Genomic DNA, 72,089 nt, shown 5'->3' on the forward strand with positions numbered 1-72,089 from the left:
CACTTAGCAACAAAAAATTTTGGGGTCAATTGTGGTCGTAAGTTGAGGACTGCCTGTATTGGAAATAACAGAAGAACTTGCAATTTTTTAAAAGGGATTTTATTCCAGGCCCAAAATTGATTTAAAAAATTGAAACTAAATATTGAAACACTAGAGCCTAAAGAATTTACTGAAGAACTTAAATAAATATTTATCAAATAAATATTTATCTATGTTATCAAGAGATTAAAAAGCTATAAAGAAAATTAAAATTGGTTGTAGCACCAGCTCAGATGTGCTACTGTCCCAGTATCACAAAAAGTTAGGAAAGACTTAACAGGTATTAATCAGAAAATAAGCCCAAATATTTTCCCTAACTTTTGGCAAGAACTCAGAAGAGATCTTGAAAGGTGGAAAAATCTAAAGCCATCTTGGTTAGGATCAATTGCAATTATTAAAAAGAATGCTTTACCTAATATAAATTATTTATTTCAAATGGTGCCAAATGCATTTTCAGAGAAAACTTTGCAAGAATTACAACAAATTGTCAGTAAATTTGTTGTCAGAATTAAGTTAAAAAATTTACAAGATGCAGAAAACTGCTCCATCAGTGGAGTCTTTTAAGAAGAGACTGGACAGCCACTTATCTGGACCAGAAAACCTCCAAGGTCCCTTCCAATACTGTTACTCTGTTAATTCTGCTCTTCTGTTAAAACAGAAGTGATCTTGGCCTTTCAAATTTTATAACTGCATCATAAAAAAAGTTACCTGGCATGGTTAATAGGACACATAAAATTCCCAAATAGTAAAACATTAATACTTGCTTAACCAATAGATTTATTTATGTTTCAGGGATACAAAAAAGGACAAAAATCTGAAAGGACATATTATTACACAAAGTTTCATAAAAGCATGGAATGCCATAAGGGAAATAATAAGCTCTACAATTCCACTGTTAGTCTTGCCTTCAAAGGCTTTCCATGTTGGGGATAAGTATTGTAAGAAAACTGTAATTCCATATTGTATGGAGATATTATTAATTCAGACTCCATGAACAGATTAAAGACACAGCAAGAATTACTCAGTGAGGGCTGGAATACATCATGGCTGATGTATTTAAAAACTGCTAGAAGGATGAAATCTGGTTTTAAGAATGAGGGAGGCAAAGAAAAACGTCAGAAATTGAAAGTGTCTTCGTTAGAGTAGACAATCCCAGTTCATGCAACCATTCTTCATATATTTTAGCATCCAGTCCGTTTACACCGGTTCAGGCAAACTGGTAGTAATAAACGCTACTGATTTGGGGGAACCAGTAGTAAAAAGAAGCTACTGGTTTGTCCGAACTGGTATTTCCGACGATCAGCTGTGCCGCATAATTTAGATTCGCTAGAAAGCAGGAAATCCTACTTTCTAGTGAATCTAACTCGCACGGCACAACTGTTCCCCCCCTCGCTGTTCTACTTACCGTATTTTCTGGCGTATAAGACGACTGGGCGTATAAGACGACCCCCGACTTTTCCTGTTAAAATATAGGGTTTGGGCTATACTCACCGTATAAGACTACCCCTCTTCCAACGCACACCAAATAAAAATTAAAAAACATCAACTGGCTCACCCACAATGTAAAATCAGCTGTGCTAGACCCAAAATGGCCCCTGTAACAAGCAGGAACCTCACACAGCCACAAAAAGCCCAAAAAAACAACTTTCACACTTTACACACACACAACACAACACAACAGGCTCACCCACAATGTAAAAGCAGCTGTGCTAGACCCAAAATGGCCCCTGCAACAAGCAGGAACCTCACACAGCCACAAAAAGCCCAAAAAACCAACTTTCATACTTTGCACACACAAAATTCCACATACAGCTTTGTGAGATTTTGTGTGTTTGTGTAGTTAGAGTGAAACACTACAGAAACACACTAAATCTCAGAAAGCTGCACAAATATTATTTTATTTTTATTTTTATATGAAAACTAAATTTAAAACTTCCTAAATTTTAAATGGCTAGGTCTAAAAAAGAACAACTAACAAAAACCCCAATTAACTATTTTTTTTAAAGTTCCCAAAGGGGAAAAAAACTTACCCAATAGAACAGGGGTCTCCAACCTTGGCAACTTTAAGACTTGTAGACTTCAACTCCCAGAATTCCTCAGCTAGCTTTGTTTTGCTGGCTGAGGAATTCTGGGAGTTGAAGTCCACAACTTCATTGCAGGCAGGGAGTGGCTTGCTGATGGAATGGATTCAGGCAAGCGAAGCAAGGCAAGTGTTGCGATTAGCAGCTAAGGTAAGCATGCTGGAGGGGGAAAACTTTTTTCATTTTACAGGGCTCTGGCGATCCCAGCTGCGTTGCCTGATTGGCAGGCAACTCAGCTGGGATCATCAGAGCTTGCAGAGCCACGTAAAAGGAAAAAAGTTTTTTCCTTTTACATGGCTCCGGCATCCCAGCTGAGTTGCCTGATTAGCAGGCAAAGCTGGGATCGTCAGAGCTTGGATCGCCAGAGCCATTTAAGGCTCGTCAGAGTCTTTCGGGCTGGTCTGCCTGGTTGCAGGAGAACGACACCCGGCGTATAAGATGACCCCCGACTTTTGAGAAGATTTTCATGTGTTAAAAAGTCGTCTTATACGCCGGAAAATACGGTACCTTCAAAAGGCTCCTTTTTCCATGCGAAGCATGTGTTTGGTGTGCACTGCACATGCAAGCGCACACAGCGTGCATTTGGCACACACTGCATGCATGTGCACAGCATGCGTTTGGCACACACTGCGCATGCACAAGCAGCGAAGGAGTAGCAACCCGCGGAGGATTTCACCACTGCTCCAGTCCTCTAATCAGCTTTGTTACTCTTTGCACTCTTTCTAGATATTTCTATAATATTTTCCTCTATAATATGGTTAATATACACAGAAGGGAAACCTCAGACAGTTATAGAGGTGCAGATGACAGACTCAGTAATTCCTCTGTAGAACTGGATCAGCAGCTCCTTGGGCAGCTTGAGCTTTCTGAGTTGGTGCAGAAAGAACATTCTTTGTTGTGCGTTTTTGATGACATTTGAAGTTCTCTACTGTTAATACTGTGTTGTCTAGTATTGTGAGAGGTGGTAGTATGGGAGGGTTTCTCCTAAAGTCTACCACCATTTCTACGGTTTTGAGTGTGTTTAGTTCCATATTGTTCCGGTCGCACCACGAGGCTAGTTATTCAACCTCCCATCTGTATGCGGATTCATCATTGTCTCGAATGAGACCAATCACTGTTGTGTCATCTGCGAACTTCAATGGTTTAACAGATGGATCGTTAGAGATGCAGTCATTGGTATACAGAGAGAAGAAGGGGGAGAGCACACAGCCTTGTGGGGCCCCTGTGCTAATTGTACAGGTATCTGATGTGATTCTGCTTAGCTTCACCTGCTGCTTCCTGTTTGTTAGGAATCTTATGATCCACTTACAAGTGTGTTCAGGTACCTGTAGCTGGTTTAGCTTACTTAGAAGAGTGTCTAGAATGATGGTATTGAATGCTGAACTAAAGTCTACAAAGAGGACTCTTACGTAGGTCTTTCGAGATTCAAGATGTTGTAGGATGTAGTACAGAGCCATATTAACAGCATCATCTGTTGATCTATTTGCTCGGTATGCAAATTGCAAGGGGTCTAACAGTGGATGCGTGATGGTTTTCAAATGTTTGTTTTTATGTTTTATTTGATTTGTATACCGCCCTACTCCCGAAGGACTCAGGGCGGTGAACAGCCAGACAATAAAATAACATAGATACAAAAAATTTAAAAACCAGATAAAATCAGATTAAATCATTTTGGCCCAGACAAATTAAAACACCCCAATAATTTAAAAACAAATTAAAATTTACATATTTAAAAAGGGAAGAGATTAGGCCAAGCCCGCCTGATGGAATAAAAAGGTCTTCACAGCGCGGCGGAAGGTGCGCAGATCCGGGATCCTCCGTATCTCTGGGGGGAGCCCATTCCAGATGGTAGGTGCCCCCACAGAGAAGGCTCTCCCCCTAGGGGTCGCCAGCCGACATTGTTTGGCTGACGGCACCCGGAGGAGTCCCTCTCTATGAGAGCGTACTGGTCGGTGGGAGGCTATTGGTGGTAGTAGGCGGTCCCGTAAATAACCAGGCCCTAAGCCATGGAGCGCTTTAAAGGTGGTAACCAAAACCTTGAAGCGCACCCGGAAGACCACCGGGAGCCAGTGCAGCTCGCGCAGGAGAGGTGTTACATGGGAGCGCCATGTCGCTCCCATTACCACCCGCGCGGCCGCACTCTGCGCCAGTTGGAGCCTCCGGGTGCTCCTCAAGGGGAGCCCCATGTAGAGAGCATTACAATAGTCCAGGCGGGAGGTGACGAGGGCATGAGTGACCGTGCGTAACGAGTCCCGATCCAGAAAGGGACGCAACTGGCGAATCAGGCGAACCTGATGAAAAATCCTCCCGGTCACAGCCGTCAAGTGCTCTTCTAAAGACTGCCGTGAATCCAGGAGGACGCCCAAGTTGCGAGCCCTCTCCGTGGGGGCCAATGATTCACCCCCAATAGTCAGTGATGGCATCAACTGACTATATCGGGACGTCGGAAACCACAGCCACTCAGTCTTGGATGGGTTGAGCCTGAGCCTGTTCCTCCCATCCAGATCCGTACGGCCTCCAGGCACCGGGACATCACTTCAAGGGCATCGTTGGGGTGATCCGGGGTGGAGATGTACAGCTGGGTGTCGTCAGCGTACTGATGGTACTCCACCCTGAAACCACGGGGGGACACCCCGAAATGGGACAGCACTAGCCTTTCAAACGTTTTCGTGGCTACAGATGTTAGAGCAACTGGTCTGTAGTTGTTCATTCCTTGATGGTGGGCTTCTTCAGCACTGGGATGATAGTGGAGTGTTTGAAGCAAAAAGGAAAATAGCACATCTCTAGCGAAGATTTGGGTGAAGATGGGGGCCAATTGGTCAGCACAGACTTTTAAGCAAGAAGGAGTTATCTTGTCTGGGCCTGGAGCTTTTCCTGGCTTTTGTGTGAAATAGGTCTTGCACTTCCTTTTCTGTGATCACTAGGGGTTGTGAACCCAATGGGATGGTGTCAGTTGTAGGAGGCTTGGCTGTTATTGGTGTGTCTGAGTTGGGGGTTGTGGAGATAGGTGGCTGTAATTTCCTTTCAGACCTGCAGTAAAATATGTTCATCTCATCTGCCAGTTGTTGATTTCCTTCAGCCTGTGAAGGAGGTTTGCCATAATCGGTGATATTTTTAAGAGTTTTCCACATGTTTGCTGGTTCATTTGTTGAGAACTGATTCTTTAGTTTTTCAGAGTAGCTTCTTTTTGCTGCTCTGATCTCCCTTGTTAATACATTTCTGTCCTGATTGTACAGAATTTTATCACCTTTTCTTTTATCACCTCTTTGGAACAATGTAGCTGCTTAAGTTTAGCTGTGAATCAAGGTTTGTTGTTACTGTATATTCGCAAGTTCCTTGTCAGTACACATACGTCTTCACAGAAGCTGACATATGATGTTACAGTATCTGTGAGTTCATCCAGGTCTGCAGAGGTGTCTTCAAAAATATTCCAATCAGTGCAGTCAAAGCAAGCCTGTAGATTTAATTTTGCCTCCTCAGTCCAGGGCTTCATTGATTTAATTGTTGGTTTTGTGGCTTTAAGTCTTTACCTGTAAGCAAAGTACAACATGAATCATGCAACGATCAGAGTGTCCTACAGCTGCTCGTGGTAAAGACCGATAAGCATCTTTTAGTGTTGTGTAGCAATGGTCTAAAGTATTCTTGCCTCTAGTGGGACAGCTGACATGCTGAAAGTATTTTGGTAGCTCTTTCCTTAAGTTTGCTTAATGTCCATCTGGGTTCAGTTCCAAGTGGAGAATAAGACACTGGAAACATGGAGACTGCTTGGAAAGATGGTTTAATGGTTTGCCTTGTTTAGATCTCCCAAAATAATGGCCAGTGAATCGGGGTATTTGGCTTCAGCCTCCATAATTTGGTCAGCTAGAGTTCGTAATGCCTTGTTTACACAGGCTTGTAGTGGGACCTTAACAGCAATTAGAAGAAATGAGGAAAATTCACAAGACAAATAGTATGGTTTGCAGTTTATAATTAATGTCTCTAGGTTTTCATCACAGAATTTATATATTATAGTTATATCCTGAGACCAGCTGTTGTTGATATATAAGCCTCCTCCCTTCTTTTTACCAGATGTTTCTGCAATTCTGTCTGATTGTCGAATCTGAAACCCTGGGATATGTAGGCTGCTATCTTCAATTGATTCATTTAACCAGGTTTCAGAGAAGCATAGGACTGCTGAATTGTAAAAATCAGAATTGTATCTGTTTAAAAGGAGTAGTTCATCCATCTTATTAGCAAATGAATGTACGTTGATTAGGAAAATTGAAGGCAGAGGAGTTTTATTTCTCCTATTTCTTAGCTTGATTAAAATTCCCGTTCTTTTACCTCTCTTTCGCCGCTTCCTCTGTTTGGTTTTTTTAGTAATCCATGGCACCGGGGAAATTGCTTTTTCCTGTGTTAGAATCTCCTCCGCATTTGTAAGGACGGGGGTGGGGTGGGAGTGGGATCACAGAAAGCTGCTCCTTAAAGAAACATTGCTTAGTTTTTAGCAGATGGTCTTGTGAGTAAGAAATCCGTAGTGAGTTGCAGAGAATAATTAAAAATAAAGAAACCATTAGAGAGCATCTCACCGAGGCAGCCTTCGGCGGTGCCATCTTGGATCAAGAACTCAGCATGGGTTTGTTAAAAACCAATCATGCCAAACCAATCTTATTTCATTCTTCAACATAGTGACTAAATTAGTAGACCAGCGAAATACTGTGGACACAATATACTTAGACTTCAGCAAGGCATTCGACAAAGTAGACTACAACCTACAACCTTCATAAGCTAGAAAAAAGTGGGATAGATAGCTTCACCACCAGATGGATTCGCAACTGGCTGACAAACTGTACTCAATGAATAGTCCTTAATGGGTCTAAGTCTACATGGAGAGAAGTAAGCAGTGGGGTGCCATAAGGTTCCATCTTAGGCCCAGTACTTTTCAATATCTTCATAAACAACTTAGATGAGGGAATAGAAGGGGAACTCACCAAATTTGCAGATGATACTAAGCTGGCAGGAATAGCTACCACCAGTGGTGAAATGTAAAATTTGTTACTACCGGTTCTGTGGCTTGGTGGGGGGTGTGGCTTGGTGGGGGCGTGGCTTGGTGGGGGATAATGTGACTGGGTGGGCATGGCCAACTATTTTTTTTACTTTTAAAACCATTTTTTTTACCACCCTAGAAGATAGCTCAAGATCCAGATGGATCTTGACAGATTTGAACACTGGGCCCTATCTAACAAAATGAAATTCAATGTAGAGAAAAGTAAAGTTTTACACTTAGGTAAGAAAAACCAAAAGCACACATATAAACTGGGGAAAACCAGGCTTAATAGCAGTGACTGTAAGAGGGATCTTGGAGTCTTAGTGGACAACCAGCTAAATATGAGTCAGCAGTGTGCAGCGGCAGCTAAGAAAGCCAGTGCAATCCTAAATTTCATTAATAGAGGGATACAATCAAGATCAAGTGAGGTATTCTTTCCAATTTTTAGCAAATACAATTCTAGCTGCTGTTAGAAGATTCACAATTAAATACTGCAGTTCTTTGTTATATATTTCTGGTAAAATCCCTAATAAAAACATCTCTGGTTTACTTCCAGTTGGCACCGCAGGCTTCGTGGACGGTCTCCTTAGACCGCCAGCCCCGTGACTTTGTAAAAGCTGCTTTGACAGCGCAAATCGGCTGTCTGGTGGCTGAAAAACCTCCCCTTCGGGAGAAGAAGGAGAGGGTGGGTGAGAGTAGAGTAGAGTAGAGAGTAGAGCTTCCCGAAAGTCCTCTGGAATAATTCCAGAGGCTTGGAGGGTGAGAGCTCCCCAGTCAGCCCGCCAAGAAGTTCCGAATCCGGGACAACTCTGTGTAAACAGAGCTAGAAGCCGTGCCAATCCTGCTGTCAAAAGTGAGTTTGATTGATTACAAGCGCAGGCAGAGCGGAAACAGGAGAACAAGCCTTAAAGTAACAGAGCTTAACTCCGGACTTACATTGTTTCAAATTGAATTTCTCTGAGCTGGAGGCTTAAGATGGTGCCTTTGTTATGGGTGTGAAAATGAAAGTCAGAAACGAAAGTGCTTATTGAGAACTTTCTGTGAGAGTGGATTAAAGCTGCTGGGAATTGAGAGTTTGTGGAGAAAAGACTATTTTGCCTGATAAATTAGAGACTATAAATTACAAGCTTTTCAAAGTTGTTCAAGGGACTCTGTGGCTTTGAAAGATCTTTAAAAAAGATCTTTTTAAAAAAAAAGAAAGAAAAAAAGATGGCTTCTAAACAAGTTAAGCCAGGAGTTGCTAAAGGAGGAGGAGGTTCTCCAGTTGTGTCAGTGGTGACACAGAAAGCACAACTTCCAGCTGATTCACAGAGTCAGGAGGCTGCTCTTAATGATCTCAAAGAATTTATGAAAGAAGCCATGAATAATCAAGCCGCAGCAATGAATAACCTAACAGTAATTGTGGAAGGGAAATTAAAGAAAGTTGAGGAGGATATAAAGTCAATTAAAGAAGTTGTTGCAATAAAGCATGATGAAATAAGAGATGATATTGTTTTTGCAGTATCAGGATTGTCAAAACTTGTTATTCAGTGGAAGAGAGAGTGGAAGAAATTAATGAAGCCAATTTAAATCTGGAAAGCGAAATGGGAGATATTATGACTAAAACAGAGAGGGTGGATGATGAATTGGTAATGCTACAATACAGATCCATGGAATTTGCCTTGAGATTGAGAGGCCTGAAAGAAAATAGCAAAGAAAATCTAAAGGACATTTGTGCTGAAGCTATTGCAGAGATAATTAAAGAAAGACCAGAAGATGTGGCAAGTCGAATTGATAAAATCTACAGGATTAACTCCTGGCTGGCAAGACAAAGACAGCTGCCAAGAGATGTGGTGATTTATTTTACAACCAGGAGGATCAGAAATGATATTTTACAAGCTTCTTACAAGAATAAGGTTCAAGTGGATGGGTAAGACGTGGTGGTTTTGAAAGAGATTCCCCAAAAAATGTTAAGAAGCAGAAAGGATTTTGGCTTTTGGGTAAATGAACTGAGAAACCAACAAGTACCATACAGATGGGATGTTCCAACTGGTTTAATAGTGACTTATAGTGGAGAAAGATATCGGTTAAACACAGTTTGGAAGGCAAAAGTTTTTTATATTAATGTTCTGAAGGCTGGATACCCACCCTCACTGGGGAGGGGGGAGGTAGAAAGAAAATGGAGATGCTACAACAAGAAAAAGATGGAAAGCAGATACAAACCTATGCTGAAGTTGCAGCTGGAGGAATCACCATGGAAGAAGACTTGGATCTTGGGGACTTACCCCCAACTCTGGAACCATCTCAGAAGGGAGAGCCAAGAGAACAACGTCTGACCCAAGCAACTTATAAACGTGAACAACAACTCAAAGTGCAACAATCTCAAGATTTATCTCAAGAAGTTCAAAAAACAGAAGCAGTGGGGGGGGGGCTAGGCCGAAGAGTAAGGTGGAGGAGGATGTTCAGCTGATGCTCATGAGGCTTCGAAAGGCTAAAAATGGCAACTAAATTCTTATCTTGGAATTTTAATGGCTTAAATTCACCACAAAAAAGAAAGTATTTCATTATCTGAAACAATTTAACAATGATGTTATTTGCTTGCAAGAAGCACATATTAGACTATTAGATCAAAAATATTTGATAAATTTAAGATTAGGCACACACTTTGTGGCATCAGCGCCAGAGAAGAAAAATGGGTTAGTCATATATGTAAAGAAAGGACTATCAGCCAATTTAATTGAGGCAGATGTTCAAGGAAGATATATTGCAATTGAATTATTAACACAGACTGGAAAAATGCTTTTAATTGGAATATATGCCCCTAATCAGCAGCAAGATAAGTTTTATAAATTTTTACACACTAAAATGTGGGAGTATAAATCTTTTATATTAATGGGTGATTGGAATGGAGTAATAGATACACAGAAAGATAAAAAAAAGTTTATCAAAGATCTCAACCTGTGCGAAATTACCTAAATCCTTTTTTGATATGATGGAAGATATAGAACTGAGAGATATTTGGAGAGAACACAATGTGGAGGAGAGAGACTTTACATTTTTTTCTGATAGACATCAATCCTTCTCCAGGATTGATTTTATAACCACAAATGATTTTATTTCCAGGGTGAAGAAGACAAAGATATGTCCAAGAACTCTAACTGATCATAGTCCGGTTTGGGTGGAAATGGAACAGGAGAGGGGAGAAAGGAGGTCTTGGAGGCTAAATGAAAATTTATTTAGATATGAAGAAAATGTGAATGAGCTTAAAAAACAAATGAAAGAATTTTTTGCTATTAATATGCATAAGGGTACTTCTTTGGAAATGGTTTGGGATGCTAGTAAGGCCTATATGAGGGGAATTTTAATACATATGAATAATAAACATAGATTAAAACAACAAAAGAAATGGAAAGAGAAAGAGGAAGAAATAAAAAAGAAAGAACAATTACTTATACTTAATCCAGGAGATAAGAAAGCAAAAGAAACAATAAATATACTACAAGAGCAATTTAATATGTTAATGGCTGATCAAGTGGCAACTAGTTTACAATATGCTAAACACAATACATTTTGTAATGCCAATAAACCAGGTAGGTGGTTGGCCTACATGTTGAGGAAAAAACAGAAATCACGAATTATTGGTAAGATAGAATTCAGAGGTAAGGAAGTTTACCAACAGAATATGATCAAAAAGGCTTTTTTAGAATTTTACACAAAGTTATATGCTAGTGACTCAATACAAGGCATAGATATAGATAGATACTTAAAGGAAGAGAATATTCCTGAATTAACATTAGAGCAGAGGGAAAGACTGAATTAGCCAATAACTTCTGAGGAGATTATTGCAGTAATTAAGCAGTTAAAAATAGGGAAAGCTCCGGGAACAGATGGATTAACAGCTGTTTATTATAAGAATCTACAGTTTGAAATGGTAGAACCGCTTAGAGCATTATTTTGTAAAATTCAATTAGGGGGAGGAATCCCACCCTTTTGGAGAACAGCTTTTGTTTCACTGATCCCGAAGGAAGATCAAAACTGCACCAAACCTGAAAATTTTAGGCCAATATTACTTTTGAACACGGACTATAAAGTTTTTGCCAAGATATTAGCGAATAGATTAATGCCTGTTATGCAACAAACAATTCATAATGATCAATCAGGCTTTATAAAAGGGAGGCAAATGAAATATAATGTTAGACAAATTATAAACTTATTGGAATATTTGGAGAAAAACAACCAGGTCCCTGCAGCGTTCATATTTTTGGATGCAGAGAAAGCATTTGATCGATTGAATTGGCAATTTCTGTTTAAGATAATAGAAAAAATGCATTTTGGGGAGTATTTTATACATTCAATTAGAGCAATATATCAGGAACAAACAGCACAAATAATAGTTAATGGAGGCTTAACAGATGTTTTTAAAATTGAGAAAGGTACAAGGCAGGGCTGTCCCTTGTCTCCACTGTTGTTTATTTTAACTCTAGAAGTTTTGTTGAATAAGATATGTGACTCTGATAAAATAAAAGGAATTCTAATTAGACAGCAAGATTATAGATTAAGAGCCTTTGCAGATGACTTGGTTGTTACTTTATCTCAACCTATAGAAGCAGCTCCATATATATTGGACATAATAAATCAATATGGTAAGGTATCTGGATTTAAAGTAAATCAACATAAGATGAAGATGATAACTAAAAACATGTCCATATCTCAAAGAGAAGAATTAGGGAGAATAACGGGGTTTGAAATAGCTAAAAAGGTTAAATACCTAGGAGTATATATTGCAGCCTCAAACACGAAATTATTTAAAAACAATTATGAAGTTCTTTGGCAAAAAGTGCAGAAAGAAATGGATAATTGGAAAGAGTTACAACTGTCTCTACTGGGAAGGATAGCAGCAATAAAAATGAATGTATTACCTAGGTTTTTATTTTTGTTTCAAATGATACCAGTGCTTAAGAAAGATGGAAATTTGAGGGAGTGGCAGAAAGGGGTTAATACTTTTATTTGGTGCGGGAAGAAACCAAGAGTGAAACTGAAAATTATACAGGATGTACGTGAGAGAGGAGGTCTTAAAATGCCTAACTTAAGATTGTATTATGAAGCAGCTGTTTTATCACAAATCAGTGATTGGTTTAATTTAACTGAAGAGAGAATGTTAAATATAGAAGGTTATGATTTGTTATATGGATGGCATGCTTATTTGTTATATGAAAAAATGGTGGATAAAGTGTTTAAGGGTCATATATTTAGAAATGCGTTGCTGAGGGTTTGGAAAAAGTATCAATATAAGCTAAATTACAAGATACCTATATGGGCAAATCCCAGACATGCAATAGAAAATATAAGTATAGAACAAAAAACAGAGGTGATTACATATAAAGAGCTTCTTTTTATGGAAAGGGGTAAGCTGCAACTGAAATCTTTAGATGTATTAAAAGAAGAAGGGATAATCTATACTTGGTTTCAGTATGGCCAGCTTCAAGCTAGATGGAGGGAAGATCAGAAAATTGGTGTCATGCAAAATGAGGAAAATTTGGTAAAACAGATAAGAGATCAAAGTCAGATGCATATTAAAAGGTTGTATAATGCTTTATTGGAAATAGATTCAGAAACGGAATTGGTTAAGGATTGTATGATAAAATGGGCACAAAACTTTCAGGAACCAGTGATGATGGAAACATGGGAAAAGATTTGGGTTAGAAATGTTAAATTTACACAAGCACAAAACCTGAGAGAAAATTTTTATAAAATGTTTTATAGATGGCATTTAGATCCTAAAAAATTATCATGCATGTACCTGAATTTGCAAGCTAAATGTTGGAGATGTGATGATGCAACTTATTATCATATATGGTGGACTTGTAAGAAAATCAAGGCATTTTGGATAAAAATTTGGTGGGTGATGCAGAATATTCTGAAAAAAAGGTTGAAATTTACTCCTCAGTTGTTTTTATTGGGTATCACGACGGATTGTACAGCATTAGAGACTAAACTGATCTTGCACTTAATATCAGCAGCTAGGTTGTTGGTAGCGCAATACTGGAAGAAGTTTATGAATGAATGTTAAACTTCAGAAGTATTATGTTATCAATAGTGGAGTTAAGGTTTCGGGGGGGATTTGGCAGTTTAAGAATAGTTAGGCTAATTTAGCATATGATTGTTAATTGAAATACCCTGTATTTTGCTCTGGGAAGTCTGGGGGGAAGGGTGGGATGGGAGTGGGGGAAGGGGTGTGGGGGTGGTGGGGAGGGAACTAGGGGGGGAATTTTTCTTTGTAAAACTTTTCAATAAAAAAAATCTCTGGTTCAAAGTCTATGTGTCTCTTGGTCATTTTTTCCAACCACATGTGTATCTTAGTCCAATATCTCCGTGCTTCTAGGCATGTCCACCACATGTGGTAATAGGATCCTGGGGTCTGATGACATTTCCAACACCTCTCCGATTTGTTCTGGAACATTCTGGTGATTCTCGATGGGGATAAATGCTACCTGTAAAACATCTTATACAAATTTTCCTTATATCCTGTAGACATTGTCATTTTATAGTTATGAGACCACAATTTTTGCCATTTTTCTAAATCAATCCCATAACTAAAATTTTTCCCCCATGCTACCATCGATTCTTTAACTTGTTCTTTTTCCAGTTTTAACTCTAGCAAAAACCCATACAGCTTTTTAATAATATGATCATCAGCTCCCATTAAAGTCTTATCCAAATTAGTCAAAGCATTGTAAAACCCTTCTTGCTTACAATCTTCTTGATACCTAGAAAATATTTGCATATATGAAAACCAGTCCATCTTAAATCCCTGTTCCTCTAGTTCCTGTTTTAATTTGAGTTCACCCTTTTCATCCAATAATTCACTATACCTAATAGTTTGTTCCTTTCTAAATGTTACGGGATAAGAAAAAGCCTCTATTGTGGATACCCAAACAGGTATTTTCAAATAATAAAGTTTTTTAACCTTCTCCCAATTCAGCCATAAAGCTTCACGTATTTGATGTCTTCTAAAATACCCTTATATTTTTGTTCCTTTGTACCATAAGAAAGCATGCCAACCCATCAACAAATCATGTCCCTCCAAATTTAATAGTCTAGTATTCCTCAGAGTTATCCATTCTTTCACCCACGTTAAACTTGCACCTTGATAGTACCATTCAAAATTGGGCAGACCGAAGCCCCCCCTTGATTTAGCATCTTGTAATAGCTTTAACTTTATTCTCGACTTTTTCCTTTGCCATATATGATTTGGAAAAAAAAAAAAGATCAAGTGAGGTATTAGTACCACTCTATAAAGCCCTAGTAAGACCACACCTAGAGTACTGCATCCAGTTTTGGTCACCACACTATAAAAAAGACGTTGAGACTCTAGAAAAAGTGCAGAGGAGAGCAACCAGGATGATTAGGGGACTGGAGGCTAAAACATACGAAGAATGATTGCAGGAACTGGGCATGGCTAGTCTAGTGAAGAGAAGGACCAGGGGAGTTATGATAGCTGTCTTCCAAAACTTGAAGGGCTGCCACAGAGACAAGGGGGTCAAGCTATTTTCCAAGGCACCTGAAGTCCAGACAAGGAATAATGGATGGAAACTGATCAAGGAGAGATTCAACCTAGAAATAAGGAGAAATTTTCCAACAGTGAGAACAATCAACCAATGGAATAGCTTTCCTTCGGAAGTTGTGGGAGCTTCTTTCTTTCTTTCTTTCTTTCTTTCTTTCTTTCTTTCTTTCTTTCTTTCTTTCTTTCTTTCTTTCTTTATGTTGTAAGCTGGATCTAGCTGAATAACTCAAAGACAGACTTCGATTCTTTTCTGTAATTTTATTATAGATTTAATGGTACTGGAGGTCACTGACCTTGTACCTTTCTCTTTCAGGTATACATCTGGAATACCCTGTGGACCACGTGGTCGGAGCCTTTATACCCAGGAGGAGGGGCAAAGAGGTAAGGAGTGGTTACAGGGGTTATGGGATATGTGGTCAGTTAAACCTTGCAGGTCCGGGTGATCAGGGAGATGTAGTAGTTAGACATTTACCATTACAAAACCCCCTCTAAATGTCTAACTGGGTACCTGGGGAAGTGATTGTATACATACAGAGAATATACAGGCACAGGCACGAATTACATGTAAACACGCATTTTAGACATGAGGTACGCATGCTGTTTATGTGGTAGGGGTTTAGTGAGAATATCTGCTGTTTGCTCCTCTGTGTCACAGTGTACTGCCTTAATGAAACCTATTTCTGAAAACTGCCTGACGTGTTTGTATTTAATGTCAATGTGCCTAGACCGCTGACCTATGGCATCGGCCTTTGAGATCTCTATCGCTGCCTTGTTGTCTTCGTGGATGACTATTGGATATGAGGGTTCAGCCCAGATGTTGCAGAGCAGGTCATCGAACCATACTAAGTTGTTTGTGGCCTTGGATAGGCAAACAAATTCTGCTTCCGTAGTTGATGTGGCCACCAGTTTTTGCTTTCCAGTGTACCAATGGATGGGGCAATTGTTGAGTAGTAGCATGTAGCCAGAGGTGCTTTTTCTGCACTCTATGTCCCCAGCCCAGTCAGCGTCAGCATAGCAGGTTAGCTTTGGTTTCTCGGATGTTTCTGGCTCTAGGCAGAGTAGGGCATCTGCACTGAATTTTAAGTATCTAAGTAGTCTTTTGATGGCGTTACCGTGGGTTTGCTTACATGTCTGGACAGTAGATTGACGGCCAAGGCGATGTTGGGCCTGGTCCAGTTGGATATATACAGCAGTGACCCTATCGTTGATCTATACAACTTATTGTCTGTGAAAGGTTCAGATTCCTCGTACATGGTCTTCAGGAACTCTGGTTGCATGGGGGTCTCGCTGGGTTTTGCTTCGGACATGTTGCATTTGGACAGCAGCTCGATGATCTTTTCTCTCTGGGAGAGGCAGAAACCCTTGTTGGTTTTTATCACTTGGACCCCTAGGTATTTATCGATCTTTCCAAGTGATTTTAGGGAGAAGTGGCTACCCAGCTCAGTGGCGAACTTGTCACATCTGTCCTTGTGCTTGCTGATGTACAAGATGTCGTCCACGTAAACGAGCACGCCTTCGAATGTGTTGTTTTCTCTCTTCGTGAAGAAGCATTTGTCGGCTGAGGTGGCCTCAAAGCCCATGGATCTGAGAGCTTTGGCTAGGCAGTTATACCACCTTTTGCCCGACTGCTTGAGCCCGTACAGGCTTTTGTTCAGCAGCCAGGTTTGGTTCCCGCCCTCGTTGTACCCAGGCGGTGCTTTAACGTATATCTCTTTGTCCAACTCGGCGTGCAGGTACGCTGTTTGTACGTCGAATTGGAAAACCTCCAAGCCCAGGATGGTGGCCACCACCAGGGCGCTTTTGATGCTCTCCGCCCTGACGGTTGGCGAGTAGGTGTCTGTATAGTCTTCGGGGTATCTTTGGGCGAAACCCTGCACGACTAGTCTTGCCTTGTACAGGACCTTGTTGTCTTCTAATGTCTTAACTCTGAACACCCATTTGGTTCCTATTGGTTTTTTGTCCTCTGGAATTTGAGCAGGTGAGTATTCTTGGAGGTTCCTTAGGCTCTCCATCTCCTTCTCCTTGGCAGACATCCATTCTTCTTTCTCTTTCTGGGGGAGCCCGAGAATGTCCTCGTATGAGCTGGGCGTGAAATGGGTGTTGTGGATGGCCATAATGTAGTCCTCCAGCTTCCTTGGCAGCTTGTTTCTGGTTTCTCTGATTGGCCTGCTGGGGGTTGGCTCGGTTTCCTGCATGTTGTCTGCCTCTTTGTCTGTCAAGTCATCTATCTTCAGGGAAGGGTGCCCTTCTTTCCACTCTTTGATGCTCGCCTTGCGATTGTTGGCTTTATGCCCTCCGACCTCTCTGACCTCCTTTTCCCCTTGGCCATGTTCGCATGTGACCCTATTGGTGGGAATGTCGTTGGAGTGTACCCTCGACCAGTTTGCATTTTCGTGGAAACTGGCTGACCTGGAAACCACAAAACGGTTGTTGTTGTCAACAAATCTGTAGTCCTTTGTGCCCGGTTCGTAACCCACGAATCTCAGTCTTTTTGATAATTTCTCCCCTTTCTTTCTTAATTGTCTGGGGATGTGGACATCGGCTGGGGCGCCAAATATGTGTAAGTGTGCGATGTTGGGCTTTCTGTTGTATAGCATCTCGTATGGTGTCTTATTGATAGAGCTTGACCACAGTCTATTCAGGGTGTAATTAGCATAGTGTAGTGCCTCTGACCAGAAATGCTGCCCGATCCCAGCATCCTCCAGGGCGCACCTCATCATGGTTTGCAATACTCCGTTCTTTCTCTCTGAGACTCCATTTTGGAAGGGGGAGAAAGGTGAAGAGGTGTAATGCGCTATGCCCTGTTCTCTCAGCCACCTTGTGAATTCCTTGGCCATGAATTCTGAGCCCCTGTCTGTCATTATCTGCCTTATTCTCATGTTATGTTGCATATCTACTCTTCTGTGGAATTCTTTAAACCTTTGGAATACTTCGTTTTTGTGTCTGAGGGAGTAGACATACCCGTATCTGGTGTAGTCATCCACAATCATGAGGAAGAATTGCTTCCTATGCCCTACAGAGGGTTTCAATGGCCCTACCAAGTCCATATGCACCAATTGGAAGGGGGGCTCTGTGGTTCGTTTGGATCCCCTGGGGATGGCCTTAACCTTGATCTTAGAATGCTTACAGACCGAACACTCCAAGTAGTTTTCGCAGTTCTTTACTTTGAGACCCTCGGTACGTTCCATCATTTTCTTTATAATGGGGAAACTTATGTGTCCCAGCCTCCTGTGGAGGAGGTGGGCGCAGTTATCATGCAATGGCTTACCGATAGATAAAGACTTGTTGGCCTTCTCATGGCCACTTCCTGCCTCTTGCTGCACCCCCTCTATTTCTGGATACTCATCTACTTTGTGGTTCGTGTTGGTATCAATGCCTTCTTCCTCCCTTGCATTGAGTGCGAAGTAGGGAAGTCCCTTGTGTATGGTTATCTTTCCTATCTCTTTCCCTTGCTTGATCAAGTGTGCCTTTCCATCTTTGAATTTTATCTCTATGTTTGTGTCCCGTGTCAGCTTTGTGATGGCTAGCACGTTGTGGGGTATCTCTGGCACATACAGTACACCTTTTAAATCCCCTATCTGTGTGATGTGTACGTTTCCTTTCCCCACTACTTTGACCTTGCTTTGGTTTGCCACCTTTATTTCTGAGTCTACTTCTGTGAGTGAGTCTAGCAGCTCTGGGTTACAAGTAGTGTGACTTGTGGCCCCTGAGTCCAGGAGCCATATGTTTCTCTCTGCCTTATGTTTGTCATTTGGGTCATCGTGCCTGATCCCGTACATGGAGCCAGAGTTACTGTCCCTGGAGTGGTCTCTGTGCTCGTGGTGTTTCCTGGTGTTGGGTGACCACCCTCGCCCCCTTTCCTTTGGGTACCTGCGTTCAAGTGACCTCCCCCCTCTACTGTCGTGCTGTCCCCTGTCCCTATGGTTCCTGGGGCAATCCCTCTTTAAATGGTTCCTTGACCCACAAGAATAACATTCTGAGGTATCCCTGGCCCTATTTTGGAAATCCACCCTCTTCGTGGGTCTAGGATCCCTTTTGGATAGTTGGTGTTCCCTCCTCAGAGTGTCCTCTGCAACGAGCTGACTGGTCAGTGCGCCTAGTGTTAGGTATTGCAAGCTGAGGCTATTTAGTTGGGTTATGAAGCTGTCCCAACTGCTATCAAGAGAGTTTATGATTATGCTTATCATGCTCTCTTCAGTGATGATTTCCCCCCTCTGCATGAGCTCTGCCCTTGTAGCATTCATCTTTAAAATGTGCTCACTCATGGGGACCCCTGCCTTGTGCTTGGTGGAGTGGAACTCCCTAGATATTCTAGTGGTAGTGGCTCTACTCTGGCTATAAAACAGGTTACATAGTTTTTGCATAACATCATAAACAGTCAGATTGTCCTCAATAGATGGATACATAGCAGATGGAATGGAGGTTAACATGATACAAAATGCCCTGTGATGAATACAGTCAATTTCCAGTGACCAGGGCTTTTGGGGAGGTCTGTTAGCTAGGAACAGTGCATTCTCTCTCATGAGAGCAACTCTTAATTGTTGACTCCATTCTATAACATTACCCCCATCTAACTGTAATTTTGGCAAATTGGCATAATTTGCCCCAGAAATGTTAGTAAGGTTACTTACTGGGGAGAGCTGTCCATGGTCCAAACTGTGATTGAACTCACAATAAGGCTTTGGGATGTCTGTGGCCATTCTGTACTTGCTTGGATCTATGTAGCTTGCTTCTCTTGTTACAGGCAGGTACTGGGCATGCGCGAAACTCATTCCACGCTGGAGTCCATCGGGTGAGGTTCCTGTTGCTGGAGCTCCCAGGCCTAGGCCTAGGCCTGTCGGTGGGAGGCTGGACCCGCCCCCGGTGGGTCCGAAGATTCCTCCTGAAGGTGGACACCACTGCTGGATGGCCGGATCCCTGGCGAAGAAGGGTAGAAGGTGAGGAGGCGACGCGGTCGTAAGTCGAGGACTTCTGCGGGTTGGCGGCACGGCAGCAGCGGAGGTCGTAGGTTGAGGATTCCCTGCACCCAGCGGCTCGGCGGTAATGGCGGCGGTGGCGGCGGATCCTCCCTCGTGGTCGCTGGTCCCTGGTCGCGTGGATTGGCCTGGTGGATGTCGTGGCGTTGGTGAGTAGCCGGTTCTTCTCTTCTCCCTCGGGCCTCGCGTAGTTGGTGTAGCGGGTGGCGAGTTTGAGTCCTGCGATTGATCCTTCCTGCAGGTGGGCGGTCTTTTGTGCCGGTTGTTGGTGTGCGCGGTGTCTTTAGTTGGCTGTGACTCGGTTGCCTGGTCGTTGTTGGTTGTCCTGGCCTTCTTGTGTTTTCCAGGATTTTTCTTTGATTTTTTGAGTGCTGCAGGAGGCTCGAAAGCGGAGCCCAGGGCAGCGGTGATGGTCTCGATTGCCTTTTGCAACTCGAGATCGGTAGGTGTTTTTTTCTTAGTGATTGTAGTTTCTTCGTGGTCGCTTTCAGAGTTGGGCTCTTCGTTGTCGCTTTCTGAGTCCCCCTCGTCTGTTTCGGGGTTCGGGCATTTTCGCGCCAAGGGATTCAAATCCTGGCTTCCCATTGGCGGGTGCTCGTCCCAAGATGGCTGCCGGGAAGAGGGCGCGAAAATGGATTCTGCCAGCTCAGGATCATCGGGTTGGGGTGGCTTACCCTTTTTTGCTGGCTTTTCTCTCTTGGTGGTCTTTGGGGCCTCAATCGCTGCTTCTTGCTGCTCAAAGAGGCTTTGAAGGTCCGCGATGAGGTTTTCTTTGTCGCTGCTTGCCTACATCAGTTTCAGGATGGAGAGTTTGAATTTATTCATTTTCTATGCTGTTTCTTCTTCCAGGGCGGTGATCTCCTTGGATGGCCCCTCTTCATCTGATTGTGAGTCCAGGCTGGAGTCCTGCTCGCTTCCAGCTTCTGTCTCCTCCATGGCTGTGGCTTTGATTGCAAGTTTCTCAGCCATCTTCTTGGTAAGAGCTCTGGTCTGTACTCTGTCTGCTTCTTCAGGGTAGGTGTTGGGTTCAGTCATTATCTGGAGTTATGGGCAACCGACCTCTGCTACCATTTTGTTGTAAGCTGGATCTAGCCCAATAACTCAAAGACAGACTTTGATTCTTTTCTGTAACTTTATTATAGATTTAATGGTACTGGAGGTCACTGACCTTGTACCTTTCTCTTTCAGATATACATCTGGAATACCCTGTGGACCACGTGGTCGGAGCCTTTATACCCAGGAGGAGGGGCAAAGAGGTAAGGAGTGGTTACAGGGGTTATGGGATATGTGGTCAGTTAACCCTTGCAGATCCGGGTGATCAGGGAGATGTAGTAGTTAGACATTTACCATGACAATTTATTAGTTTGATTTATATGCCGCCCTTCTCCAGAGACTCAGGGTGGCTTACAATGCTTTCAGGCAATAGCCTTCATACTTTTGTATATACCTGCTTAGTAGGGCTTTTGCCCCCCCCACAAAGCGGTGTTCTATTTTATACAAAGTCAGCTTATTGCCCCTACAAACCGGGTCCTCATTTTACCTACCTTGGAAGGATGGAAGGCTGAGTCAACCTTGAGCCTGGTGAGAATTGAACTCGTAGTAATTGCAGGCAGCTGGCAGCTAAATACTACTTTAACAGTAGTTTAGTCCACTGCACCACCAGGCTCCTTGAGACTTTCAAGAAGAGATTGGACTGTCATTTATCAGAAATGGTGTAGGGTCTCCTGCCTGAGAAAGGGGTTGGACTAGATGACCTACAAAATCCCTTCCAACTGTTAATCTGTTAGGTAATCTGTTAGGTTTTGCCTAGGGAAGGCAAGACCCACTCTCCTTCATTGTCTAGGAAGAGATGCCATTCGCACCCAGCAAGTTTTAGGCTTTTTCATAATGTTATAGATTGCAAGTGAAAAGGACCAAGCACTGGCTTTGGCAGCAGAAAACTGAATTAGCTTGGCAGCACCATGACACAAAATAAGATAGATATTGTACAGAAATATAATTGACGCCATATTATTCAGTCACCCTGCTAGAATATTTGTCATCATATGAGCTGTATGGTGCAAATTAAAACAGCTATTGATTCTAAAGTTGTTTTAAACTATTTCCTACCTCCAGCTCCTTTGAAACAATTATCTCAAACTGTCACCAAAGAGTTGAATCCTGGTTTTAAGCCGGGCCTGGGAAGATAATATGTTTCCCCTGCATCTCAGTGCTTGGCAGAGAAGAGCATAAAACCTTTAATGGGCTATTAGAGCTACCAGGCTGTTTAGAAGGACCATTGGCAGAGGCAGCTGAACCCTCCCTGCCCCAAGACCCAGGCAGGCTGTTCTGACCCATTCGAGGCAGGACAGGCAAAGAGCAGAAGATGGGTTCAAGGAACGTCCTCTGCCCGTAAGAAAAGCAACCACGCTTTGGGGGAAGGAGGGGCAAAATGTGTGCTTAAAGAAAGGTTTAGCTACATGTCAAATTGCCTGAGCCAGCCTATGAAGGTAGGGAGATCAGACTCTTTTTCAATCTGTAGAAATGGCAAAAGGCAAGAAACAGTATTACAATAACACTGAAGAAGGAAACAGACACTGAAAACCAAGGAAAGCCTTTTAAAATATCTCTGAATTCAGAAGGAGATTCCAACCTCAGATTGGTACTATTGCTAAAGGATGCCAATGGAAATATAGTAACTGATTCAAAGGAAGGAAAAAGTAGGAAAGAGCAACACATATCTAAAGCAGAATATCAGCAAATAGCCCGAATCTGCAAAGATGAAGTCAGGGAAACTAAGGCTCAAAACTTGCATCAAATGTCAAAAATAATAATAAAAAAGTTTCTTTCAACATGAAAAAAACAAAAACAAAAAAAAGTCAATGAAAAGATCAGTCCACTAATGCGATAAGATGGCAAGGAACTGATAGCAGTAGGGAGAAAGCGGAATGGCTTAATTCATTCTTTGCATCTGTCTTTACACAAAAGGAAAAAAATAGCCCAACCTATCAAAAGCAGAGCCTTCAAAAAAAGGAAGTAAAAATGGATCAAGGAAATTATAGACTAATCAGCCTGACATCATTTATTTTTGAAAAGGCAGTATCAGCTACTAATGCTTCATTTTATATTCCTGAATTTTGATCTTGATTACAGGCACTCCTCAGTTAACAATGGAAATTGGGTCCAGCATTTCCATTGCTAAGCAACACATGACCACACCACTTAGCAATAGCTTTTGCCATCATTAAGCAAATCTCACCCCTTTGTTAAGCACTAGTGCATGTAGCCACCATTTGCGTCCTCCCAATGGCTCTGACTTTACTTGCCAGAGGCTGGCACGGAAGGTTGCAAATGGAGAGGACCCTAAGTCTGAACAGTCACCGAAAAGTTATCATTAAGCAAGGACCATCTGCATTTGATAACTGTTTTGGATTTTGTTGTCCAAGACCTCCAGAGCAATCAAAAATCTATATAAATGTAAATGTTTGTTTGTTCAAAATCTTAAATCTCCGAAAATTCTTCACCGATTGCTTTGAAATTTTGACACAACATTGCATTCGAATACGCATGTGTTTTTATATACCTATATTATATACAGGTGAAACTCAAAAAATTAGAATATTCTGAAAAAGTTCATTTATTTCAGTAATGCAACTTAAAAGGTGAAACTAATATATGAGATAGACTCATTACATGCATAGAGAGATAGTTCAAGCCTTGATTTGTCATACTTTTGATGATTATGGCTTATAGCTCATGAAAACCCCAAATTCATAATCTCAGAAAATTAGAGTATTGTGAAAAGGTTCAATATTCTAGGCTCAAAGTGTCCCACTCTAATCAGCTAATTAAGCCATAACACCTGCAAAGGGTTCCTGAGCCTTTAAATGGTCTCTCAGTCTGGTTTAGTAGGAATCACAATCATGGGAAAGACTGCTGACCTGACAGTTGTGCAGAAAACCATCATTGACACCCTCCATAAGGAGTGAAAGCCTCAAAAGGTAATTGCAAAAGAAGTTGGATGTTCCCAAAGTGCTGTATCAAAGCACATTAATAGAAAGTTATGTGGAAGGGAAAAGTGTGGAAGAAAAAGGTGCACAAGCAGCAGGGATGACCGCAACCTGGAGAGGATTGTCAGGAAAAGGCCCTTCAAAAGTGTTGGGGACTTTCACAAGGAGTGGACTGAGGCTGGAGTCAGTGCATCAAGAGCCACCACACACAGATGGATCCTGGACATGGGCTTCAAATGTCGTATTCCTCTTGTCAAGCTGTTCCTGAACAACAACGTCAGAAGTGTCTTACCTGGGCTAAAGAAAAAAAGAACTGGTCTGTTGCTCAGTGGTCCAAAGTCCTCTTTTCTGATGAGAGCAACTTTTGCATCTCATTTGGAAATCAAGGACCCAGAGTCTGGAGGAAGAATGGAGAGGCACACACTGCAAGATGCTTGAAGTCCAGTGTGAAGTTTCCACAGTCTGTGTTGATTTGGGGAGCCATGTCATCTGCTGGTGTTGGTCCACTGTGCTTCATTAAGTCCAGGGATAGCCAAATGATTGTTCTTGCTATATCCTTCCAAACTTTAAAAGCAACAACATTCCTTCTTTGTTTTCCATGTCCTGAGTAATACATTGTGTGATCTTCTGAGTAAAATTGGCCAGTCCATCTCAATTTGCTGATGTCTAAGTATTAATTTGAAAATCATTTCATTTCATCTTTCACTGTGTTGAGTTTTCCTATGTTTATGTCTCCTACATGCCACGTTCCTATTGCAATTCTAATTTTGCAGCTTTGGATTTACCGGTACTTTTCTTGTATGGCAATTAGTATCAGCAACTAGACATTGGATATATCTAGTGTGGTGAAAAGAAGGGCTAGAGGTGACATGATAGCACTCTTTCAATATTTGAGGGGCTGCCACAAAGAAGAGGGGGTCAATTTATTTTCCAAAGCATCAGAAGGCAGGACAAGAAGCAATGAATGGAAACTAATCAAGGAGATTAGCAACCTAGAACTATGGAGAAACTTCCTGACAGTAAGAACAATTAATCAGGGGAACGGCTTCCCTCCAGAAGTTGTGGGTGCTCCATCACTGGAGGTTTTTAAGAAGAGACTGGAAAACCATTTCCCTGAAAGGTAAATGGATCTCCTGCTTGAGCAAGGATTGGACTAGAAGATTTCTAAGGTCCCTTCAAACTGTTATTCTTCTTTTCATCTAACCCCATATCATCATGTCATAAAGACCATTACTAGTCCAAAAGATCCTCAACTCTTCTGCAGTAGCAGGTTGAGGACCATCTTCCCAAGGGATCCATCAAGTGGTGCTACATCATCAGTCATTTTGCATTTTCCATCCATGTGGTAAAAATACTGGAGTGGTTTGTCAGGATGAACTGTTGCCATTGTCAATAAAGTGGTGAAATGGCTCTGGTGCTTGCTTCTATTACTGCTACCTGGTATAGATGCCTGCTTGCTTTAGCTGGAATGACCTTCATCCTTGGTAACTTTGCTTGTAGTCTTTCTAACACCTTCGGATATTGTTTTTGTGGTATTGCTGCCAGTTACTACTATATAATGTGTCCCTTTTGGCAGTTATTGATGGAGCTATAGGCCACCATTCTACTTCAGCTAAAATAAAGTTGCCTCCTATTGTACAAATAATGATTTAATTATTAATAATGAAAAATTGTCTTTTCATTTTTTTAAATCAAGTTTTATTGTTTTTTTTCTTTCACACACACACACACACACACACACACACACACACACACACACACACACACTTTATGAACAGGAAAAATTGTCTTTTCAAAGGTGCCTTCTAGTGGGCTGTGAGGGCATTGCAATCGGGCTGTGGAAACAGCTGGCAAGTGCGTGCTCACACACATCCTCACTTGCGCGAGTAGTGGGTGAGTGTGCTCCAGTTGTGTGACCAGTAGGCCCAGGTGCAGGCTGCTCATGCAAATGGAGCTCTCTCTGTGTGTATGTGTGTGCTCTGTGTGTGTGTGTGTGCTCTGTGTGTGTGTGCGCGCGCGTGCGTGTGCTTGCTGGCCGCTTGCACAGAACCATCCTTCCACACACACACACCCGCCGGTCCGCAAAGCTGGAAACGTTGAGGAACTCTGTTCTAGACCCAATCATAGGTGGCAAATAAACAATAATGATATTGAACAAGCTGAGACTGTCAAATACCTAGAAATTATTTGTTATGCCACCAGCTCATGAAGGCTCCATGCTCAGGCCCTAACAGAGAAGTTCAGAAGAAGTAAACCTGACATATTAAGATTTTTTGGCATGATACTATATACTATATACTATTTTTGGACCCAAAATCATGTCACAGTTGTCCAATGGCTTCCAAATATGTGCATATAAGAACAATGAGAATCGAGCTTAAGGACTCTGAATTTGGTTGCTTGTTGTGATCTAACTCAATTCAATAAATGGAACCATTAATGTAAAAATTAATAAAATTAACCATTAATTGAATTAATGGTTTGAGCAGGGGATTGGATTAGAAGACCTCCAAGATCCCTTCAAACTCTGTTATTCTGTAATGCTCCTACCTGAACAGTACATGTTAGTTATTGGCTTGGATTGTTGCATTATTGGCTTCTTTGATTTTTCAAGACAAATTCCAGGTTTTTTGGTGAAAATTACTTGGTGTCAGCCTAAGCCATTGTGTATTCCCCAGCAATATATTAATTCCAACAGGATTTGAGCAGGCCAAGGCATCTATCAAGCAACATGACCCAGAGATATGACTGCAAAATGATCTGAGACATGCTCCTCCATATATTAATTCAGTGAACCCATATAAAAATTGTTACTCTTGAATGTTATAATATCTACAATGTTCACACCCAAAACACCTGAAGAGCTTTTGCTCTTGCTTGCGAGAATGTCCTCCCCACTTTTCTGTGAAAAATATGAAGAGAGCTGCAGTTCGATACTCTCGGGGAGGGGGAGATTGAAATGGTGGGCCATGTGTCTCACTGCATTGCCTTTTTTTAAATAGAAATCTGCAAGAAATGTATAGTTCCCATGTATAACACAATATCCAGACAGACCAGGGGCTGCATTGGTCTTTTAATAGTGGATTGGGCAGCAAGGATTTTTGACAATGCAGCCAGTTTTATGACAGCTATGATTAAACATGAAGAACTCCTCCAAGTAAGGTGATGCTGAGCCTTAACTAGCTTCTATAACTAAATATATTTTTCTCCTCCCCCCTCCCTATTTCTCCTTTTAAATATGCACATATTACTGTGTTTCATTTTGCTATTTCTTTGTTATAATTGGTTGGAACATAATGCTCTTAATTCCAACAGGCCCTAGAGTTAATGCAGATTGTTCTTGACTTAAAACCATTCATTTAGTGGCCATTTGAAGTCTCAACGGTACTAAAAAAAGTGATTTACAACCTTAACTTACAACTGCCACAGCATCCGCACAGTTACATGATCAAAATTGGGCGCTTGGCAACAAGCATGTAGTTATGATGGTTGCATGTGATTGCCATTTGTGACTTTTCTACAACAAGCAAAGTCAATGGGGGAAGATGGATTTGTTTAACAACCATTTGATCCACTTAACAATCATGGTGATTCACTTAATGACTGAAGCAAAAAAGGTCGTAAAATTGTGCCTGTCTCACTTAATAATTACTTTGCTCAGCAACAGAAGTTTCAGTCCCAACTGTGGTCGTAAGTTAAGGATTACCTGAATAAATTAGCACAACCTTATATTCTCATAGTGTTTTATATATTCTAATATTATTTACATCCTTTATAGCATTTACCTTATTCATTGTAAAATTTAATTGTAATTTTAAAACATTATTTTGTGTACCTGTAGTTTTATCTTAATAATTTTATATGTACCTTATTTACTCAATCAATATGACTTTTTATTTTTATTTCTATTTAGCATAATTGTTATTTATTAGCTATATGGTGATCTGTGACTAAAATAAAAATCAATTAACTATATACCCTGCGTAAAATATTTTATACCAGTCCTCTCTCAAACCATAGCATGTAATAAATTTTATAGATTTGTTCCAGTGTTCTTTCCATTTTTGAATTGGAACTGTTTCTTTGAAGTTTTACACCCAGTTTACCACCCTTTTTATTTGCTTTATGTCACCTCTAAGTAGATGTTTATATAGGTGGACTAGCAGGTGGACTTGGCTCTCTGAGGCATTTCGACTTCTCTTGTTCTCTTAATCTCCTCTCTTGTTTTTGAGGTCTGATTTTATTCTTCCAGCAATTTATTGGTGGCTAAGCTCTTTTCCGAAAGATGTTCTGGGAGTGCTGCTCCTGTTTCAACATACATGTACCTCTCTTCCATGCCAAAATGTCTGCCACAGGAAATACTTTGTGGCAAAACAAGCCAAAAATCTGCCATGCACATCCTGATCGAATCAGCAAGCAGTCGCAGAACCCCGCTCTCTTTCTCAGTTTAGAAAATTAAGCTTCTGTGAGGCACAGGATTTACCCCCCCCCCCCCGCAGATCTGGTGCCCTTTCAAAGGAGTGCCAAACCCATGTTTAAAAAAGAGGCCAATGTGCTTCAAAAGCTCACAGATACTCTGTAGACACCCGGACCTGGGAGGGGAGGAATGTGTGTGACAGCAGCAGCCTCAAGCAACCAATAAAAGTTTGGTTTTATTGTCGTTGACAATCAATAGATGGATGGCAAATAAATTTAATAAATAAATATAAATAAATAAAAGCTGGGCAGCTGATCCCAGCCCCTTAACAGTGATCAGTCACATCATTGATTAAGCATGGCAAGTTGTGTCCGTGACAAAACAGGTATGAAAGACAACACCGTATTGTGGTGGTTCTCCTCCTTTCTCTCCGACCGGTCAGAGTTTGTGTTGGCAGGGGGGCAGAGGTCGACCTTGAGGCCTCTCGTCTGTGGAGTGCCACAGGGATCGGTCCTCTCGCCCCTTCTGTTCAACATTTATGTGAAGCCGCTGGGAGAGATCATCCGTGGCTTTGGGGTGAGATACCACCAATACCCTGATGACACCCAGCTGTACATCTCCACCCCAGGCCACCCCAATGATGCCCTTGAAGTGATGTCCCAGTGCCTGGAGGCTGTGCGGATCTGGATGGGGAGGAGCAGGCTCAAGCTCAACCCTTCCAAGACTGAGTGGCTGTGGCTCCCGGCATCCCGATATAATCAGTTGACTCCATCACTGACTATTGGGGGCGAGTCTTTGGCCCCCACTGAAAGGGCTCGCAATCTGGGAGTCCTCCTGGATATGCAGCTGTCCTTGGCGGCTGTAACCAGGGGGACCTTTTATCAGGTTCGCCTGATTCGCCAGTTGCGGCCCTTTCTTGATCGGGATTCCCTGTGCACAGTCACTCATGCCCTCGTCACCTCTCGCATTGACTACTGCAATGCTCTCTACATGGGGCTCCCCTTGAGGGGCACCCGGAGGCTCCAGCTGGTCCAGAACGCAGCAGCGCGGGTAGTGATGGGAGCAGCATAGTGCTCCCATGTAACACCGCTCCTGTGCGAGCTGCACTGGCTCCCGGTAGTCTTCCGGGTGTGCTTCAAGGTGTTGGTTATCACCTTTAAAGCGCTCCATGGCATAGGGCCTAGCTATCTTCGAGACCGCCTGCTGCTACCGACGACGTCCCAGCGACCCGTGTGCTCCCACAGAGAGGGCCTCCTCAGAGTGCCATCAGCCAAACAATGTAGGCTGGTGACCCCCAGGGGGAGAGCCTTCTCTGTGGGGGCACCTACCCTCTGGAATCAGCTGCCCCCAGAGATAAGGAAAATCCAAGACCTCAGTGCCTCCCGCCGTGCCCTTAAAACCCACTTTTTCCAGCAAGCCGGGCTGGTTTAGGAAGAAATTTTTTAAAATTTTTAAATGTTTAATTGGTTTGTGGTTTTTTAAATTTTGGGCCAAATTTATATAGATTTTAATTGTTTTTAATATTTGTATTTCATGTTTTTAATTCTGGCTGTGCACCGCCCTGAGTCCTCAGGGAGAAGGGCAGTATATAAATTGAAAATAAATAAATAAAATAAATAAAACACTAAGCTGCCTCCACTGTGTGCTGAGAAGAAGATGAGAAAAATATCAGTGGAGCATGTTGGTGCCAGGGCTGAGGGGTGTGAAAATGATACCCTTCCTGTTGTGTTTCTTCTGACATTTGGGGCTGCCTTCTTTGCTGAAAGGCTGGATAATGCAGAAAAATATTATGCACGGAGGGGCCAAGCTGATTAGCCACCCAACTATTTTATTTTTCTGTTGAGGTGAAAACTCAGAATGCTTCCTTTGGCACGTGGCCTTCACCTGCCCGTCTGGGGATTCTGCCCTTTGTCGAGGAAGGGGGTCTTCATTCAATTCAAGCTGAAGTTCTGCTCCCACCATCCTCATTTATCCTCGCAAAAGGTGAGGCTGACTCAACCAAGGGCAGCAGGAAGCTTTGTGACTGACAGGTCTTTGAAGGTGGGTTCCCCCAAGACTGAGACTAACTGCTGCAGACTCATTGTGCTGGGTTTTCATGGGAAAAGAAAGGCAGAGTGAAGGAGCAGATGAATCTCAAACGATCAGATGAAAAGAGCCCTACCAGGAGCTTGGAGATGAGCTGACCTTGACAGGAGAGAAAGGATGGATCTGGGCCTCCCAGGTGGGGGTGGGAGTTTTAATCTGGGCTCCCTTTGCCGGGCCTTTGATTAGAGCCTTCCTGCTGGTTTATTACTCCATAATTTACACGATGGCTGGAGGCAGAAAAATGCTAAGAGACATTATTAAACTTTTACCCACCTAATGACACTTGAGATTTACCAGTCTCGCTCATGGCTGGATTACTTCAGCCTGCAAAAAGCAAGGCGAGAAAGAGGCAGAGGATGCCAAATTTTTTTCCAAAAGCACCCGCATGGGGGTGGGTGGGGGCAGCAAAACAAAGGAAAGAAAGAGGTGTTCCTGGCCGAAACAATGCATTTCTGCACAGGGTCAGAAGTGGAGCGGGAGAAAGAGAAGACATTGTAAGAATTGAGAGATGTGTGTGTTGAATAGTGGGTGCAGACAGAGGGTACAGGACATGTTCGGCGATTCAACAGCTTTATTCAGCTCCTGTACAGCAATGTGGATGTGAGCTGCGGCAGCCCTTTTTAAAGCAGAGCTGTCCATGGCTTCAGCCACTGACGCGAGCTTGATTTTCCCACTCTAGCTACTGACTCCTGACTGGTCCCTGTGCCCGTCTATTCAATACTTAACACCCCTCCCCTCTAGGCTGGCACCGACCTATCAGGAACTGCTCAGACCACGTAGTCACACAAGTAGGCAGGCCGCTTTTGGGCGCAACTTGACCTGCGCAGTTCAGTTGACTCGGCGACTTTGCAATGAGAGGTTGAGTTCTGTGTCTCTCCCGGGGGCTGTTGTGGCCCGTCAGTGGCCTGTGCAGCTAGTAGCTGATTCCGACAGTGAGGAGGCTGGTGTGGTGCTGTGCCAGTAGCCTGTACAGCTGGCACTTGAGTCAGACAATGAGGAGGCTAGAGAAGATGTGGTGCCAGAGGCGGGGATTCAGCCAGGGCCTTCAGAACCTCCAGAAGCTCCCATAAGTGAAGAGGAAGAAGAGGAGGAGCCTCTTCTCGATGCACGGGCGCATAGAGCTGCCAAAAGACAGGAGTGGTTCCTCAGGAGGAGGTCTCATCAAGAGTAAGACTTGGGGCTAATTGGCCACTCCCTTAGCCTATTTAAGGAAGGACGACGACTGAGGCAATTTGCAGGGAACAACTTCGTTCACTCTCCTTCACGTCCTGATCTTAGTTCTCTGCAAATTGCTTCTGGGCTTTCTGCCAACCATAGTAAGATTACGATTATTTATTCTTTGGATTCTTGTAGGCTGTTAAGAAAGTTAATTAACAGCCTTTATTTGAAAAAGACTGATTTTTCAAATTTAGTAAACTAAGGTTTGTACAGACTTTGTGTGTGCTGTGTTCTTTGGGGTCCGTAGCTGGGGCAGAACAGGGGCACTCCTGGAACTCTCTCGAACTCGGCCAATGGCGTGGGCCTATCTTTTTGGATATTTATTTCTTCACTCCCCTGCTGGACTGGTGGACTGTCTCTGACTTCGGGAACTCGTAGTTTGACCTCAGATAAGTGCCCGCCAACTCTATTCGGGTTTGAGTGTTTTTGCTGTGCATTTCGTTGTGTGTTGTGTAGGGCCTGGTGGTGTTTCCTCTCTTGATCCTGGGTTTCCTCTTGTGTCCTGTGTTCCTTTCTAACTATTCAGCCACTGAGTTGGTCTGTGTGTCTTTTCCACCCTCGCCCATCCTCTGTTTCTATTCTATATGATAATGGATTATTTTTGCCGGAACCCATAGGGAGTTTCCACTGAAATTCTTTGCATACACCTTATCCCCCACTTGGAATTGTCTATATTTACTAGTGGAGTCTACTGGGTTTTCTGCATTGTATTGGGGGTGTAGTCTGTCTAAGTTGGATCTCAGCTTCCTCCCCATCAATAGTTCTATAGGACTTCTATGTGTGGTTGCACTGGGAGTTATGTGTTGTATGCTTAATAATTTGTCTATTTTTGCCTGGATGTCCCCTGGGCCCAATCTAGCTAGTGTTCCCTTCATCGTTTTCACCATTCGTTTCGCTTGTCCATTAGTGGATGGCATCCCCGGCACGGATAGTGCATGCCTAATTCCCTGGCTAGCTAGGAACATTTCAAATTGATTAGCGGTAGATTGTGGCCCGTTATCGGAGACTACCAAATCGGGCAACCCCTGTGTTGCAAACAGTCTCCATAGGACTCGGATGACCGCTTCTGTTGTTGTCAATGGCATGAGATTTACTTCTAGCCATTTAGAGTATGCATCGACAGTGATTAAAGATGTGTTTCCCTGGCAGGGTCCCACAAAATCAATGGGTACTGCGTGTGGTGTTGGGCGAGATTCTTGGCAGGGTGTGCATGTCGCTACCCATTTTTCTATTTCCTTGTCCATTCCCGACCACCAGACATAACTTCTAGCTAACACCTTCATTTTAACTATCCCTGGGTGTCCCTCGTGTAACATTTCCAGAATATCATTTCTTAACATTTTTGGAATTATTACTCTATCACCCCACAACAAACATCCTCTCAACCCTGATAGTTCAGTCTGTCATGTCTTGAATAGTTTGAATTCCTCATCTAGTCCCATTTTTGGCCACCCTTTCCATACCCAGTTCAAAACCCGAACCAAGGTCCTGTCTTTCCCTATTGCTCTCGCGATGTCTGCAGCTGTGATCTGTGTGTTCGCGAGAGTCTCTATCAGCAACATGGTTGTGGATGGCGCTAGGTCTTCCCCCGGTTCCGGCAGCGGGCATCTGCTGAGGGCATCTGCATAGTCAATAGTCTTTTCCGGTCTGTATAGCAGCTGGTAATTATAAGTGGCGAGGAATTCTGTCCATCTCAGCATTCATGAAGATAACACGTGGAGTGTAGATCTATCTCCCGTGATGATTCCCAGGACTGGCTTATGGTCTGTTATCAGCTCAAACGTCCTCCCATAGAGGTATTCATGGAATCTTTTGATTCCAGCCACAACAGCTAGTGCTTTTTTGTTGAGCTGACTGTAGTTTCTTTCCGGTTTGGACAGGGTCCGAGAGTAGAAAGCAATGGGGGTTTCTCTTTTGTTGGGCATGCAATGGCTTAAGATTGCCCCTATTCCAAACGGTGATGCATCACAGGTCAGTCTCAGTGGTAATGTTTCATTATACCTGTGATGGCGAACCTATGGTACGTGTGCCACAGGTGGCACACGTAGCCATATCAGTGGACACGCCAGTTCAGCTCTGGCGCGCATGCGCGCACCGGCCAGCTGATTTTCGGGCCTTCTGGGCCCACCAGGAGTAGGGAAACAGGCTGTTTCCTGCCTCCGGAGGGGCTGGGTGTGTGTGGGGAAGGCCCGTTTTTCTTTCTTACCTGGCTCCAGATCCTCTCTATGCAACAGCGGAGGGCGAAAACAGCCTTTCCCACTCCCTCGGAGGCCCTCCAAAGGCCTGAAACGGCCCATTTCCCAATTCCTGGTGGGACAGGAAGTGACATTTTTTGCGGTCCCAAGCCTCCAGAGACTCCTAGAGAGGCTCTGGAGGCTGGGGACAGTAAAAAACATCACTTCCTGTCCCACCGGGAGTTGGGAAATGGGCTGTTTCAGGCCTCTGAGGGAGTGGGAAAGGCTCTTTTCACCCTTCCCAGATGCATAGAGAGGATCTGGAGCCAGGTAAGAAAGAAAAACGGGCTCTACTTGGCCATCACGTGCCAGGAGTGGGAGGGGGGAGGGGGGTTGCACACGCATGCGCAGGGCAGGGCGCATAGAATTATGGGTGTGGGCACCCGCGCGCACGAACCTCCCCCGCCCCCCCCTCTCCTAACATGCAATGGCAAAAAGGTTAGCCATCACTGCACTATACTGTACTAGGATGCTGTCTGATGTTAGCAGTCTTTTTATTTGTTCGAAGGCATTCGCTTCCTTACGTCCCCATGTCCAGTTCATCTTTTTGTCCAGTAGACGGTGTAAAGGTTCAGCAATCATGGCTTTCTGAAGCAGGAAAATGTTGTAGAAATTTAGTAACCCCAGGAATGCCTGCAGTTCTATTCTATTGGTTGGGGTTGGGGCTTCTCGAATTGCTTTTAGCTTGTCCATGGTGGGTCGTATTCTGGAACCATCAATCAGGTATCCCCAAAATTCAATCTTTTCCATTGCTAACTGGCATTTGTCCCTTTTTACTTTCAATCTCTCTTCTTGGAATTGGGTCAATACTGACCTTAACCATTGCTGCAGTTGTTCCTGGCTGTTCCTGATATTAGGACATCATCAAAATAGGGGACAACTCCTTCAATTCCCTGTAGGAGGCACTCCATGAGGGTCTGGAACAGCCCTGGGGCCACGCTTACCCCAAACTGTAATTGCCTGCATTTGAATGCTCCCTTATGTGTAACTCTTGTTTGTGCTTCTGCTGTGGTGTCATCAACTGGCAGCAGTCATCAAAGCGTGAGCCAAATCGAGTTTTGCAAATATTTTCCCTCTACCCAGGGAATGCAACAGATGTTGCACGACTGCTGCTTTGCTGTAAAGCCTTATTCAGGGTACTTTTATAGTCACCACACAAATGCACTGACCCATCTGGCTTCGTGGGGGTTACTATTGGTGTCTCCCACTTGGCATGGTCTGTCAGCTCTAGAACCCCTTGGGCAACAAGTTTATCCAGTTGCTCATCAATCTTGAGCCGTAGAGCAAAAGGAACCCTTCTAGGCTTTATTCGGACAGAGGTGACTTGGGGATCTAGGTTAAATGAGATGGTGGTCCCCGTGTACTTGCTTAGCTTTCTGTCGAAGATGTCTGCAAAATCCCTTAGGAGTTCTTCTTCCCAGTTGTTGTCTTCGACTTGGTTTATCCCCGTCACTGCCAGACCCAGAGGCTCGAACCATTCCAGCCCCAGTAGGCTAGGCCTGTCCTGGTCTACTATGGTTAAGGGTAGTTGTCCTCTGAATTCTTTGAACTCTATATTGAAATAACCAATTCCCATTACTGGAATTCAGTTTCCTTGGTAGTCCTTAGGCGTGAGCCTCTGTGGCTTGAGTGTGCTGACTGATTCTGGGTATTAGTTGTTTGATGGTTGTCCAGGAGACTATGGAAAGGTAGGATCCTGAGTCAACCTCCATCTTGCACGGTCTCCCTTCGATGTGAACGGTCGCCACCATCTTTTTTGATTTTCCCGTGCTCGAGTGGCCGACTATTATGGTCTGGTGGGTTTCACCTCTCTCTGAGCCGTGGTCCTCGTTTCAGCAGGTTCTTTTGAGCGGTTGATTCCTGTTGCTTGTTTGGAAGTTCCTGGCTCGCGGCGGAGGGCTGGATTGTTCTGGTCCAAACTGGTTGTAATGCTCTGCAGGCTCTTGCGATGTGTCCTTTTCGGTCACAACGCTGGCAGATCGCATCTCAGAACCTACATTCGGTCCGGGGATGGTTTCCCTCGCAACCAGCACACCAAACTTCTTTCTTTTCTTTTTCTTGGTGTCGCCCTTTCCGTTCCGAATGGAGATGATGTACTTCGTCCTCATCTCCATCCTCGGATTCAGTTTCCACATCCTCATAGTGGACTGTGGAATCTTCCCTTGTTTGTGGTCCCTTATTCATTTTTTTCATCGCGGCTGTGGACTTTTGGGATGCTTCAGTTACAGTCGCTTCCTCCATGGCCTCTTGGAAGGTTATTCTTGGCTTTGCAAGCAGTCGGCTTTGTAGGGTGAGATCTCGCAGTCCCAATACCAACTGGTCCCTCATTGCTTCATTCAGGTTGGAGAACTCACAGACGGTTGCTATCTCGCGCAGGGTCTCAATGAACTTGCTAATGGACTCTCCCTCCCTTTGGTCTCTCCTGTAGAATTCATGTCATTTCATGAGGGATGAGGCTTATGGAGTGTAGTGTGGCCTCAGGATTCCTTGTGATGCTGGCCAGATCTGAGACCCCAGGACCGGTTAGGGGAGCTCCCTGGCAGCATGGAGAGGGTTTTTTCTCCCTCCGTGACTGAGCAGCAGCGAGGAAGAGCGATGTCGGGAGCGGCGGGCAGCTCAGCTGGGCGGCAGCAGCGTTTTCTGCAGCCGGAGGCCGCCTGGATGTCGGAACGGTGAGAGGGGTTGCCCGAAGAACCTTATGACATGTCGGGCACCCCTGAAGATCTTTGGGACGCCGCCAGGCTTGTTTGGTGCCAGCGACGATGACGCGGAGGGTGCTGGCACCCCCCCTTGGAGTTGGAGCGGGGGGAGAAAATGATACATCAAGGGCGCTGGCAACCCTCCCCCCCAGAGTTGGAGGGGGGGAACGAAACATCAAGGGCACTGGAAACCCCCCCCTTGGAGTTGGAGCGGGGGGGAGAAAATGAAACATCAAGGGCGCTGGCAACCCTCCCCCCCCTTGGAGTTGGAGGGGGGAACGAAACATGAACGAAACATCAAGGGCGCTGGCAACCCTCCCCCCCGGAGTTGGAGGGGGGGAACGAAACATCAAGGGTGCTGGCAACCCCCCCTTGGAGTTGGAGCTGGGGGAACGAAACATCAAGGGGGCTGGCAACCCTCCCCCCCCCGGAGTTGGAGTCGGGGGTGGCAATGGAACAACAGGAGGAGGCTGGCGATCCTCCCCCCCCTTTGGAACTGGAGTGGAGTTTGGGGGGCAATGCAACGAAACAAAACAACAGAGTGGGAGACTTGCAACCAGGGTTGGGGCTAGGACCCAGTGTGAGATCTTTTCCCAGGCCTAGGAGGCCTCAAACTGTGGTTGTGCGAGGGCTGGGGGCTTGAGACAACTGCCCCACTTTTTGGGCCCATTTCTCTCTCCTCCAGCATTCCCTTTAAGACCGGCCCAATTGCACCAGCTGTTAGCCCGTGGGACTCACCTGGCTATGCTCATACCATCTAAACCTCCCTGACTATGGAGAGGGCTATTCCATCTGAAATGGAAGGATGGTACATTGCTGCATCCCGTCGGCTGAGGGGGCTGGACATCAGTTGACCACCATGAGAGGGTGGCCTGGATGTCGGGGCCCCTGGGGGCTGAACCGGGATGATTCTACATATATGTACTTTGTCAGCGGAGGGGATTTGACCATCGGACCAACCGCCGTGAGAGGGCGGTTTTTGGACCTGACTCCCGGACGCTGTCTGTTTCATTGGTTCATTGCTGCCATCTCACCACAAGAGGAGGCTGACCAGCTGACCTAACCACCGTGAGAGGGTGGTAGGATCTATTGCTCCCCTTGGATTGTGGTCGTTTTGGTCCTGGACTTCATCCCCTGTTGTGAGGGGACAGTGGACTTGGTCCTGTAAATATGTTTCTGAGATCCCCCATTTCTTCGTCTGCTCCCCTGGTCCTTTTATAGACCCTTAGGATATGGTCGTGCTACCCGTTTGGCTAAGATGTATTCAGCAGCGGAGCTTCTTGGTCTGCGAGACTCCCCACTCTCGCAGGCTTGGCCCTCCACTCTATCGAGGGCCTACCTCGATGACGGGCTTTGGAACCCCGAGAGGTGGCATGCCACAAAGAGGGGGCTGCGGGGTTTTTTAAAACTGTCTCTGTCTAAACTTTTAAGGGGTTTGGGGAGGGGGGAGGGGGGTTGGACAGGAACTAGGGTTGTGGGTTTGGGGGATAACCCACTTAGGGGAGGGTCGGGCCAGGTCGGGATGTGCGGCAGGGGGCGGGGGGGATCCGGGGGTAATAGGGGGGGTCAAGCTTGTCCAGACTGTGTTTCCATCATTGGTACTGTGAGTGGGAGGGGTAGATATGGCGGGAGCAGGGGGCCATATCATGTTAAGGGAGCACGCATCCGCTGTCTTCAAGCGGTAGGGCGCTCCGGCCCCCAAAGCTCTACTCGTTTACCAGGTTGCACAGATCCTCATGACCTGGGCCTTCAACTGATGTTGTGCAACGCCAGGTCTGTAGTAAATAAAGCCCCCCTCATTTGTGATCTTATTCAGGAGGGGGGAGCGGACCTGGCAGGTATTACGGAGACCAGGTTGGGCCCGGAGGGAGGGGTCTTTCTGGTAGAAATGTGCCCACCAGGCTTCCACGCATTCTATCAGCCGAGGCCTCAGGCGGGGGAGTAATGGTTATTAGAAAAGGTCTTAGGCTGAGGGAGACCACTGTTCCTCAGATGGCCGGATGTGAGTCCCTCCTTGTGAAGTGGGGTCATGGGGTTCAGATGGGCTTGCTGATCACATACCTGGCTCCCTGCCACGTGGCTGCAGCCCTGCCCGAGCTACTCAATGTTATCGCCGCGGTGGTGGTTGATACCCCCAGACTTATGGTCATGGGGGATTTCAATCTGCCGTCAGTGGGTGAGGCATCTGAGGTGGCTCGGGAGTTCATGGCTTCCATGACGGCCATGGACCTGACCCAGCTAATTCATGGCACTACGCACAGGGGGGGAAACACACTGGATCTGGTTTTTGTCTCTGGACAGTGGTTGAGTGATCTAGAGATAGGGGACATAGTCATTGAGCCCTTGTCATGGTCGGATCACTCTCTCCTTCGCCTTGACCTTTGAACCGCGGTACCCCGCCGCAGGGAGGTGGAACCAGTAAGATGGTACCGCCCCAGGCACCTGATGGAACCTGATAGGTTCCCCTTGAAGAGCACTTGGAGGCTCCAACTGGTCCAGAATGCGGCCGCGCGGGTGGTCATGGGCGCAACTCGTTGTGCCCACGTGACACCCCTCCTGCGCAAGCTGCACTGGCTCCCAGTGGTCTTCCGGGTGCGATTCAAGGTGTTGGTTACCACCTTTAAAGCGCTCCAGGGCATAGGACCCGGGTACCTTCGAGACCGTCTTCTGCCACCAATAGCCTCCCACCGACCAGACCACTCCCACAGGGAGTCTCCTCAGGGTGCCATCAGCCAAGTTATGTCGGCTGGCGACACCCAGGAGGAGGGCCTTCTCTGTGGGAGCCCCAGCCCTGTGGAATGAACTGCCCCCGGAAATACGTAAGATCTCCGACCTCCGGGTGTTTCGTTGCGCATTGAAGACCCTGTTGTTCCGCCAGGCCGGGCTATCAACATAATAATTTTAAATTGGGGTATTTTAAATTTTTGGGGTTTTAAATCGGCCAAATCTTTAATTTAATTATTTTAATTTTTAATCATTGTTGTGTCTTGTGTTTTTAAATTGGCTGTACACGGCCCTGAGTCCTTCGGGAGAAGGGCAGTATAGAAATAAAATTATTATTATTATTATTATTATTATTATTATTATTATTATTATTATTATTATTATTATTATTATTATTATTATGGAGCTTGGGCCAATCCCTGAGGATCTTGCACATGCCTCGGCTGGAGACCTAGTGGCCATCTGGGATAGGGCGGCCGCTGGAGCTCTGGATCGAGTTGTGCCTTTGCGGCCTCTGACCCGGCGCCGTTCTCACCTGGCTCCTTGGTTTACTGAGGAGCTGAGGGAGATGAAGCGCCGGAAAAGACGCCTAGAGAGTAGTTGGAGGGCTAGTCTTTCTGAATCAGACCGGACACTGGTAAGATCTCATATTAAGAATTACCTAATGGCGATAAAAGCAGCAAAATATACCCATTTTGCTGCTCTTATTGCGTCATCAGATAATCGCCCGGCCGCCCTGTTTAGGGTGACCTGCTCCCTGCTCCACCAGGAAGCGCGGGAGGACCCCTTGGAGGGAAGAGCCGAGGACTTTGTTCAATATCTGCATGACAAAATCACTCAGATTCGGGAAGATCTGGACTCCGACTGGGTAGGTCCAGCGAGGGTGATGGAGGCAGGTCTTGAGAATGTTATCTGGGATGAGTTTGATCCTGTGACCCCAGATGACGTGGACAGGATTCTGGGTAGACTGAATGCGACCACATGTTTGTTGGACCTGTGTCCCTCCTGGTTAGTACTGGCTTCCCGGGAGGTGACGCGAGGCTGGCTCCAGGGGATTATAAATGCTTCATTGGGTGAGGGTACCTTCCCCGCCACCTTGAAGGAGGTGGTGGTGAGGCCTCTCCTCAAGAAGCCTTCCCTGGACCCGGCAGTATTGGCTAATTATCGTCCAGTCTCCAACCTTCGGTTCGTTGCGAAGGTTGTTGAGAGTGTGGTTGCGCAACAGCTTCCCCAGTACCTGGATGAAACGTCGTATCTAGATCCGTTCCAGTCAGGTTTCAGACCTGGGTACAGCACGGAAACAGCATTGGTCGCGTTGGTTGATGATCTCTGGATGGCTCGGGACAGGGGTTGCTCCTCTGTCTTGGTCCTGTTAGATCTCTCAGCGGCTTTTGATACCATCGACCATGGTATCATGCTGCACCGGTTGGAAGAGTTGGGGGTGGGAGGCACTGTATTACGGTGGTTCTCCTCCTTTCTCTCCAACCGGTCACAGTCTGTGTTGACAGGGGGGCAGAGGTCGACCCCGAGACCCCCTCATATGTGGGGTGCCGCAGGGATCGGTCCTCTCGCCCCTTTTGTTCAACATTTATGTAAAGCTGCTGGGCGAGATCATCCGTGGTTTCGGGGTGGAGTACCATCAGTACGCTGACGACACCCAGCTGTACATCTCCACCCCAGACCACCCCAACGATGCCCTTGAAGTGATGTCCCAGTGCCTGGAGGCCGTATGGATCTGGATGGGGAGGAACAGGCTCAGGCTCAACCCATCCAAGACTGAGTGGCTGTGGTTTCCGACATCCCGATATAGTCAGCTGGTGCCATCGCTGACTATTGGGGGTGAATCATTGGCCCCCACGGAGAGGGCTCGCAACTTGGGCATCCTCCTGGATTCATGGCTGTCTTTAGAAGAGAACTTGACGGCCGTGACCGGGAGGATTTTTCATCAGGTTCACCTGATCCACCAGTTGCGTCCCTTTCTAGATCGGGACTCCCTACACACAGTCACTCATGCCCTCGTCATCTCTCGTCTGGACTATTGTAACGCTCTCTACATGGGGCTCCCCTTGAGGTGCACTCAGAGGCTCCAACTGGCGCAGAGTGCGGCCGCGAGGGTGGTTATGGGAGCAACATGGAGCTCCCATGTAACACCTCTCCTGCGCGAGCTGCACTGGCCTTCTGAGTGCGCTTCAAGGTTTTGGCTACCACCTTTAAAGTGCTCCATGGCTTAGGACCTGGTTATCTACGGGACCGCCTGCTACCACCAATAGCCTCCCACCGGCCAGTACGCTCCCATAGAGAGGGGCTCCTCCGGGTGCCGTCGGCCAAACAATGTCGACTGGCGGCCCCTAGGGGGAGAGCCTTCTCTGTGGGGGCACCTACGATCTGGAATGAGCTCCCCCCGGAGATAACGGAGGATCCCGGATCTTCGCACTTTCCGTCGTGCGCTTAAAACGTTTTTATTTCATCAAGCTGGCCTGGCCTAAATCTTCTCCTTTTTAAATTTAAATTTTAAACATAAATTTTAATCTGTTTAATTATGGGGTATTTTAAAATTCAGCCTAAATTATTTAATTCGTTTTAATTTATTTTAAATTTTGTATTTCTGTGTTTTATCTTCTGGCTGTTCACCGCCCTGAGTCCTTCGGGAGAAGGGCGGTATAGAAATTTAATAAAATAAATAAAATAAATAAATGGTTCTCAATTCTGCCGGAGATGCTACGGCTTTTGCCATTTAAAAAATGGCAGCTCCACAGTGCATGAGGGACAATGCTCTTTTCCTTTGCTCGGAGAGACTCAAAAGGTCGTTGTCAACTTGCAAAGCTTTCCAGACCAGCTTTCAAGTTGCCATAAGCAGGAGGGGGAGAACTGATGAAGCTGCTCGGCTGCCCCAATGGAAAATACATTCCATACATGCCTTGTCAAAGATTGTATCCTAGGTTACTGGGGTCAGCAGGAGGGGTGGGGTTTTTCAGCCCACCAACGTGGTCCTTTGGAGAATGTGATTTATGACATGCCCAGGGAGGAAGGGAGGAACAGGGTCATAGGGACCTGCAAATCATGTGGGGGGTTAGAGCTGACTTCATTTGAGTAATTGCTGGAATGGTGCTCCTAATTAAATGACTGAATTTCTTTTGAAACTTGGATCGAGGCTCATGGCATAAGGCGGTGTCTGGGGCATTGGACCGGATTGCGCCTTTGCGGCCTCTCAATGGCAGTGGATCCAGGAAAGCTCTCTGGTTTACTGAGGAGCTCCGGAAGATGAAGTGCCAGAAGAGACATCTAGAGCAACGCTGGAGGACCAGTAAATCCGAATCCGACCAAACACTTTTGAGAGCCTTTGTTAGGACTTACTTAGTGGCGATACGGGCGGCAAAATGTTCACATTTTTCTGCACTTATTGCATCCATGGATTGTCTCCCAGCCACCCTATTTAGGGTAACTCGCTCCCTCCTTAAGGTTGGGGGAGCGGAGTAGCTCTTGCAGGGTAGAGCTGAGGAATTTGTGCAGTTTCTGTTGGATAAAATCACTCAGATTCGGATGGACCTGGACTCTGATTGGGCAATACTGACCAAGATGACGGGGGCGGGTCTTAGTCCTATTGTGTGGGAGCCAGTGACTCCTGAGGAAGTGGACAAGGCTGTAGGGGCGATGAGTTCCTCCACTTGTTTATTGGACCCGTGCCCCTCCTGGCTGGTTTCGGCCAGCAAGGAGGGGCCTGGTGGCTCAGCAGACTAAAAGCATTGTGATTAACACCAACTGTCTGCAATTACTGTAAGTTCGAATCTCACCAGGCTCAAGGTTGACTCAGCCTTCCATCCTTTCTAAGGTAGGTTAAATGATGACCCAGTTTGTGGGGGCAATAAGCTGATTTTGTATAAATATAAAAAAGTATGAAGGCTATTGGTTAAGGCATTGTAAGCTGCCCTGAGTCTCCGGAGAAGGGCGGCATATAAATCAAAAAAAAAAAAAAAAAAAAGGAGATGACACGAGGCTGGCTCCAGGCTTTAGTTAACACGTCCTTGAGGGAGGGGTCCTTCCCGCAGCCATTAAAGGAAGCAGTTGTAAGGCCCCTCCTCAGGAAGCCTTCCCTGGACCCAGCAGAATTAAAAAACTTTCATCCAGTCTCCAACCTACCCTTTGTGGAAAAGGTTGTAGAGAAAGTGGTGGCACTTCAGCTCCTGCGGTCATTGGATGAAACAGATTATCTGGACCCTTTTCAGTCCAGCTTCAGACCTGGCTACAGCATGGAAACTGCCTTGGTCACGCTGATGGATGATTTCCGGTGAGCCCAAGACAGGGGTCATTCCTCTATCTTGGTGCTACTTGACCTTCAGCGGCTTTCGATACCATTGACCATGGTATCCTTTTGGGGCGACTGAGAGAGCTGGGAGTGGGAGGCACCATGTTACAGTGGTTCACCTATCTCTCTGGTCAATCACAGTCGGTGCTGGTAGTAGGACAGAGGTCGTCCCCTAGGCCCCTCGTCTGCGGGGTGCCTCAGGGCTCGGTCCTCTCTCCCCTCCTATTTAACATATACATGAAACCACTGGGTGAAATCATCCGACGACATGGGGTGGGATATCAGCAATATGCTGATGATACCCAGCTGTATATCTCCACTCCTTGTCATTTCAGTGAGGTGGTAGATGTGATGTGCCGGTGCCTAGAGGCTGTGAAGATCTGGATGGGAGTCAGCAGGTTCAAACTTAACCCAGACAAGAGCGAATGTCTCTGGGTATTGCCTCCTAAAGACTATGCCGATTGTCCATCCTTGGTTCTGGGGGGAGAGAAAGTGCCCCCCTCAGAACGGGCTCGCAATTTGGGTGTCCTTCTAGACCAACGGTTCTCAACCTGGGGGTTGCGACCCCTTTGGGGGTCGAACGGCCATTTCACAGGGGTCGCCAAAGCCCTCTCTCGCCCCCCCCCATGCCTTCACTCACCCTCACTCTCTGCTCTGTTGGATCGCCAGCTGTTCGTTTACCCCGCCCACTCCTAATCTATTGCTGCCTCCTGAGTCCCAGCTGATGGCTAGAGGAAAAACTGTTTAAATTCTTGCCGCGGGGCTTCAAAGCCCTCCCCTTACCCCTCCCCTCTGCACCACTATTTATTGCCAATAAATAGTAGTGGGCGGGGGGTGGGCGAGCCAGAAGTTTAACAAACGGTTCAGTGTTTTTTTGTAATTTTATTGGCCCGCGGAGCTTCAGTATAGGCTAATTAGCCCTTGATTAGATCGGCTCCCAACTCTCAGCTGATTTGCTCTCAGCTGTTTTGCTCAGGGATGCTGAGAATGCTGTTCTGTTTTGCTGAAGAATGCTGCTTGCTGGAGCAGATTTTTTTCCCCCTAGCTATGCTGAAAAACGAAACTGAAAGTAAAGCAGGCTGTTGGCTTTGCTGTTGCTGCAACGTTGGAAAATTAGGCAGGCAGATTTCTTTTCTTTTTCCTCACCAAAAAAGGTAGGTGCAAACAATGGGAAATTTAGGGAAAAAGAGGAGAGTTCAAGATTTTAAAACACACACACAAAAAAGCTCTATTTAACTAGGGAATTGTAATAATTGAGATACTATTAATTGTATATTGTGTTGAAAGCAGAAATTGTTAAGTTGTGGTTTGGAAGAATATATGGAGGAAATTATTTGTTTTATTATTATTGGTAAATATAATTAATTGATTTGTAAGAAATTGGATTGCATGGAAATAATTGGAATATTCATGTTCATATTGATTAATATACAAAAAAGGTAGTTATATAACTAATTGATTTATATTAAAATGTTGAATTTATATTAAACAACTGTAATATTACATAATTAACCAATGTGAGGATGGATATAAAAATAGATGACAATGGGAAGGGGTATAATATAGAATAGAAGGGAAAAATTGAATTTGATTAAGATTAGAGATGAGGATGAAGGGTAATATTGGTTTTTTTAAAAAATAGATGAGGAATAAATATGGCAAAAAGGAAATATAGAAATTGTAAATTTAATTGAAATGACTAAACACTATTTAAATTTGTGAACCAGCCCAATACTCTGTTCAAAGAAAATACATTGTATGTTTGTATGTGTGTTTCTAATTATTGCTATTTATTCATATTTGTTCTCTTTTATTCTTTAAAGTTTAACAATTCATTCTTTATCTTAATATCTTAATATTTGTTTGGGGTTGGCTTTCTTCCCTTTCATCTTTTTTATTGTACTTCCTCTTCCTTTCTCCTTCTCCTCCTGTCTTCCTCCCTCTCTTACCCTCCCTCCTACTCTAATTTCTCTTCCCTTCCTTCATCCCTCTCTATTGCTGTATCCTTTTATGCATATGGACTACTCAGAGGGCTGAAAAAGTTATTTTTGACTGGTCCTCGCATTTTTGACCAGTCCTCGAACTTACGACTGTCCTAACATTTTATGGTTTTGCCCTATCTTGTCACCATGGTGAAGAGAAGCAGTTGTGAAATGAGTGACACGGTTGTTAAGAATGCTATAATGGGCATAAATGATGACCAGTCATAAGTGCGAAGACCGGTCAAAAGTGTGAGGACCTGTCAGAAATCACTTTTTTCAGCCCTCTGGGTAGTCCCTTTGTACATATGGACTACTCAGAGGGCTGAAAAAGTTATTTTTGATTGGTCCTCGCACTTTTGACCAGTTCTCGAACTTACAACTGTCCTCACATTTTACGTTTTTGCTCTATCTTGTCACCATGATGAAGAGAAGCAGTTGTGAAATGAGTGACACGGTTGTTAAGAATGCCACAACGGGCATAAATGTGACGATGGTCATAAGTGCGAGGGCCGGTCAAAAGTGCGAGGACCAGTCAGAAATGACTTTTTTCAGCCCTCTGAGTAGTCCCTATACATATAGCCATGGCCACCTGGTCACATGACCAGCTAGCCACGCCCACCCAGTCACATGACCTCCAAGGTTGAGAACCACTGTTCTAGACTCACAGCTGAGATTGGAACAACATCTGACAGCTGTAGCTAGGGGGACCTTTGCACAGGTTCATCTGGTGCACCAATTGTGACCCTACTTGGATCAGGAGGCTCTCCTCACAGTCACTCATGCCCTTGTCACCTCACGGTTGGACTATTGCAATGTGCTCTACATGGGGTTACCCTTGAAAAGTGTTCGGAGACTACTGTTGGTCCAGAATGCAGCCACACGAGTTATAATGGGTACATCTAGATACACCCACATTACACCAATTCTCTGCGAACTGCACTGGCTCCCTATCTGTCTCCGTGTGCAATTTAAGGTGTTGGTTAATACCTTTAAAGCCCTACATGGCTCAGGACCAGGCTATCTTCGAGACCGACTTCTACCATATAGCTCCCAGCGACTGGTAAGATCCCACAGAGTCGGTCTCCTCCGGGTCTCGTCAGCTAAACAATGTCAGCTGGCGGGCCTGTGGAGGAGGGCCTTCTCTGTGTCTGCCCCGGCTCTCTGGAACCAATTACCTCCTGAAGTCCAGACCGCCCCCACCCTATTGGCATTCCAGAAAGCGGTGAAGACCTGGCTCTTCCGGCAGGCCTGGGGCCGTTGATCTTGTTATAGTGATCTTACGAGACCCGGCCACAAATTGGAGTGTATGTGTTTTAATGTTTTAACATTTTAATGTTTTCTTTTAACTTTTGTATGGGATATTGTTGCATTGTTTTATTCTCTGTTGTAAGCCGCCCAGAGTCCCTTGGGAGTTGGGAGGCATAGAAATGCAACAAAATAAATAATAAATAAATAAATGATTTAATTAGGGCATCTTTCGGAAACTTCACAGAGAGTCAGCTCTTCTAAATCAAGCGAGATTGCCGGGCTACCTGAATCCCGGACTCACAAATCACTCCCCGATATCTGGGGCGCTTGGAGAGAAAATCAGGCAACCACGGCAGAGGGCAGGCTGTTTGAAGAAATCACTAGCTAAAGCGGCACAAACCTACAAGAAACAGGCAGACAAACACCAAGCTCCCCAATGGCCATTCCAATTGGGGGAGAAGGTTTACCTCTTGAGGTTAAAACTCCCTAGCAGGAAACTGGGGCCAAAGTTCATTGGACCATTCCCCAAGTAAGGATAATCAACCCAGTCACGGTGCAATTGAAATCGCCCTGACTACTAAGGAAGATACACCCGGTCTTCCACAGTGGCCTCTTAAAACCCGTAATCAGGTCGACCTTGAGGCCACTACCCTGTGAACCCCCAGGCCTCATGGTCATAGAGGGCCAAACCCATTATGAGATGCAGCGAATCCTCGATTCGAGGTGGCACAGGAGAAAACTCCAATATTTAATCAAGTGGAAGGGTTATCCCTTATCGGAGGTATCTTGGGTAAAGAGTCGAAACATCCAGGCTGATCGCCTTATAGCCAAATTTCATGCAGAAAATCCAAACAAGCCTGGGGGGGGGCATCCCTAAACTTTATATCTGTACTCAAATTGTTTTTTGCTTTGCAGAGGGCACCTTTGGGAAGTGAGAGGAGCCGAATGTCAACTTGCAAAGCTTTCCAGACCAGCTTTCAAGTTGCCATAAGCAGGAGGGGGAGAATTGATGAAGCTGCTCGGCTGCCCCAATGGAAAATACATTCCATGCATGCCTTGTCAAAGATTGTATCCTAGGTTACTGGGGTCAGCAGGAGGGGTGAGGTTTTTTAGCCCACCTCCAATGGTCCATTGGAAAACGTGATTTATGACATGCCCAGGGAGGAAGGGAGGAACAGGGTCATAGGGGCCCACAAATCACGTGGAGGGTTAGAGCTGACTTCATTTGAGTAATTGCCGGAATGGTGCTCCTGATAAATGACTGGGTTTCTTTTGAAACGTGGCTCAAGGCTCATGATTTAACTAGGGCATCTTTCGGAAACTTCACAGTCATTGGCTTCCAGGAACATATGGAAACGTTCCATATATGATTCCCAGTCTTCTCCCACCCAATTGAATGGCATGGGTGAAATTATTGAAGACATCTTGTGTTGGCCGGTTGTAGTTTCAATGGCCGTTGATTGCCACATGGAGGATCTGTGCAGCCTAGTGTCCTATTGTCCTTCTGTAGATCCCATCCTCATCACCAGTGTTGAATAGTGGGTGCAGACAGAGGGTACAGGACACGTTCGGCAATTCAACAGCTTTATTCAGCTCCCATACAGCAGTGTGAATGCGAGCCGCGGCAGCCCTTTTTAAAGCGGAGCTGTCCGCGGCTTCAGCCACTGACGCGCACTTGATTTTCCCGCTCTAGTTACTGGCTCCTGATTGGTCCCTGTGCCCATCTATTCAATACTTAACAGTGTGATCTCAGCCCTTCATCCTCTGCAAAGTATGTGCAGACGCAACCATGGCAGCAGATGAGACTGCTATGGTGGAGAGTTGCTCCTCATGGGTGGTTTAATTAGCTTTCCTGCCTGTTGCAGAGAGTAGATGCAATAATAAACACATGTTCCTAGAGTGGGGAAGGATGATAGGGAAACCACAAAGATCCTTAAAATAAGGCTTGCTCAAAATACTCATTGCTATAGAATGCGGGCGCAGATATTTTACTAACCATTTTACTTTATCTATTTCCATAGACACGTGTGTTTCCTGCTTATGTAACCAAGTACAGTATAAATGTCTGGCCAAGAATTCCCTAAGAGTCTTTTACAGCTCTATGGGAGGAATCACCTTTGTCCAGATCTGACTGAATAAATATGTGACTCAGAGTCTATGAAAATTCTCAATCATCCAAGTCGTGGTTGTACCAAAGATGCTTTTTCAAAAAGGCAACTGGACTTTCTTGTTTTTTTTCCCTTAAAAATGTTTCATTTCACCTTCAAGAAGCTTCTTCAGTTCATGGCAGAGTACTTGTTCTTCATACAGAAGACCCTAGATCCCTGATGGCGAACCTATGGCACGCGTGCCGGAAGTGGCACACAGAGCCATGTCTCTGGGCACGTGGAACCATCGCCTGTTGCTCTTCCGGGTTCCAGTGCGCCAGCCAGCTGGTCTTCACACACGTAGGACTGCCAGAAGCCAAAAGAGCAATCACCTGGTGCGCATGTGCCCGCTGGGAAGATGAGCTTCTGGCATGCGCATGCGCTGGCCGCCTGGTCTTGTGGTTTCTGGTGCATGCGAAGAACAATTCACGTGCCCAAAGACACAGAGACAGGATCCCGGTGGTTGCTTCCTAGGGGAGAGAGCTGTTGGCCAGGACAGGCTGTCGGCCAGCCATCTGGTATTCACCATCCACGTGGAGCCATCGTTGCTCTTCCGGGTTCCGGCGTGCCAGCCAGCTGGTATTCTTGCATGTAGGAGCACCAGAAAGCAAAAGAGTAGTCACCCGGTGCACATACACCTGCCAGGAAGATGATCTTTCGGTTTCTGGTGTGCACATGCATGCTGGCCACCTGGTCTTGTGGTTTCTGGTGCGCATGTGCACGCGAAGAACAGTTTGTGTGCCCAAAGACACAGAGATGGGATCCCAGCGGTTGCTTCCTAGGGGAGAGAGCTATCGGCCAGGACGGCCAGGCCAGGGCTTCCCTCCCTCCCCACCTGAGCAGGCTTCTTGCACAGCCCCTGCTCTCCAGTCCAAGGTGACGCACGTCCATGGTCCAGAGTGCCTGGCCTGCTCGGGTACCCTAGAAGAGCAGCAGCGCTGCTTGTTCTCGGTGGCGAGTGATGGGGGGGGGCGGCAGTTCTCCTCCAGAATCCCGGTCACAAATGGCAGGGTGAGATCTGCTGTGCAGCCCCAGGAAAGTAGCAGAGGCATCACTCTTGTTCTCAGTGGTTGGTGAGGGGGGAGCGGTGGTTCTCACCCTGCTTCTTGTGCCCAGGATTCTGGAGGAAAACCACTGACCCCCCCTTGCCAGCCACCGAGAACAAGCACCACTGCCGCAGGAGTGGAGTCCATGCCGAAGGAATGTCTGTCCGGTGCCAGGGTAAGAGACGCGCCAGCTGGGAAGTGGGCGCGCTCCATTGGCAGAAGGGGCAGGGGGCTGCCCTAGATTGTTCTTGGTGGTGGGCTGGGGAGGCATTGACACTCTTTCGGATTGTGGCGCCCCCCCCCCCACCGGCAGCTTGTTTTTGGTCCCAGGGGGCTTCAGGGAGATTTGGTAGGCCCAAAACTGGTGGCAGGGGATGTGATGTGCATGCGCGAGGGGAGGGTCGCATGCACGTGCACGAGGGGAGTGGAGTCACATGGGAATGTGTGGGTGGGCAGGGGGAATGTGCGGGGGTCACTTCCGGGGGTGGGGTGCACGGCATTGCATTATGGGTGTGGGCACACGCGTGCCCAACCACCCCGCCCTCCCCCTGTTTTTGGCATGCGACAGCAAAAAGGTTCACCATCCCTGCCTTAGATGCTCCAGGCCTCAGTGTGGGGATTTCATCCCACTGATAGGAACCGTAGAGACTTGAGGAGGTAGGTGGGCATTGTCTTAGGGGGATTGCCATCACCTGGACAGTAATAAGTTAAAATGACTACTATTGATCTATGTCAGATCAAGGATTGAGTGACAACTGAATACAAGGCAGAGGGTGGTCTGAGCACCAAAGACTAAATATTTTGAATTCACATTCTGCAGAAATGACATTTATACAGAAGGAACTTGGTCACAGGGCAAGATGGCTGACTTGCTACGGAAACAGAGCAGAGTAGGAAGGTGTGGTCTCAGCCTCGCAACACAGTGCCACTCATTTGAATACCTAGCTTTCTGCTCCAACAGTTTGCTAATTTCATAAAAAGCAACTCATTAATTTTCTTCAGGTCACCAGTAAATATATTCCTGCAAATTTTGCATATTTATTCAATTATTAGGAAATGGTTTTGCTTGAAAACTCAATTAATTTAGTATCTTCTCTTGCCAACCCAACCAAACTTCATTATTTCTCTTTCCATTTGCTTGAGAATATTTGATTTCCTCAGTCTGTTCTTTTGTCTTTAGATAGCCAACCAATCCCCTCCCAAATGTTCTTTTGCTGGCTTTCTCTCCTCCCCCCCCCAGGATCCTCCTTCTTCATTTTTTTGTATAGGGGGAACCCTTCAACTGGATTCTCCTTCTGTTGCACACACCCTGCCCCCCAAAAAAAGTTTGAGTTTGCTGACATTGGTCTGAGAAGGCTGTGATTCAGGTAGGGTGGGAATCCAGCCTTGGTGTTGGCATCTTGGGTGAACCAAGCCCTCCTGTGAAAGTTTACCATGATTTCCTGGGTAGTGCATGATGTGTGAACTTGTGTTTAAGCACTTGGCATTTAGGTGAGCCCAGCTTTTCTGCCTGCCACACCCGCATTCCCATATATCCATGATGCTTCCCTTCTGCTGCCCTTATCTCAATCCTGGCACTCTGCTGTATTCCCAGGCTATCCACTGCCCTCTGCGTCTCCCCACAGTTCTCCTCTCTGTTTCCCCCACTCAACTGGGGCTGGCTATAGAAACCACTTTTTTTCACAGTTTCTGAGTCATTTGCCAGGCCAAGCCCTACCTCCAGCTCCAACCACGCCCCAGTGTGATTCCAGTCCTCCAGTCTGATGACCAGAAAGGAAAGATCCTGCTGCTAGGCTTCTGGTGCTGGGCCAGTTGCAAAAGTCCTGGGTGCAAGGAAGGAAATACTTTGGCTTGTAGGAAGAAGGCCAGGAAGTTCTCATCAGAAGATCACAGACATTTAAAGCTTGAGGTCCTTCCCATGTTATGTTACAGGTAGTCCTTAACTTAGCACAATTTGTTTAATGACTGTTCAAAGTTACAATGGAACTGAAAAAAAGTGACATGACCATTTTTCACTCTTACAACCTTTGCGGCATCCCCATGGTCAGGTGTCCAAAATTCAGATGTCAACTGACTCATATTTATGACGATTTCTGTATCCTGGGGTCATCCAACCTTCTGACAAGCATTAGGGATGTCAGATTCACTTAACAATGGTGCTACTAACTTAGCAACTGCAGTGATTCACTCAAGAACTGTGGCAAGAAAGGTCATAAAATGGGACAAAATTCACTTAACTATCTCGCTTAGCAAGAGAAATTTTGAACTCAATTGGGCTCATTTGTGGTTGTAAGTTGACTGCAACTATAATTGTTTAGCAGAATATGAGTCTGAAGGGCCCTTGCTGAGCAATAAGCAATCAGCAGTAGATCCTGGAACTATTTCTTTCCTTTTCTTCTAAAAATTTGTCCAGTTTCTCATCCCGAACTCTGAAAACTGGTTTGATTGTGGTTTACTCTGGTTGGCAAACTTTTGGCAAAGAATAAACTCTTGTGATTAGCCTGGACTTAATTGTTCATTAATCCACCTCTCAACATGCAGAGAACTAATGAAGTAATTAAAGAGGCTTCATCGTCTCTCAGCAAGTCCAATCAATAGCTTATCATCCTTTTTCAGGGCAGGAGAAGAAAAAAGAAACATTTCAGGAACAGAAAGCGTAAAATCCAGAACCCCCAGGGAGGAAGAGGAGGTGTCTTTCAAGTTTGCTTTAAACATGATGGGAAAAGACTTTAGGTTCTTCATGCATAAATGGAATCACCAGGAACATTTTTTTTTTTTTAAAAAAAATGTAATTTTAGATTTCTGACTTTTTTTAAAAACTACCCATTTGATGGTTCAAAATTAAAATGTTATTTTAATTCTTTGTTCTCCCTGTTGCCATTATTCTTTTGTTCTTGTGACCTTTATTCCCTCTTCTCTCCTGGCATTTCTTGTTTCCATCGCTTTTCAACATTATACTTTCAATGAAGTAATAAGCAGATATCCGTGAATCCAGGACCACCACAAACGCATAGTTGTATTTCTAGCTGAAGGCCAGGAATTATTCTTGCTGTTTCTTCCTTTGCTGCCATAAGTGGGCCAGGCTATTGCTAGGCTAGAAATTAGACATTTCTTTGCATACAGTGAGAAAAGTCCTTCACTCTCCATGTCTCGTTCATGTGGTGCTCTATTTTAGCTCCTCCTACTGGGCTGCTGAGATCTCCATAAGCGTAGAGGCTCAGGCCTTGTGTACATCAACAATATGGCCGGGTTCACACAACATGCCATATCAGGTAAAAACAGGGTGGTGCAGCATATGGCTCAGTTTATGTTGTGGGAAGTCATCCCTCATCTTAGCACTTTAGGTCTACCACATCATCACATTAAACAATACTTTGGCTTTTTTGCTTGGGCATATTTTTTATGGGAACAAAGCAGTGGAATTTTGTTAACCTGAAAAAAAATAAATGTTAAATGGATGTATTGCGTTAACTCATTTGATTAATTTATACATTTTGATGTTCACTGTTTGATGCACAAAGCCTCTGGGAAGCTCTTTTTCCCAGCCAAGTCACAGACCTTTGCTGCGGTCTTTTTAATTCAAGAGGGTCAATATAAGAAAGAACAGCAATAAAACATTGTGCTAAGAATGAACCAAATTATTGATAATGCCAGATGAAGTTGAGTTTTTAAAAATCTAGGAGCCTCAATATCTGTCATTAAAGAGAAAGTTATGTTTAAAAGGTTGGCCTACTGAATAAAATGGAGTAATAGACTTTCCTGAAAGTCTAGGAAAAGTTGGAAGGAAGGAATGAATTTCCCAAGATTTTTGTACACACTTTTGAACATGAATTCCCTTGCCCAAATGGGAAAAATAAAACTAACAAAGTGAAACTGTCAGCATTCCAGAAAAACCCCAAGTAAAGACTCTGAAGCAAACATTTTCAAAGTTCTATTTACCAGAATAGGTAAACTGGCACATCTGGGAAAACCTGAATCTGAGAGGTCCGGGTTTTCCCTCAGTAAATCAAAACCCCCAAAACCATCCCCTCGCTCCTCAGTCGATCACATGCTCCAATCAACGTCCGTCCCATCTCAAGACCTCACTCCGACCACTCCTTCTCCAGATGCAGGATCGCCCTGACCTTGACCGACAGGAAGAATGCTATTATGTCTACTAAATCCCCCCTCCTACTTTCCCACACATGAGAAGGTGGCAGCATGGAAGCTTCTGGCCTAATATGGCTTCCAAAGCTGACAGCAACTCTGATTCCATTGCTGAAGACAAACACACTGTGTTTATTGGTATTACCCCCAGCAGTGTCTGCAACAAGGGAGTCATCATAACACACATTATAAAAAAGGTCAAGGCTTTGAGTACATGATTGTGGTTGCTATTGTGGGAGGAAAATCTGTAAAATGGACCCTGTGAATTGGGGGGGGGGGTTTCCAGGACCAGGTGAAGCCCCTGGGGCCATTTGGCAGTGCTCCAAAAGAGAGACAACTGGCTGTCTCGATAGAACTCCAAGACCATAAGGCACAACTGGCTTTATGTGTGTGCATTGGTGTGTGCATGTGTGTGTATCAATGGTGGGATTCAAAAATGTTTACTACCAATTCTGTGGGCGTGGCTTGGTGGGTGTGACATGGCTTGGTGGGTGTAGCTTGGTGGGCATGATAGGGGAAGGTTACTGCAAAATCCCCATTTTCTCCTCATCAGCTGGGACTCGGGAGGCAGAAAATAGATGGCGCCGGGGCCAGTCAGAGGTTGTATTTACCGGTTCTCCAAACTACTCAAAATTTCCACTACCGGTTCTCCAGAACCTGCTGAATACCAGTATGGCACAACAGAATCACAGTAGGGTAGATGTTACAATTCAATATCTAAGGAAAGTGCTATCTAACTGCCTCTGTAGCTGTGGTGGGATCATCCCAGGTGTCTTGAAATTTCCTGAGGAGGCAGTCTTGAACTATGGGTGTTATAGTTTGTTCTGATGCACCACAGTCCCATTGTGGGCTCTCAGCCATTCCCCACTTCAAGAGCTTTGCCTTAGTTTTGGCATGGCCTGTCCCAATTCTATTCAGGCGGCTCCATATTTTTTGTTCCTGGAAGTGGTTTTGTTGGATCTGCATAATCGGTTTGGTTATAGTGATTGCAGGTCCCTCTTTTTAATTGCCATTCTTCAGCTAGGTCATAAGATTGTAGTGGGTTACCCCAAACTGGTTTCCAGACTTAAGCCTGGTATGCAGTGATTTTATTACTGATATTTAACTGGGATGGCTCGGTGGTTAAAGACACTGAGCTTGCCAGATAAAAAGCTGACAGCCCAGGTTCAAGACCTGAGCGCTGGGCAATGGGGTGAGCTCCTGTTCCTTGTCCCAGCTCCTGCCCACCCAGCAGTCTGAAAGCATGCAAATGTGAGTAGATTAATAGGTGCCATTTGGGGGGAAGGTAACAGCATTCTGTGTTCCTCGGCATATAGTCATGCTGGCCACATGACCATGGAAGTGTCTTCAAACAACACAGACTCCTTCAGTTAAGAAACAGAGATGAGTCCCGCTCCTGAGAGTCAGACACAACTGGACAGAAAACCTTTATCTTTTAATTCTTTCTAACATTGGTCCTTCTGATCTCAGGCAACAACAACAGACAGTTCTAGACTGGAATAAGAGAAACAGGCTACTGACTCCCAGAGACACAACTGGTGGCAAATTATGTCAGATCCATGTATCTGCCATTCTTTGTGGAAGAAGGTGGGGGGAATTTGGATTTGTCACATTTAGTTCTCTTTCCTATGTATCCTAAGTATCCTATTGCCTGCCTGGTCCTCTTTGTATAAACTTTAACCTGATTTATAACCATTGCCTGGTGCCAGAAATGCCTGGAGAATTCTCACCTCCTGGGAAATGAGAGGGGAAGGGGGGACATGTGGATTGCAAGATGGCCCTGAGAAGCTCTTCTTATCTGCTTCTCAGGGAGGCCAGTACGATATCAGCTTCACACCAGCGGATTGGTGGGAATCCACATCGGACGGTGGGGAGGGGTTCCTAATTTCCTTTATCCTGGACTGCATGCCCCAAGGGACCTCAGAGCCTGCTTTGAATTTTGACTTGCTTTCATCCCTTTTCAATAAAAGGTTCCTTTTGAAAATTTCCTTTTGAAAGTTTTCAAGAGTTCATACTTTCTTGGAAGTGAGGAGAGGCTGACTAAAAGCTTGATTGGTTGCGAAACAAGAGCTGCACTGCTTGAACCTCTTGCTATGCTCAGGAGCCCTGAGCCAAAACATCTATTAACATTGTTGAAATTCTTCCACAACATGTCTATATTTGACTTTTTGACCCTTCTCTGTTCTGTTGGTAGCAGGGAAAAGGATACTACATATAAAAGCTGAGCTGTCCGTTGAGCATCAGGGGCATCGTGGGGAAAAGGCCCTGTTTGGTTTACCAAATATCCCGAGTGCAGACGACACCATGAAGCAAAGGTGGCCCTGGGGCCCACGGCTTTGGCTTTGCAGTTTCCGCCCTGGTTGTTGATCCATCCTTTGAGTCTCTTTTCCTCTGAGTTAAAGCTCTGTGCATAAAGTTTATGGGTCCTGCTGGGGCACTTCATCCGATTACTTTCCTCCAGTAAACGCTTGTGGATTGAGTAGGGAGAAGTCTGTAAATCAGCAGCACCCCCTTCATCTCCTCACTCCTTTTCTCAATGGCTCTCTCGTCCCATGGTTCTGACTGGGAGACAAAGGAAAATGCCCACTGGAGAGGGAGAAAGCCCACTGGTTAGAGATTACAGGCTGGGCAAGGCTGGAAAAGGTCTCAAGTGGCAAGCTTCCTGCCTACAATTAAACACGCAGCTGTTCTTTTAAATACTTTTAAAATCCAAGGGCCTGTAAAAATGGCAAATTGCAGTTACTCCATCCTGAGCCCCACTCCTTCCCTCATGACTGCCCCCAAGGTTTCTGAGAATCTCTCAGCATCCCTGACCAACTGCAAGAAATGCCCAGTCCTCCACCAACCCAGCCCGCCTGGCAGCCAACTGAGGCCCCTCAACCATCCTTCCAACATGACCTCTGACAAACCCCCACCAGTTAAAAAAATCCACAGGGGCAAGGTGTCAGCAGGGATCCAGCACACAATGCGTTGATTCTGCCTCTCCCAGAGTGGTGCTTGGGCTTCTAAGCACCTGTGTTTGAAGAGGAACTGTTTCTCCTTGGCACAATGGAATATTCCAGTCTGTGGCCTTTAGATGTTCTATCTCCTCCGAACAAGCATCTTCCTTTTACATTTGACTCAGGGTACTCTATGCCAAATCAGGCAGCTCAATTTGTGTTGAAGTCCCTGCTCCACAACCACACTAGAGCAGCCAGAGAATATTGGGGAGGGGACAGAGGCGGCAGGAGGGAGGGAGGGAGGCTACACAATCTGTATTCACACTGAAGAGCCCCAAATAATTCTTCTCATATAAAGTTACAGTTGGTGTATGGTTTGTCGAGCGTCCTCTTTCAATAAACTTTCAACCCATAATTTTATTGAAATCAGCCAAGCCCTCAGAAATGTTTGTATACCTTAATGACTAAGGAAGGGAGCATAAAAGTCTGATATTACACCAAACCCTTGGTTTATAATTACCACCGCTTATGTACTTTGCGTTTCACTCCTGAGAGATATATGCCAACTTCCAGCCTTCTCAAGCTAAGAGCTTCAGGCTCAAATTAAATGTAAATAGACTGCTATCTTGGTTTTTCCCTGTTCCTCATTTTTCACACTGAAAAGCCAGCTTAAAGGCTGGCAGGAAGAACAATGTAGACGCAAAGCTACAAATTCCTTTAATACAAAACTCTTTTGGGGGTGGGTGAGGTTAAGATCTGGCAAATATATTGCCAAATCCAATATATTTTGAATCCCCACAAAAGAAATCATAATATCTGAAAACTCGGAGGACAAAACCTTTGGTCCTGGTGACCAACCCAGATTGGATCCTATAATGTCTGACAGTTGAGGCAAATCGGGGGCTGAGGGGGGACTTAGGGGTCTGCATGTTGCAGAGAAGAAAATCTGGACAGTTCATAAAAAGGAGATTAAAGAGGATGACCAGCTCTATTTCAATAGCTCTCCTTTCCTTTTTTTCCATTCTTAAATGCAGTGCATCCTATTTCTTTAGTGTCAGGGTGGTGAGGTTAATAAAAACTTTGAAATAAATTGTTATTATATTTGTGTACATTTCTTCACTGCCATGCATTATTGTTTCTCTTCTCCCTACATATTTTCAAGCAATTTTTCTAACGCAATGCATTTTTTAACATAAATTCCACTAGCTCCATAGTAGGAATAGAATGAAAGGGGAATGAATGGTATACTTTCTTATGCAGCATTTTTCTATTGCGATTTGTTTTTTGTTTGCTTTTTGATTAGTTGGTAGAAACTTTGCAAAATTTGAAGGGGTAGCTAAGATGCTGAGCTTCTTGATCGAAAGGTCGGCAGTTCAGCAGTTCAAATCCCTAGTGCTGCATAATGGGATGAGCTCCCATTACTTGTCCCAGCTTCTGCCAACCTAGCAGTTCGAAAACACGTAAAAAAATGCAAGTAGATGTAGAGGTAAAAGGTAATAGTGTCAGGCTGTGACCAGCACACTGCCTTGCCTCAGATGCTATGTATCTTGCCTGCTTGTATTTATTTGTTTGTTTGTTTGTTTGTTTGTTTGTTTTATTTATTCAACTTGTATGCCGCCTTTCTCTGAAGACTGAAGGCGGCTTGTATGATCTCATTCTGGCTCTGATTTGCATTATCTTACCTTGCCTTCACCATCAGGAAGATGGCATCTTAAGGGGGGCGAATAGTATCTACCAATTAAAAAACTGTTGCTGGTTTGCCTTTTCTGTTTGTAAAAAACTGTATAAAAAGCAATAAACGCTGCGAAGGAGAGAGACATCTTTGCACAGAGCAAATGACTGGACCCTGATTTCTACATCTGGTGCCCAAACAGGGACACCCTCCATGGGAAGCAACAATCAACATACGTATCATTGTCTGGAATAGTGCACTTTCATCCTACGGGATCCCTCAGTGGTAAGCATGGGTTGCAATCTATCTCAACATCAGCAAACACATGTGCAGGAACTCCGATTCCTTTTGCACAAGTCTGGCATGACGACGTCTGAGGCTGACATAAGGAAGCTGGTGACAGATATAGGGAAACATTGTCCCTGGTATCCGGAATGGGAGACGCTCCGTTTACGTGATTGGACAAAATTAGGTTATACTTTACATCTTGAACCCCGGGCTCCAGTGCAAATATTACATCGATGGTATCAATGCTGTCAAGCAATAGAAAAATTTGGCTCTGATGCTTCAGCAGGGCAACAGTTAACTAGAAGCCCTCCGCCTGATTATGATCAAGTTAAAATTGTCACCCTGAAACCATCTCCAATTGAACCATCAGCTCCTCCTGAAGGAGCAAGTTCTATTGCTGTTCCATGGCCGCTGTACACACCCATTAGGCAGGTTTTAGAGCAACAGTTAGATAAAGGGGAGGAGGGAAAATATAGAAGAAATTGCTGATATGCTTTCTGTTTGTCCCGTAACATGTACTGGACAAACAGAAAGCATATCAGCAATAGAAAATACTCCTGCAGCTACAAAAGGTAGTGCTGGTATTGATTTGATACTGCAGGAGGAAGTGAATTTTAAATTTCCTTGGGAGGTTCAAGTAATTCCATTGCAATTATCAGGTCCTCTAACAGAAAATTATGTAGGGCTTGTCCTTCCATGGTCAAGCATGGGTAAAAAAGGTATTTTTGTCATTCCCGGAGTGATAGATTCAGACTACACCAGGATAATTTATGTTCAATTGTGGACCAATTTGCCCCAAACTTTGCCCATTTATACTAGCCATGCCCAACTCCTGCTTTTACTTTATTTTGTCCCGGCAGGGGGAGAGCCAAAGGAGAGAGGTGAAGGTGGCTTTGGTTCTACTGACCCAGCCACTTCTATCATAGCTGCCATCACTACCCCGATAACATCCCAACGGCCCCGTCAGATCATTGTGTTGCAGGGTAAGCCCTTTGAGGGGATTTTGGACACCAACAATCTTAAGTTTCAGTTCATGCATAGATTTGAATCTGCAAAACAGGGGAAGTTTGCATGAAGGCATAAACCAAATGAATGTTTCCAATATCACTGTCATAGAGTGGAGGCATGCAGCATTCCCACAGCTTGGACTCTCTGTAGCCACCACTCAGTAGCCAGGGGGCTGCTTGGAGGGTGAGCTACGTGGGACTATTATATTGCCAAGATCTTGGTCAGTCTGAAATTGGGTAGTTGTCCTTGTTTCAGAGTCTTTCCAGGATCTGTTAAGGTAAGCAAGAGAAATCTGGGAGCTGCTTTAGAAGTCTGACCTATTTATGGGGAGAGGCTGGAAGCTCTTTGTGGTAAAGGAATATATTTGTTTTCTGAGGTGTTCGCGGGTGTTTGTATGTAGGTCTTTGGTTATTCGGATTTTCTCCCGCGTAAAATTGGAAGTGTCTTGGCGACGTTTCGACGAAGTCTCATTCGTCATCTTCAGGCTGGTGTTTTCGGCTTTGTGCTTCTAGGAGCAATGTGAGATCACAGCTGTTTCCTTTTTGCATGAATAAACAAGATGGCTTCCGTCGCCGCCAGACAGTCCTTTGAGACCGCCAGCCCCGTCGCCCGTAAAGAACCGCCTTTACACCTGAAAGGCGGCTCGAAAAACTCCGTTTCCATAAGGAAACGTGAGACAGAGCCGGCGAGGGCAGGTAGAGCCCTCTGCGAAGTCCCCAGAGTTCTTTTTTACCTCTGGGGAGGAAGCAGTATGAGGCTCCCTATTCTCCTCGCCGCTGCTCCAGGCTTCGGGCGAACTCTGCGCTTTGCAGAGCCAGGCGATGGGACCAGACCAACCAACGAAAACTAACAGACTTTCTGAATAAGAAGGATGAAATCTGGACCTGGGACCCTAAATTGCAAGTACTTCTAACAATCCTAAGACTGACTTTAAAAGCAAAGAAGAGTGGAAGGGGGAAAAAAAGAAAGTTTTAAATGGCGACTGGCTGAGGCTTGAGAAGAGCTGAAAGCGAAAGTACTTCCATTTGACTAGTTTAATATGTTACAAAGTAACTGAGATAACAGTGCTGGCTAGAAGTGAAGAGAAAAATTCTTATTTTATGCTTCTTCCTTCTTAGAGGCTTGATATTGATATTGTTTGGAGAGAAGTCTTCTTCTTTAAAGGGAAAAAAAGAAAAAAAAATCTGCTTGTGTGGCAGGATGGCATTAAAACTCACAAAGCCAGACAACCAAGCTGTGTGTGTGTGGGGGGGGCTCCCCCATTCATAAACCACATGAACAAGTTTTGAGTTTGCAGATGCAGAGGAATGGCTTTAAAGATCTAACGCAATTTGTATTGGAGGAGATGGCAAGACATGATGAGATTGTGAACCAGAACCTTTTAAAACTTTAGACAGGAAATTAAAGAGTTGGTTCAACAAAAGTATGATAAATTCAAGCAACATATGATAAGTTTCTTAGACGCAATGATAAAGATGGATGAAAAGTTTAATTCAGAAGTAGAGTCTAATATGAAGGAAGTTGATTACAAGATTCATAATTTGGATAATAAAATACAAAGAATTGAAAATGATTTAACAATGATTCAAGAAAATAGCTCAGAAGTAGAGCTAAAAATAAAGGAAGCTGACTACAAGACTTACAATGCAGATAATATAAAACAAAGGATTGAAAATGAAATCATAATGATGCAATTCAGATTTATGGAATTTGCGGGCAGAATTAGGGGAATACAGGAAGATAAAAGAGAAGATTTGAGAAAGATGTCTGCTGAAGTTCTGGCTGGGATTTTAAAGGTTAGTCCTGAAGAGGTATCTTGTAAGATTGATAAGGCCTACAGAGCAAATTCTTGGGTGGCAAAGCAAAGGCAGTTGCCTAGAGATGTGGTGATTTACTTTACCGATAAAGGAATAAGAAATGATATTGTGCTAAAGTCTTTTAACTCCACTCTTGAAATGTATGGAAGGAAGATTTGGATATTTAAAGAGCTACCGCCCAAGATGCTAAAAGATAGAAAGGATTTTGTTTTTTTGGTGACTGAGCTAAAGAAACAAAACATCCCATTTAGGTGGGATGCTCCAGTTGGAATAATATTGAGATATCAAGGAGAAAGATACCAACTAAATACTGTTGAAAAAGCGGAAGAATTTTATTATAATCTTAAAATGGACTCAACATCTCCATGTATAACACACGAGGGGAATAAAGAAAAGCAAAATCAACAAGAGATTGAAACCTAGGCTAAGCAGATGGAGGCGGAGGTAATGGAAAAACAACAAGTTACAGAGGCTTTTGTGGACGAGCCGCTTATGGATTCTCCTTCAGAGGTTGTAGTTGGATTACCTATAAATACAAGAGAGGCGGCTTTGGATTCTAATGTGATGACTTATCAAGTTACAAACCAGCATGGAAATCAATCAGTTGATATACAACTCCTAGAAAGGCAACCAGGATGGAGATCTAAGCCACAAAAAGTTAAGAAAAGAAGAAGCAGGTCCTACAAAAATAAAATTTTTTAGACTAAACAACAGTGTAATGCCAGTTACTTAAGAGACGATTAAAAACATGAAAATATAGCTGAGGCAAAGTATTGGTTTATACTATCTTGAAGAGAGTGACAGATCTCTGCAGTGCTGTGTTTCTGGGATGTGGAAGATGGCCTTTAACTGAGTGGATTGGAACTTTCTATTTTGGACTCTTTGACAAATGGATTATGTTTATGCTGAGCTATAAGGCAAAGAGAACTATGGGACTGGGGCATGCAGAAGATCTGGTTGTTACCCTAATACGGTGGTTGGAATTAATAATCTAGATGAAAGACATTACAGAAGACACTATATGGAATATAAATATTAAGTCACTCGGGTGGTTTTTTATATATGAAACATTCATTATTGATGGGGGCAGATGGTAATTGAAGATACTGAACATACTGTTGGAACTAGAATTTGATGTTACCCTAACATGGGTGATGGAATTAACAATCCAGCTGAAAGACATTACAGAAGATACCATATGGATTACAAGTTTAAAGTCATTTGAGGATTTTATCTATATATGGAAATATTTTTTAGTGGTGTGGGCAGAAGAACAAAGATATTGAAAATATTATGTATGGTAGACCTGCAGGAAAGTGGGTGGAGATAGGCTAGCTTACTGATTGTTTAGTTTAGGAAAAGGGATGTTATGTTATATTAATATACGTAAAAGATTTGAATTAAGAGATATATGTATGGGGGAGGAGGAAATGGATAGATTATGAGTTGAAATTGCCAAATTAGGATTTATTATATAATTTCATAGTTGAATGTTGCTTTGAAATGTATAGTATAAGGGGGATATAATAATATTGTTAGAAAGAAAGGGTCAGCATATGGGGGTGGAGTAAAAAGGATGGTAAAGTATTATATAATCTGTTATTAATTTGGGTTTTATTCTGGAGAAGCCACAGGGGGAGGGGAGGGGGAGGGGGGGTTAGGGAGGAGGGAGAAAAAAAAGGGGGAAAAATCTGTATTTGAAAAACTTTTTCAATTAAAAAAAAAAAGCTGATACCTCCCGCCTACCAGCCATTTGGAAACCCGCCCTCATTGACAAACGAGTCCGTAATACAAAGAATGACACCAGACCCACACTCACGAAAACCACACAGGATGTCACCACCACACATCTATGCAAAAAGCAAACCCACACCGATGAGGCACGACTACAAACCAGAAGCCAGACCACAGCTGCATCATTAGCCACTTTAAATCCCTCCAATCCATACATGAAGCAAACTGACACCCATCATGAAGATGTGGCACGACCATGAACACGAAGCCAAACAACAGCAATGCAGCTCACCAGCTCAAATCCCCCTGCAACTCAGACTAACACGAGCATAACCAAGCCCCCAACTAAACAGAACACACCCCCATCCAATCAGAGCACAGCCAAACCCCCAACCAATCAGAACACACCTCCACCCAATCAGAACACAGCCAGGCTCCCACCCAATCAGTTCACACTCCCACTAGCAGTTAAAAGGAAGAAACAGCTGCGATCTCACATTGCTCCTAGAAGCACGAAGCCGAAAACAGCTGTTGTGACTCCGACTCCCGAGCCCATTTTATCGGAGGGAGAAGACTCCGAAAGTGAAGGAGAGGAGTTGGCAAGGCCTCCCTCTCCAGGACCCTCCTCTCTGGCAATGCTTCAGGTGTCTTCCGAAGGCCAAGAGATAGGCAAGGAGCCAGGCACTTCCGAGCAGCCGCAGTTAGAAAGCGACGGACATAAGTCTTGGCTGGATCCCCGACAGCGTCGGAAAGACAAGCATGCGCAGCAGAGAAGGAGGCGTGCCAGAGATTAAACTGAGTCACTGGACCACACCCCACAGGGGATAAAAGGGGGTGTGGTGGCCATTCAGGCTTTGTGACGGACAAAACTGAAAGCTAGCAAGTCATTCTGCATTTCTGGAACTTTGTTATATGCTCTGCTTGGATTGATTTTTGGACTGGACTTCACTATTCTTTGGCTTTTGTGGACTTACTTTGATGTTTCGGTCGGAGGAGATAAACCTCCCTTTGTAAGTAAAAACTTTTGGCAAGCATCCACTGGGTTGCTGCCAATTCTGTTATCAAAGGAAATTCTTGTCGCTGGTTTATTTTAACTCTTGGTCGACTGTTGGTGTGCGTGTGTGAGACAGGGACAGAACAACACCAGCCTGAAAATGACGAATGAGACTTCGTCGAAACGTTGCCAAGACACTTCCGATTTTACGCAGGAGAAAACCTGAATAACCAAAGACACACACACACACATATCAAATATATTTTACTGATAAAGAAATAAAGGGAGACTGGTATAGATCTATTTCAAGCTCCTTAGCTCTCATCAGCCAGCCTTACCCTTACTTGGATTCAAACCTGGGCTGCCTGCATGTTAGGCAGTTGTATTAACCACTGAGCCACAGGTTCTCCTCCCTTCATCAGCCTGAGCCAGGGGAAAGATTAAGTGTTTTACTGAGACACCTGGTCTACTCCAACATGTGGTTTGTTGTGGATGCAACTGCTTGAGGGCTCCTGGGTTGGAGCTGAAAGGCAAAAGAGAGCAGAATGCTCTCTCCCACATGTTGGAGTAGACCAGGTGTCTCGGTAAAACACTATATATCTGTCTTCTTAAGTTTTCGCAGGTGTGTATATGCAAAAAATTAAAATCTCGGGTGTTTTCCCACGTCATGTTAAATAAGTTAGTTAAAATGTTTAAAATTCTGGTTAAAATCCTAGCTTAAAATCTTCTAAAAATCCTTACAGAGCATTCTGCAAGGTCCTTTAAAACCTTAACTAAAATCCTACCAGAACCTTAAAAGTTTTTCTTTATAGCAACGTTTTGACAGGCTCACAACCCTGTCATCTTCAGGCTCTTATCTAGTTTAGAAGCTGTGGGTGTGTTGCGAGGTCGGAGCTGTCGCTTATCTATATTTGCTGCTGCTGACGTATGCTGGCTAGCCTTCAACTCTGTGTTCTGATTGGAGGACACAGTTTTTCTTCCTGCTTCCTCCTCCTAGCTACTTGGCTTCATGTTACAGGCCCAGCTTTCTCAGGTTCTCTATTATTATCTGTCTGCTGTAGAGGGGAAAGGATTCTGGTAGGCATCCCAGCACCCTTGATTGTTAGTTGAGATCTCCGCCTGTCTTCTGGCTCGATCCTCTCTCTCTCCCTATTGCTAGCCACCCTCTGCAAAGAAGGAAGAATTCTGGCAGGCCTTACAACACCACTGGTTGCTGTCTGTGGTGCCTTTTATGTATGGGAGGAGGGCTTCATAATCTGGCCACACGAGAAAGAAAAACTGGACAACTTCCTCACACATCTCAACAGCACCACAGACAGAAGCAGCAAGATCCTCCACAAACACAACGTCAAGACAGCATTCTGCACAAACCGAAAAATATCCACCATCCTAAGAAACCCCAAAGACAAAATTGAGTTAGAAAATCAAGGAGTATATGAAATCCCATGCCCCGCCTGCCCCGCCACATACATCAGACAAACCAACAAAAGAATAAGTGCATGCATTGAAGAACACAAGAACTCAGTCAGAAAAGAGGAACCAACTTCTTCCCTGGTCCAACACCTTAAAGCCACAGGACATGAAATTGACTTTAAAAAGACCAGAACTATCGCCAAAACTGAACACTTTAACAACAGAATAATCAGAGAAGCCATCGAGATAGAAAAACGCCCACATAGCATGAGTAAACGAGATGATACCCCCCGCCTACCAGCCATTTGGAAACCCGCCCTCATTGACAAACGAGTCAGTAACACAAGGAATGACACCAGACCCACACTCATGAGGGCCACACAGGATGTCACCACCACAGAATCATGCAGAAAGCAGACTCAAACCCACACCGATGATGAGGTATGACCACGGACCAGAAGCCAGACCACAGCTGCATCATTAGCCACTTTAAACCCCTCCAATCCATACACGAAGCAGACTGATACCCACCATGAAGATGTAGCATGACCACGAACGCGAAGCCAAACAACAGCAATGCAGCTCACTAGCTCAAATCCCCCTGCAACTCAGACTAACCCGAGCACAACCAAGCTCCCACCCAAACAGAACACACCCCCAGCCAATCAGAGCACAGCCAAGCCCCCAACCAATCAGAACACACCTCCACCCAATCAGAACACAGCCAAGCTCCCACCCAATCAGTTCATACCCCACTAGCAGTTAAAAGGAAGAAACAGCTGCGATCACACATTGCTCCTAGAAGCACGAAGCCAAAAACACCAGCCTGAAGATGATGAATGAGACTTCGTCGAAACGTCACCAAGACACTTCCAATTTTACGCAGGAGAAAACCCGAATAACCAAAGACCTACATACAAACACCCACGAACACCTCAGAAAACATATATATATATATCTGTTTTCGTAGATTTTCACGGGTAGAGGTATGCAAGTTTTGGTGTATTCGGGTCTTTTCCCATGTAAGATTGATAGTATCTTGGCTTGCTTCGACAAGGTCCCACTCGTCATCTTCAGGCTGGTGTCTTCGGCTTCGTGCTTGTGCAAGGAAAGCGTGATCGGAGCTGCCGTCTCTCTATAAATACTGGTGGGGAGGTGTGGGGTGCTGGCTTTGTTGCTGTGAGTGGGTTGGTTGCCTGTGTTGTTACATCTTGATTGGTTGATGGAGTTGATGTTTGCAGATTAGTCAGCTGTTTCGTAACATCCTGAGGTCCTTGATGTGTGCCCATTAGTCTTTTGTGTTTTAACAACCTGGGTAATGGGCTGTGTGTTAACATCCTGAGTTCTAGTGTTGTGATATCCTGAGTTTTTTGATGTAATGTCCTGAGCAGATGGCTGTGATGCCACATCCCGGGCTTTGATTTGGCTCCGAATTTGAGGTCTAGCCATGTGTTCATGGCGTGTGTCAGTTTGCTTTGTGTGGGGATCGGAGGGGGTTCAAGCAGCTGGTGATGCTGCTGTGGTCTGGCTTCTGGATGGTGGTTGTATTTCATCTATGGGATGGGTTTGGGTTTGAATCTGGTATAATAATCTGGTATAATCTAGTATAATCTGAATAAACGTGACAATACCTCCTGCCTACTGGAGATCTGGAAACTAGCCCTAGTCAACAAAAGAGTCCCAGCCACGAAGATTAACACTGAACCCAAGATAACACATGACACCACCACCAATCATCCTCACCAGATCTATCATCCTCACCAGATCCATCTTCACCAAACCTAGAACACTAGAACTCAGGATGTTAACACACAGCCCATTACCCAGGTCGTTAAAACACAAAAGACTAATGGGCACACATCAAGGACCTCACCCACACAGGATGTTACGAAACAGCTGACTAATCTGCAAACATCAACTCCATCAACCAATCAAGATGTAACAACACAGGCAACCAACCCGCTCACAGCAACAAAGCCAGCACCCCACACCTCCCCACCAGTATTTATAGAGAGATGGCAGCTCCGAACACGCTTTCCTTGCACAAGCACGAAGCCAAAGACACCAGCCTGAAGATGACAAGTGGGACCTCGTCGAAATGTCGCCAAGATACTATCAATCTTACACGGGAAAAGACCCAAATACACCAAAACTTACATATATATGTGTGTGTTTGTGTGTGTGTGTGTGTGTGTGTGTGTGTGTGTGTGTGTGTGTGTTTCTGTCAAAACACCTGGGAGGGAGCATACTGCTTTCCTTTCATCTTTCAGCTCCAATCCAGGAGCCCTCAAGCAGTCGCATTCATGACAAATATAAATTTTATATTTATATATATATCAATAAAACTCAAAGGGCAGACTTGATGGACCACTTGTCTTTTTCTGCCATCAGTTTTCTATGTTTTTCAGGCTGCATCAGCTGCTCACTGATTCTGAATAACAAGTCCATTCTCAAAGCAGCATTCTGAGCTTCCAACAGCTTAGAGGAGGCTTCAACCTGCTTTTCAGCCCCTCCCAAATTCCTCTGCATGAAAGCAGCGGAAATTAGAGAAGACAGGCAGAACTGCCTGACTCAGTCAAGGTCTAGTAAGGAGAAAGCTTGATCTCATCGATGAAATTGAAATGTACCTGCTGCAAATGAAGAAGCTGAATTAGTTGCGAATGCATCTGAGACTTGGCAACTACTTAGAAAGAAAAAACTGAAGTGGGACATTATTTATTTTAAAGAATTCACTTCTGAGAGTAACCATGAAGCATTTTTAAATGCTGGAGCACAAGCACAAAACTCAGAGCAATCAACCAAATGGAAAGGAAGGAAGGAAGGAAGGAAGGAAGGAAGGAAGGAAGGAAGGAAGGAAGGAAGGAAGGAAGGAAGAGAAAGAAGGAGCTCAGACATAGAGCAGGAGATGTAGAAACCAAGCACATGATCAATCGAAAGGGACCCCAGTGACTATACGCTAGTGCCCAAAGTATGAGGAATTAACAGGGAGAATTTGAAATCACCCTTGTATATGAGGGCAGATGCGACATCATTGCCATTCCTGAAACTTGGTGGGATGAAATCCATGACTGAAATGTACAACTAGAGGGATTTAAACTGTTCAAAGAACTCCAGACCTAATAAAAGATGGGGTGGAGTTGCACTATACTATTATTTATTTATTTATTTATTTATTTATTTATTTATTTATTTATTTATTTATTTATTTATTTATTTATTTATTTATTTATTTATTTTCTATACCGCCCTTCTCCCGGAGGACTCAGGCTGATTAAAAGCACAAAGACAGACAAAAATTTAAAATTATTAAAATTATTAAATGATAGGCTCAATTTAAAACCCCAAATTTAAAATCCCATTTTTAAAACCCAATTAAAATCTTTACCTTGATAGCCCAGCCTGGCGGAACAACATGGTTTTGAGGACACAGCGAAATACACGGAGATCAGAGATTTTACAAATTTCTGGGGGCAGCTCATTCCAAAGGGCAGGGGTTCCCACAGAGAAGGCCCTCCCCCTGGGTGTCGCCAGCCGACATAACTTGGCCGATGGCACCCTGAGGAGACCCTCTCTGTGGGAGCGGACTGGCCGGTGGGAGGCTACTGGTGGCAGAAGACGGTCTCGAAGGTATCCAGGTCCAATGCCATGAGAAATAACTATACCTGTATAGGAACGCAAGAGAACAAAAATGAAAACCCTCTCAAATGCATTTGGGTTATATAAAAGGAAAAAGGAATGGGTGTAAACTACAGGCCACCCAACCAAGCAGAAGAAACAGATGACGTTTTTGCTAATCAGTTAACCAACATTTGTAGGAAACGCACCACAGTTGTAATGGGCGACTTTAACTATCCTGACCTCAACTGGGAGACAAACTCTGCAACAAATGGGAGTTCGAGTAGATTCCTGATGAACCTAACAGGCACAGAACAAACTAACAAATGTCAAAACAGAACAAACTTGTAACAAATGTCAAAAATAATAAAACAAGCTTCTTTCAACATGTAAAAAACAAGAAAAAAATAAAGGAAATAATCGGTCCACTAATGGGAGAAGGTGGATCTTTCAAACATCCTGGGGAACCAGGGAACTACCAGAGGACTGAAAAAAAGTTGACATGATTCCCATTTTCAAAAAAGGGGAAAAATGGATCCAGAAAACTACAGACCAATCAACTGGGCATCAATACCAGGAGAGATCCTGGAAAAAATAATCAAGCAATGAACACATAGAGCAAGCAAAATTATAACCAGAAGCCAACATGGGGTTGTCCAAAACAGATGATGCAGACATACCTTACTGCAGGGGTGTCAAACACAATCACCTTGGGCCGGATCCAGCCCATGGGGTGCTTAGATCCGGCCTGCAGGGCTGGCCTGGAAATAACAAAGGACTGGCCCGCAGGGCCTCTGATAGCCTGGATGGCCTCCTACAAAATCCTGCAGCAACCACCATTCCCTCACTAACCTTGCTTTCCAGCTCCGTTCTCCAGCATGCAGGGCAACAAAAGAAGACCATGTGACTACCAGTTAAAAAAAAAAAAAAGTTCAATCAGACCCCTCCCCCCCCCAGTCAGAAGGTCTGACTTTTTTTTCAAACTGGTAGTCACATGGTCTTCTTTTGTTGCCCTGCACGCAGGAGAATGGAGCTGGAAAGCAGATTAATGAGGGAATGGTGGTTGCTCTGGGATGGGGTGGGAGTGAGGATTTTGCATGATGATTGCTCATAAGTAAGTAAGAAACAGTAAAAGAGGAGTGGAAAAATCTCTCTCTGTATATCAGTATTTCTCAGTCTTAGCAAGTTTAAGATGGATGAACTTCATGCTGCCTGGGGAATTCTGAGAATTGAACTCCATGCACCTTAAAGTTGCCAAAGTTGAGAAGCATGGGTCTAGACTAGAATTTAGGATTTTCCATTCCTGTTTTATTTATTTATTTAAGAGTTTGGTGCAATTAAATAAATAAGTTGTAGTTTCCTTAACAAATAGTGATTAAAGCAATATGAACCATTGCTGAACTTTTTGTGAGAAACTGAAATTAAAAGTTGATGAGTAGATATTGAATTATGGTAATAATGTAGACAAATGTTAATCTTAGAGTAAGAGTTTGATATATTTTGTACTTATATCTGTATCAAAGAAAGTTGGAAATCATCCTTTTTCAGTTTTCCTTCTTTTCCTCTTTCTTTCTTTCTTACACTTTCCTTTTTTTCTTTCCTGAGCCTTTTCTTTTTTCAAATCTGTTTTTTATTTGTTTATCCCTTAACTTTGTATCTTTTTGATGTATGAAGGATCAAAGACTCAGCCATTACAACTCTACTTCCTTATTTACAGCCCTATGATTCTACTCTGCCTCACCAAAAGCCTGGATGTTGAGGGCCAGCCTCAGGAACTCTTTGTCCCAAAGAGCTCTTATGAGTGAGTTTAAGTTGGATTAAGAGATCACATCACCAATCTTTCACAGTGAAAAGTTATGTAAACACAAAGAAATGGTTTACATTTTTAACTTCCAAAGTACTAAACTCTGTAACTAGTTACAGCCTAATAAATCATTGCTTCATGTTGTGCAAAAAGAAATAATGTACTAATTAAGCAGGTGTCACTGTCCCAAAATGGGCAATCAATATTTTCCCTTCATTCTGGGGTACTTTCTGCAGAGAGGAATTGGAATCCATCTCCCACAGTCAACTGAGACATTTGTCTCTCCCTCCTGCTAATCATTGAGGTGCCCTGATCCTCATCAGAGTGAATCCCCCTTGAAGTAAGCAGGAACAGGATAGCACTGGGAATGTCCACTGATGGGGGCTATGGGCTCTATGGGGGCTGGCTCTGTCCACCAGATGATGGTCCTGAAGATTCTCCTCTCCCTGTATGAAGAGTTGCCCCTTGAGACTCAGATTCTGACACATACTAAAAGTTTGAAAGTTCAAGACATATTTGCTTCCCCCCCCTTTTTTTGACACATTGCTATTTAACTGGTGTGAGTGTGAATTATCCTCCACCCACCCATCATACTCCCTCCCTCCCTCCCCATCTTTTTAGCTAGGTTGATTTTTTAAATAGTATTGTTTGTTTGTTTCTATCAGAAGCATCAAAATTAACTTTTGTTGTTAGTTGTGAAGTTGTGTCCGACCCATCGCGACCCCATGGACAACTTTCCTCCAGCCCTTCCTGTCCTCTACCATCCTCTGGAGTCCGTTTAAGCTCACCCCTACTGCTTCAGTGACTCCATCCAGCCACCTCGTTCTCTGTCGTCCCTTTCTTCTTTTGCCCTCAATCTTTCCCAGCATTAGGCTCTTCTCCAGTGTGTCCTTCCTTCTCAT

Source organism: Pituophis catenifer, unplaced genomic scaffold (assembly GCF_029215685.1).
Source record: "Pituophis catenifer annectens isolate HBS135680 unplaced genomic scaffold, rPitCat1.0.hap2 SCAF_9, whole genome shotgun sequence".
Taxonomy (NCBI): Eukaryota; Metazoa; Chordata; class Lepidosauria; order Squamata; family Colubridae; genus Pituophis; species Pituophis catenifer.